This window comes from Fringilla coelebs, assembly GCF_963513975.1.
Source record: "Fringilla coelebs genome assembly, chromosome: 2".
Lineage (NCBI taxonomy): Eukaryota > Metazoa > Chordata > Aves > Passeriformes > Fringillidae > Fringilla > Fringilla coelebs.
In genome coordinates this window covers 83,035,598-83,107,024 of record NC_140029.1, presented here as the reverse complement: position 1 = coordinate 83,107,024, position 71,427 = coordinate 83,035,598, and the positions used below count along the sequence as shown (strand labels likewise).

Here is a 71,427-nt window from a genome sequence, read left to right as displayed (position 1 = left end):
CCAGGATGCATGCCTCAGTGAATTCTTTTGTATGGGGAATACAGAATCTATTGTACTGTTGTTGTTGATCGGCACTGGCATTATCACCTGCTCCCTGCTCTTTGTCTCCGTATGTTTGTGAAGCACAGTTAAGCTCCTAAGCTCCAGTCAGTTCAAAACTGGGTAGAATGCACCAGCCCTTCTCTCTGGGTTTCCCATAAAGTGCTTAAGCAACTCGGGAGAGCTGCTGGGTAACAACATCCTATCTGCAAGGCACCTTTAGCAAATGAGACTGAAATCCTGAGAGATGTTTGCTAGCGTGATGCTGAAGGACAAGAGCCCACTGAGTAGCCAGCAGAGGCATAGCCTGGCTTTGTAATGCAGAAGAGAGTCAGAGCACAACACACTGACCTGAGAAAGAGACACTGTGGAGGTCTCATGTTCCTAAATATATACAATACCAGCCAGTGCTGAAACAATTAGAGGACAAAATTATGATCAACAGCATCTTCTAGATGCAAACTGTCTTCTGTCCCGCTCCAGGCTGTTGAATCTCACTCACCTTTGCCTCCCAAACTGTATCTTACACTTTGGCTTTGTCTCACCAGTGTGGTAAGAGAGAGATCAGAGCCAGTTCTGCTTCCCAGCAATTCTCCCCTCTTACCCACTGAGGTGAAGCAAAACAGAGCTGGGAGGGGCGTGTGCTCATGGATGCTGAGGCAGGAATCAGATGGATGGTCCCAACACCAGGCAGAGGATGTGTCTTGTTATTTCCCCTCTTTGCAACCGTCTCACTAGTTTCAACACTTTTCTCTTAGTGGTTCACATCCACTCGCCTTCCCTATTTTCATCTGTTTCTGAGAGCCTCCCTCCCTACAGCATCCTTGCAGAGTATGGCAGCACGAAAGTAATCCCTGCTGCAGACCCTCACCCAGACAAATGGACTGATAATATCGAGATGTGTGGGTTGTGTGCGTGCAAAAGCTGTAGAATAGCCAGCTGAGAGCATAGGAATGGCTGTCCTGCACTGAATATGTACAAATGAGAGCAGAAGGGGGAACTGATCAGAACGGTCCCGTCACCAGCCGATCCGGCTGTAGGCTGCTGCCCTCCTGCGGCAAACCGGGACAGCAGTCCTGACGCCCGGAGCAGCGCTCTGCTGAAACCCACCGAGTTCAGCTGCTGGTTCTGGCTGACAGAAATCACAGCTTCCAAACACCCAGTTTGCCATCTCGCTGTTTGTCTGAAGTAGAAAATCAGCACCCTGGGGCACTCAGCCTTTCTGCGCCGCCAGGGAAGCTTTTGTGGATGGAAAGAACTGAGTGCTGCTCAAGGAGCATTTGCCATCCTTAGCCTGTGTGTGACACTGTTAGCGTTTAACAAAAACATCCCTGCAGAGAAGGCGCCGATCTGCGGCTCTTCTCCCTTAGTGACAGCTCTTTGTTGCTATAGTTGGGGTTTGTTTCTAATGTCTGTATCTCAGCAACACAGGAGCTGTTGATAAGTGGGCCCATGAGAACCTCATGAAGTTCAACAAGTGCAGGGGGCTGCATCTGCTGGGGCAATCCCATGTATGAGCACAGACTGGAAGAGGAACCTACCGAGAGGAGCTCTGAGGAGAATGACTTGGGGGCTCTCATGTATAAAAAGCTGAACACAACCAGGCAGGGTGTGCTCACAGCCCAGGAAGCCGATTGTGTCCTGAGCTACAGCAAAGGCAGCGTGGGCAGCAGGGCGAGGGAAGGGGTTCTGCCATTCTGCTCTGCTCTTGTGAGCCCCAGCCTGGACTGCTCTGTCCAGTCTCGGGACCTCAGCACAAGAAGAAGGATGTGGAGGTGTTGGAGCAAGTCCAGGGGAGGCCACAAAGATGATGATCAAAGGGCTGGAGCACCTCTCCTACAAAGGCTGAGAGAGTTGGGCACGTTCAGGTAGGAAGAGGCTTAAAGGGAAACCTCACTGCAGCCTTCCAGCACCTTGAGGGGGCTTGTAAAAAGACAGAGACTTTTTAAACGAGCCAACAGTGACAGGACACAGGGCAAGGGTTTTAAACTAAAAGAGGACAGGTTTAGATTAGATATTAAGAAGAAATTCTTTATCGTGAGGGGGGCCAGTCATTGGCACAGGTTGCCCAGAAAAGGCGGTATCTCTGAGGTATTAAGATGCAAACATCATATCCCTATACTGCCCAATTACTTTCCTGGTGAACCAAGAAATTCATTCATCATGAAAATTAGACTTGTATGTATTTCTAAAAAAAAAAAAAGTAGTTTTATGTTCACACAAACCACTGAGATTTGGATTAGATATAAGGAAGAAATTCTTTAATGTGAGGGTGGTGAGGCACTGGCACATGCTGCCCAGAGAAGCTGTGGATGCCCCGTACCTGGAAGTGTTCAAGGCCAGGGATAGGGCTTTGAGCAAATTGGTCCAGTGGAAGGTGTCTCTGCCCACGGCAGAGGTTTGGAACTGGATGATCTTCAAGCTCGTTTCCCTGGCGTCACAGAGCGGAGCGGCCCCCGCGGGGCGGCACCGGCTGAGGACGGACAGGGACGGACATGGCGGCCAGAGCGCTGCGCTCCTCCCATCCGCACGGGGGCGCTGCGCCGCCGCCTCCGGCCGAGCCCTGCCGCGCGGCCGCGGACTACAATGCCCAGCATGCCCCGCGGGGCCAACCGGAAGCGGCTGTGAGCGGGCAGAAGCGGAGGGCTGGGGCGCCATGAGGGGCGTCGGGAGCAGCGGTGCCATCCGCGCCTTGGCCGCGCCGCTCCCGCTCCCGATGCCGGCCCGGCTGCCCCCGGCTCCTCGCAGAGGTGAGAGGCGTCGCAGCGCCGTGCTGCGGCCCCTCGGGGTGGGTGGCTGCCGGTGTCGGGTGAGCCCGGCCGTGTCTGTGAGCGGCGCTGGGGCTGCACAGGGCGCTGGCCGGACTCGGTGTGGGAGCGGCCGCGGGGCCCGTCCCTGAGGCGCAGTGTGAGGGAGCGCTGAGCGCCTTCCCTCGGGGCTGGAACAAGGGGTGAGTTCCGCGGGCGGGAGCAGCCGAGTACAGGGCTGTCCAGTGGTGTTCGGGACGGGAGGAGTTACCGGGGGTGCGGAAGGGCGTCACCCGGAGGTGTCTCGGGTACGGGTCTGTGCAGTGGTTTTCGCAGCTCCGGGCTAGGAGACGAGCATCCAGTCGAGACTGCAGGAGGAGAGGGGCCAAGAGCAGCGTGACGAGCAATCAGAAGTGTAATATTAGCTTTCTTGAAACTGTCTGTGCAATGTAACTATTCAACCCAATTAAAAAATCCATCTATGCATTTAGAAGACAAGAGATGTGCGTTTAAAAGCTGGGACAGCTCCATTAAAACGATGTTTTTCAGTCGGTTTTCATTATTTGTATGTAGCACTTGGTGCATCTTAACTCTAATTTGGTCATTAATAATATAGTGCTGTGGCTGGTTTATAGTCAGATCTTTATAGTATTTGTAAGATAGCACATTACTTGATTTATCTAGTAGCAGCACAAAATTATAAATTCCCTGTTGTTTAAATGTTATAAAGCTTTTGAGTAAAGAGCTGGATAAGACACAGAATTTGGTTAAGGCAGAGAGCCAGTAGTGCATATAGTTTCAAATAAACAGATTAAGAAGTAACAGGGCTGCTTAGATAACAAATAATCAGAGCAGAATCTGTAATATGTGAAGCCAGACAAGCATAAGGTGAAGAGAAACATATGCTTGAAATAAAAGTAGGAGAAGCAGTGAAACCTGCTTGTGAGAGGGCACGTCTTAAATAGAGTGGATCTTTAACTAATTCCTGAGCTTAACTAATACCTCTTTAGAGATTAGGTATAATCTCTGAGGTATTAGATACAAATATCATATCCCTTTACTGCCCAGTTACTTTCCTGGTGAACCAAGAAGTTCATTCATCATTGAAATTAGACTTGTTGTTTTTTTTTTTTTTAATTGTAGCTTTATGTTCACACAAGCCACTGAAAATGAGATATTTGGGTTAGATATAAGGAAGAAATTCTTTACTGTGAGGGTGGTGAGGCACTGGCACGGGCTGCCCAGAGAAGCTGTGGATGCCCCGTACCTGGAACTGTTCAAGGTCAGGTTGGGCTTTGACCGACTTGGTCTGGTGGAAGGTGTCCCCGCCATGGCAGGGGGGTTGGAATTAGTTGGTCTTTAAGGTCCCTTCCAACCCAAACCATTCTGTGATTCTGTGGTAAAATAAAAAGCCGTTGGAATTAAGGCTCAGTGATTTAAATAAAACACCAGTGAATGCTTAACTGCATAAAGTCATTCAGTGTTTTACAAGTATGAAAATTATTTAAGTGATGTTTCCCAAATATTATAAAGCGGTTGGCTGTGGGGGTTATTTGTGCTGTATCAGGATGCTTGTCTGTTGCACAGCTACATGAACACACTTCAGATAGATCTGTAAGTCCTGTTTAGTGTAAATTCCCTGTGGAAAAGGGTCGATGGTTTCTGGTGTGTGCTGTAACCCAGCTTTTTGTTGCAACATCCATGCAGCTTTTCTGTGATGAAAGGAATTAAAATAAGTGTATTGCATGATAAACCAAGGTAAGATTAAGGGTTGTTTGGTTATTTCCAGGTTTTGCTGCCACATTTGTTAGGCAGTCTTATGAAGTCAGAAGAGTTGATATCACTCCCCTGGAGCAGAGGAAGGTGACTTTTGATACCCATGCATTAGTGCAGGATCTGGAAGCCCATGGTAAGTGATATCAGATAAATAATTCAAAGGAAAACTTTGAACATTAAGTAGTGTAACTTTGAGTGCTGTCAGTTTCCCCAGAGTGCCAGTACCCAGTGGTGTAAAATGTTTGGCAGCCTTTTGAGCAGGTTGGTGAAGGAGAGGCATCTGATGGTGTGCCACACAAGCAACTGGGACATTAGATTTGCCTCATTTGTAGCTGTGGGCAGGTTTATGTGGTGTCTTCCAGCTGAGGAACACAACATAGGTAACAAATGTAAAGTAACACTTAAAGACTTCTATAACAAAAATTAAGCTTTTCAAGAAATTCCTTCTACTAGCCTGCTAGGAATAATTGAAAGGGGTTTTCCTAATGAGAAATATTTTCAGCAGCATGGTGCTGTGATACATTCTCAATGCCCACTCTTCTGTTGTGAGTGAGACTGGCTGAAGTCAGATAAAGGGTCCATCCAGCCCTCGCATAACACTCCAGGCAGAGAAGTGTTTCAACAGGGCAGATGTATGTCACACATCCCTTGCACTTTCCAAGTTTCCAGTTTGTCACCCTGGAGGTATTTTAAGTGAGTTGAGAGTTTTAGTAACCTTCAATGGAAATCTTTTCACAAGTTTATGCGGTCCCTGAGCCACTATAAACTGATTACTATCCAGAACATCCTTCCTCATGGAACTTCAGACATCTGCATGATCTGTTTATGCAGAATCTGGCTTCTGTGAGGTGAATTTGATGCCCACTCAGCTCTTCTGTGGGAAGGAGTGAACGTTTAATCTCTCATGTCACTCATGATTATGCAAACTTCTGTCATATTGCCTCATCATTTTCCAAAGAGAAGAATCCCAACTTCTTGCATTTTTCCTGAAGCAGTAGATTTTCCATATTTTTGATTATTCACAATGCCCTTCTGTTAATATTTTCTGCTTCTTCACATTCCATTCCATTTCATGTTTTCAGGGAACAGTGCTGGCGTTACTTGACAACTGAATGTCCTATGGATTTGCATAGTAAAGTAATGTTGTGTCTGCTGTGTTCTCTGTTCCTTTTCCTAGTAATTCAAAGGGTTTCATGTGCTTTATTCATCCCTGCTGAGCTGATGTCTTCATCAGACTAGCAACTATCTTTTAAAATCCCAAGTGAGAGTAGGAATTTTGTAGTCAGAGGTTAGGATTGTTTTCACTATTTGGGTCCAATAATAATATGTGTTAGTAATTAAAAGCCTTACAGTAGTCTGCTAACTATAGGGGTTTTTTTTTCATGCTTGTCAGACTTGGCAGCCTGTACTTCCCTGCATCTCTCTAGAACTGTTTTTTAAAACTGGCACTGTTATTTTCCAGTCCATGGGAAAGGACAGTAGGCTGTGAAATGTGACTTGTCCCAGAAACTGTTTCAGCTATGTCTTCTTCAAGTTCCTTCAGAACTTGCGGGGTGAAGTTTGTCTGGTGCCAGTTGTTATTCAGTTTAATTTGTTCTGTAACTTCTAGAAATACTTCTACCACAGTGACAGGTCTGTATAGGTAAAACCACAAAAGTAAGAGAGCCATTTTAGTTTTTCCCAAGCTTTAGGCAGTTTTCAGGCTTCAATCTCTTGCTTATATAAATTTTTCCTCATTTTCTAAACAAACTTTCAAAAAACAAGTCATTTCTTGCTGTGGAGGAAGAGTAACATAAGGGATTGGCAAGAGCTTAAGTAACTCTGAAAATTCTGAGAAACTGAAGCAATACTATCACACTTTGTAGTGGAAGGAAGCTGTCATAAAGCATGTGTAGCTTTTTTAGGCCTGTGAACCAGTGGTGCACCTCAACAATACCACTATTTTAGAAGGGTGTGGTGGCATAGTCCTCTAAATAATGTGCCTTGAAAGCATTCTTCAGTGTTAATTTAGCCCACTTTATAAAATTGGGTAGTTGAAACACAACATATCAGTCAGATTGCTGGAAATAAATCTCTAGGGCAAAAGCTGTCAGCATTTGACCAGATCCAACTAAAACGAGAGCAATTTTTCTTCCCTATTATTCATCACACATCATCTGTAACACTTCAAATTTACACCAAGCTACAGACAAAGTGTACTTTTATCATCAGAAAGCAAAAATCCCAGTTTGAGTTCATTCTGCAGGCAATGGATGCAGCAGTTTAAAAATCAGTTTTGCATATGTTCCTATTTCTGCAGGACAGTTCCAATATATGCAGAATTACTTGTTATTATTCTATAGAGTGCATGCTTTGTAGCTCAAGGTAAGTTTGGTTTTAACAGAATTTGTGAAAGTTAATTATGAAGTAAAGTTTTGCTAAATTATTTTTATAATGCATGAATGGCTGGATCTTGTATGAAGAACTTTGGTCTTTCTTTCAGCTGCATGTCTAGACTTTCAGTATATTAAAAGGTGCTGTGCTTCAGATTTTTGCAGCATTGTTTTTTCTAGCTGAAGTCACAGTGCCTGGCTCCTGGCTGTCAGTTCCCAGTCATTGTGTGAATTCCCATGTGCCACTGTGGTTAGGTCTGACACTTGAGAGTCTCTTGCTCCTTATCCAGATGTTTAATACCACCTTAACTTGTCATCCTTCAATTGTCCCCTAGGCTTTGGGAAGGAGCAGGCACAGACCATCGTATCAGCATTGATAACCCTGTCCAATGTCAGCTTAGACACCGTCTACAAGGACATGGTTACACAGGCCCAGCAGGTAAAAACTCATCTGTGCTGTGTAGCTATAAAAGCTCATGTGTGCATCTTTAAAAAACAAGTGAGCAGCTCTCTCTAGTACCATAAACACCTCACTGTGCCAGATTTTCCTAAGTTTCACTTGGGATTTTAACAGATGGTTATAGGCCCTGACCAGCTTCCACTGCAGTCTGACTACTTAATTGAACACAATGAAGATTTACAATTCCTGGGAAAACTTTGGTTGCATTTACACTGAGGAGATAATATGCCTCATACTGTCTTAAAATATTCATTATCAATATTGACTACACTATAAAAACCAATGTTTCTGCCTAATGCAATTCCATGCAAATTCTGTTTAGGATGCTTTGTCTGTAATAGGATTTCCAAAATGAAAGGTTTTCATTTTGATGAAAGAAAGTCACAGAGACAGAAGTTCTTGTTTTCATCTGAGATTTAGAAGGGAAAAAAAGCTAGTTTTTATTACAAGTAAATGCCAGTAAGATAAAGATCTGTTAGAAGAAAGGCTCAGCAGTTCAAATAAAATAGCAATGAATGCTTAATTACATTAAGTAATTGAAGAAGAATAGCACATAATTTCAGCTTGCAGAGCCTTCTGGAGCAATGATCAAAACCACCACTGTGCATCAGAGAATCCCACAGCAATGTGTCTTTTTCCATGCTAAATAGTAGGGTAACTTCCATATGCTGGATAAAGGAGTATTGCTTTCAGCATTTTAAAATTCTGAGTTTCTTCCTTTATTTTCTGGTTTGGGTTTTTTTCCTGTGTTTATATGTAGTGGTTGAATTCTGAACTTGTTAGTTCAAGTCCAGGAAGGCTTTTCTCAGTGCTTTTTAGCAGTGTTTCACTTCTGTCCATCAGACTTTGAAGCTGGCAGTATGATACTCATTAAGTCTTTGGCTTTCAATGAGTTTGTAGGCAAGAAATGGAAGTGCTTAGTAAGAGCTGTGTTCCGATCAACAATTAATGCTTCTGAGGCTACTGAATGTTCATTGAAAGTGGAAGAGACTGCAGGAGTGACCTGTAGTTTCAGGTCTATTTCATTTCATCGCTGCTTGGACTAACACCTCTGGCCTTTTTGCTTAAGTTCAGACTTGGTGAATTAAAGCATCAGAAAAAGCACAAAACTCTTGAGTCTTTCAAACAAATTGCTGGTAGTAAATTGTCTGTTTCTGTCACATTCTTGTTAGAGAGACTCCCCACTTTTGGGCTTTGCAGTAGCTAATTTCATCGTTTCAGACCTAAACATTTTTTCTTTACTTGTGAGAAAGAGTGCACCTTAATCAATGGCATGTTTTATTTTTCAAAGGAAATAACTTTACAGCAGATAATGGCACATTTGGACTCCATTCGGAAAGATATGGTCATCCTGGAGAAAAGTGAATTTGCAAACTTGAGAGCAGAGAATGAGGTACTAATATATATTTTCATTAAGCATTTTAATTTCAGTATTTGTTGTGTTTTATCTGATGTTTTGTGGAACAACATGTAAAAGTAATTCTGGATGCTTTCATCGGAATTGAAGAGTCTGTATGTTACAACTTCAGATACCACATAAAAATATATTTCACTTGCTATGACTTGCTCAGGTCTTCTGTAAAGGATTCTAAGGTGTGTCCGTTTTTTTCAGCTTCTGTAATTTTATTTAAGGGTAACTGCTAGTTTCTGGCCGTTAACCATATAGTGCAGGTAGAGGAGTCAGCCATTCCTTTGCAACAATTTAAGTAATTTGGTGATTGAGACACATTTTGCTTTTACTTCATGGTATTTTGGTATTTCTCTGTTGTCTTTAGACTCAGAATAATAAGATCATCATTGTTACAAAATAAATCCTTTATTTTGAACAAAATTCCCAGCAAATTATATATGCCTGTACATCCAAATACATTAGTTAGGATATTTAATCAAGAACAAACTGCCCCATTGGGAGGAAAAATGGGGAAAGAATATTGCATGGATGCAGTGATAACACGTCACTGATTCGTTTGGTTAAGTCTCCTGAATTTGTAAAAATCTCTTTTTTTTTTCTCCTCTGCCTTTAGAAAATGAAAATTGAATTAGATCAAGTTAAACAGCAGCTAATGGTAAGTAAACAGCAAGTACCTACACACTCCCATTAGAAAGAATAAGTAGCTATTTTCATAATCTTAATTTGTTTTAAAGACTGAAACCAGCAAAATCCGAGCTGACAGCAAGCTAGACATAAACCTGGAGAGGAGCAGGGTGACAGATATGGTGAGTTGGTCTGTGAGATACCCTTATTAGCTTTGTGTTGTGTTTCTGTTGCTATAGCTATAATTTGTCTTTTATCCACAGTTTACAGATCAGGAGAGGAAACTGATGGAAGCAACAACAGAGTTTCATAAAAAAGTAAGTATTGAACAAAGTAGGATATAGTTATGCATTGCATGTTCTGTAAACCCCAAACTTTGGTGAAAGCTAATACGTTTGTGGGTATGGTAAAGCACAGGCTCTGTCACTCAGGGCTGTTGCAGGTGTTTCTTTCCTGTGGGATTCACGCTAAACTCCAATCAGCAGAGGGAGGCATTCCAGCTTTGTCCCTCACTTCCCAAGTACTGTCGCAAGCTGGCACTGCTGGGATGTGAGCTATCATGCTTCCTTTTTCCTAGTGTTAACTGATGAGCTGTATCACAGGGGTGATGCAGGTGCCTACAGCCAAGCAATTCAAGGCTGGAAGTCCCAAAGCTGCTAGAGGATGCCATAGTCTGAGGGGCTGAAGAGGGACCATGTCCCATCTTGAGCATATCTTCCATTTTTGTGATATGCCTTGTGAATGCTTAAACCTTTGTTTTTCAGAAATGCAGGAATACTGTTCTGTGTGCTGTAGAATATCTCCTTCAGGAGGCACTGGCACATCAGAGACAAAAGTCTGTCACGAGGGTGGCGAGACAGTGGCACAGGTTGCTCAGAGAGGTTGTGGACTCCCCATTCATGGCAGTGTTCAAGGCCAGACTGGAAGGGGCTCTGAGCAACCTGGTCTAATGGAAGGTGCTACTGCCCATGGCAGGGGGGTTGGAACAAGATGCTCTTTAAGGTCCCTTCCAACCCAAGCCAGTCTGTGATTCTATGATTGTTGAAGTTTTCTCTTTTACCATCTCTATCCCTTCAGCAATCTTTCCAGATTGTATGAAGCAAGTTTCTCTGTCTTTTAATGTCTCCTAGCAGTGATAGGTTGGAAATTTTCTTGTTTCTGGTATTTTAGTTCAGCTTTGGAAAGCTGAAGGGGCTAGAGATCATTGTCAAATATATGCTGTCTTTTAATATTTCAGGACGCAAATACCAACAGTGTTATCTCAGAAATCAGTAATAAAATTGACACGGAAATAGCTTCCTTAAAAACACTCATGGAATCGAATAAACTTGATACCATTCGCTATTTGGCAGGTATGTGACAGGCAAGGAGGTGAGTACTGGTACTGGGTTGTGGCTGTATAAAATTCTGTTTAGGAGTAAATGCTAAATGAGGTCAGCTGTAGCAGCAGACAACTGGGATTGGGTGGAGGAGATCTCTTTTCCCCTCCAGCTAGAAGAAATGTGACAGAGAAGACAGAAGAGCTGGGAGCATGCCACAGTGGGACTAGGATTATGCCCAGAACTGGGATTAGGACAAATACAGACATGGTTAAAAAAAAATTTAAAGCCTAAATACCTTACCCAGTTTGACAGTACCTCTGCTTGCTGCAGTAGCCATTGATGTGATTGAGTTGCTACAGAAGTTTGGCTGAAGGTTTGCTGTCATTCAGGACTGATCTGAGAGTGACCAGTTCTGCCTCCCACTGAGTCTTCACAGATACACGCACTTTCTGTGTGGCAGAACTTGAACTTTTCCCCTGCCAAGCAGAACAAATTCCTCCTTGTTCAAAAACATAATCTGAGCTTAGTCTTCTCTAATATGTACATAACCAGTGAAGTTTTTATTGTGTTGGAGCTGGATAAAAAGAGAGTAATGCATTATATTTGGAAGTGAGAATAAGTTCAAAGGCAAATGTAATTAGCTTTATTCTAACACTTATTGAAACAGCAGCGTAACAAATCCAAAAGACAACTCATCAGGTTTCAGGAGCGCTGCCATGTTTAACAGCTCATTTTCAAATTCATTGTCATTTTGGTTCCATGGGAAATCTGGGATGTCTAACGTGAGCCCACGTGCAGCCAGCTCTCCTTTAGTGCAGTTTCCAGTAGCTGGTGACTGCACTGTAGCGCTCTGAGGTATCCAGCGTAGTTGTTGGGATGTGTCCCTGGAAACGTGGCTCCTTAGGCTGCTGCATTGGGCCTCCCATCTCAGCACTGCTGCTGCACAGGGTATAGCTTCTGAGACCAGCCATTGGCTTCTGGAATTGTTCTGTCACACCTGCAGCAATCTGGGAGGTTTAGGAGGCTCTGCTCTAGAGTTGTTAATACTTCCATTTGTTTGCAGCCAATTTCTTCTATGGATAAAGTGGAACAACAGCATTCAGCTATTTATCTCCTTTCTTTGTGTTTTGTTTTTTTTTTTTAACAGCTTCGGTGTTCACTTGCTTAGCAATAGCACTGGGGTTTTACAGGTTCTGGAAATAGATCTGCATGGAATGACTGCACTACATACAGACAGAAAAGGCCACCCGGCAACACCACTTCAACAATAACCTCGGCACCTTTTGGTTTTGATATTCTAACTGTATAATAAATATGTTTTCTGAATGTATAACACTAAAGATCAAAATAACTGGGGGGAAGTTGCTAGATATTAATATTTCATTGCCTCCTATTTAATACTGTATTTATTTCAAAGTATTTCTTATACTATACCAGAAAATTCAATTCTAAAAGATATTAGGAAGCTTTTTTCCTTTCTGGAAAATTCTCACTCTCAGCTCCTTTCAAAATGGAAATATTAAACATTTTATATACTCTAGAAATGGGACTACAATTCCCAAATTAGAATTCCCAGTATGGGGATGCTAATACCAGACTTCAAACCACCTAATCTGATCCAAGTAAATTATTCTTGATCATAGGTTCAGGATTTTCCCTCCAGTCTGTTCCTCACTTTTTTGATGAATTGAAGCTTGTCCCTTTGTTTTTTTAATCTACGTATGTAAAAACACACTCCAGGTCCTTTACTAAAGAACCTTTTTTTTTTTCTCCTTGAAAACTGATTTACATTAATTCAAAATCTCATGTATAAAATGTCTCTATAGATTTTTTGTTAGTATCTCCTGCAATTTCTGTAAGCCCAGAGGTCCAAAGAATGGGAAAACTTCTCTGTCTTTGCAAGGGGAAATGCCTCTACTCACAGCAGCTGTGTTCAACCCTGGGGCAGATAAGTGCTCTAAACTTCCCCCCTCAAGTAGTGCAGAGTATTTCCAAGAAACCTGCACATGTTTTCTGGACATAGTATCTGGTTTTTAATATGGAAATACTCAGAATCTCAGTGGTGCCGGGGTGGTGATGGTGGTGATCCTACTCCCCTCTCCTCCAGGCGTTTGTAATACCATGGGACACACTGACCCTCATCACCACTCTGCCTTCTGCAAGGACTTGACAGCTCCTGTTGCAGAGTTACAACACAAGTGGATGCCTTCCAAAAGTGAAGCAGTTCCATCTTGTTGAGTACAAATGCATATGCTTGGTTTGATTCTTTAAGTATAATAATAATTTTTTAAGTCTTTCTGGATTAACTTTGAAGTAAGAATAGGCCTTTTATGGGCTAAGGACTATTGTAGTACTGAGTACTGGCAATTTTTTTTATTGCTGTTTTATTCTGTTTACAGTTGAACCTGCTGTTATTCTGCCAATTCCTATATTCTCTGCATTAAATTATTTATCATCTTCATTCAAGAAAATAAAATTAATTTCTTATATTTGCTGTCTGGCTGTCGGAGAATTTCTGCATGAAAGTTTAGCACCAATGGTGATGCAGGAAATAGCTCATCTGGTGCAGTTTGTCACCACCATCATTTCACATGCCCTGAACCAGGCTCTTGATACAAGGCTGTTAAGTCAGCATGCCTCTCCTTCATGGTGCACATAAAAACATGGATTTTTATTTTTCAGTATCCTTGAAATTCTCAGAGATGAAGTTTTCTTTGGTACTAAGGAGAGGATGGGTCAGGACTGACACACTAAAATAATTATCTTCTGAGTCTCAAAATAAGGGTTCCAGAGGGAAAATAATTTCACAGTAGCACACAACTGACAGAAAAGCTTTTATATGTGTAGTCAATGGTTTTTAGGTATGGAGGAGAGGTCAGGGTTGCCATTTCCCTACCACAAGCTACCCCATAACTTATTAAACCCTTCAGCCCTGAGTTAGACTCAGAGACCAACTGCTGCAGGTCAGCTGGAACCTCACAAAGGAGTCGTTTCCTGCCTTCTTTAGGAATTGCTAAAGATGGAAATCAAGGAGCCTGGTACCTCTCTGCAGCTGAGAAGTAGTGCTCCCATCCACTATTCAGCTTCCACACTAAATATGCTAGGCAGTAATGTGCACTTTTTCCATCCTAAGGTGGCAGTACAAAATGGAGCAGTGAATGGAGATACTTTCCTCAGAATTATGAGGGCCTGTGACTTTCCTGTTTGTTAGGCCAGAGAACTAGAGAACTAAAAACAGTTCAGTGAAAGGTAGAGACCCACAGCTCGTCTGTAGAGCTGGGCTGTGCAAACACTGCATTATCTGGAATATTGCTTTGGTACCTCCAGTCTGCTGCCCCTCCTTTGAGGTTCATTCTTCAGTGTAGTTGCACTCCTCCTCGGCTGCAGGCTGACTGCTTCTTTATTTTCATCTTTGCAAGACTTGGCCGTTGTCTCAGCTTCCTGAAACAAAGAATGCTGCAGCCATTAAACAGGAACCACTGAAAGGATGTGAAAATCTACATCTGGGAGTAACCACAGGACGCTGTGTTCAGATTGAAGCTGAGGGCAGAGCACAGTCCTGGGGCATGGGATGGCAGCACAGCAGTGTGAGAAGCTCTCTTGGCTGTAGCGGTCACTCAGACAGAAAGGCTGCTTGGTTAGAAGGGGAAAATTACCAAAAAACCACAAGTGCCTAATGAAAAATACTGGCAGAGAAAATGTTTGCCAGCCTGGCAATCACAAGGCTGAGAAGCAGAAACATCCTTGAAAAAGTGCAGCTGGCCTCTCTGAAATACAGCTGTGGCACCTAGCATTCAGAGCCTGATTCCACCAAGAAGCACAAAAACAAAGGCCTGCAGAGGCAATTGATTTAAAAGGTGAAAAACAGTCTGGGAAATAAAAAATGCTCTGAAAGAATAGAAGCGCCATCATCTATTGTCATCTATTGTATAGGTGAAAAGTAAGAAATCAGAATCATCATCACCTACTGGCTGTTTGCAATGTTGGTGTCCTCTTTCCTCTTATGTCTCTATCATATAAAAAGAGCTTAATTTTTAACTCAAAATAGAACCTCTGTCTGAGAACTTGTAGTGCTGCACGTACTGTTCCTTTCCCAAACAGACTGAATTCTCTCCATGAATTTTCTATGAGATCTTGGGCTCTCATTTAGTATGCCTGACTGACTCCAGACACTGTGACATGGAATCAAGTCCCTGTTACTGAATTTGTCCCCCTCTGGGGACCCATGGTAGCAATCTCTACAGCCGTGCAGGCTGGGCAGCCCTTTAGGTGGTGACAACACCTCTCCTGAAGCACCATTCAAGTCTCAAGCACCAGGTCTCAGCCAATGGGAACTAACAGTCACAGGATATGCAGTATGGAAGTGCTCGGATCAGCCCCCTCCTTAGGTGAACATTAAGATGAAGAATAGCAGTGCTTCTCTGCCAGGGTACAGAAAGAAACTTTCACAGCAGAGACACTGTCAAGGCCAGACGAGGGCTTCTGCTCACTTCAGCATCCCGAGCTGAAAGCTGGAGCACATTTTCCCTAGACACTCTACTAGAGGGAACAAACAATAGAACCCACAGGCAGGGGCCTCTGTGCCATGCCCGGAGAGCTGGTGTGGCACTCACCACGGAGGCAGCAGAGGCGGTGCAGGTTTTCCCCCGGCCCTCTCGGAGCTGGTTTATCTCAGCACGGTAATCATCCAGCTGGCTCTCCAGCTTCTCCCGCCTGACTCGCTCATACTCCAGCTGGGCCTCCAGCTCCCTCACAGCCCTGCCAAAAAGCAAAGCATGAAGTACATCCAGACCTGCCCTGGCCGCTCATCGTGGCGCAGCGCCTTTGCCAGGGAACAGGTCAGTCACGCAGAAAGCAGCGCAGCACGCCTCACGCCAGCTGTGCTCAGGCTGCGGACCCTTGGGGACAGCGCTGAGCAGCAGCTTTCCTTCCTCGGCTGCCAGCCGTGCTCAGCGCGGTGGGACCACGAGATGGAGCCGTCTGCCCGCACACCGAGCCCGGGCCGCGCTGCCTGTGACCAGGCCGAGCTCCAGCTGCGGGGGAGGGAGAAGTGCCCAAGCAGCAACGAAGTTATTATGAAACAGAGAAAAAGCACAAAGCCGGCAGCATTCTGGAAAGGTCAGGGGCAGCCTTCTCATTCACATCTGGTGCTTCTACACCCTTCCTATTGATTGGTTTAGGCACGAATGAGGAATACTCAGATGACAGCTTGCATGACTGGTTGATACACAGTTGCACAAGATCTCACTGGTCACACCCTCAAGGGCTCCTAAATTATTTGAGATTCCTGGAACTGTTTAGCTGACACATAATTCACACATAAACTGAATCTCTGGAGTTGAGCTGGCTCTCTCATATATCAGGATGAACTATCCCAGCTACAAGGATGGAAGATCAGTAAAAGGAAAGGGGAGATATCTGCCCCATGCAAATAGCACAGGAGGAAAGCTCTCAGCAAGACCTGCCATGTTTCTATGTTTCCCTGTTTCCCAGAGTGAGGAATTCCTGACTCAGGCCCTTTGAGCTACCAATCAGCCTTACTGACACTGCAAGAATGGCCTGTGCTCAGGGGACAGCTGACTTCTTCCACACTTCCAGTTAAAGAGGCACAGCTCCCAAACTGTGTGGCACACCCATGGTGACAATTTCCTGCAATGAACCCTGGTTAAAGCACTGTAAAGTCATTCACACCATGCCTCTTACGGTCAAAAAACCTGGACTAAAGCAGAAATCTTCAAAATCTGCTACAGTGGCCTTCCCAAGCAGCAACTCCTGCTTTTCATCTAGCAAAATAGTGTTATCATTAAGTATTTTATCAATCATGAGGTTTTCTGACCTATGATACAAGCACCTTGGGGTTTATCTACAGATAGGTACCCTGAGAAGGGTAGGCAGGTATTCTGAGAAGCCCCATTTCTTTTCAAAAGAATAGTTTGGGGCTAGGGATGCTTTCTAGCCTTCACAGGTGGGAAAAACCCTTCCGAGAACCTCACAATTTTTCTAGTTTAGCCACACATGCTACAAAAAGCAGCACCCCTTAAAGAGTCCCAGCAGAGCTTTCTAATAGACATTGCTAGTTTTTGAGCAGCTGCTCTATCCAAAATGAACCTTCCTAACTGTCAGAAGTCAACAGTGACTTTTCCATCATTAAAACCAGATTGCTCCAACCTTTCAACATGGGCATCAACACCTAAGCTGGTCACCCTCCTCTAAAACCAGGAGAGACACTTCTAGAAGTGATCAATCTCATCCTGAAGTACATGTCTAATTATGCCCTGGAAGTGCCTACACCTCTTCAAGAAGTTGAAAAAGGAGCTCATGATAACTAACTCAGCCAGAGGTGTCTGTTACCTATTATATACATATCTAGTTAAGCAAGATGGACTTTCAGCATAAGCTGAATCAAAGAGTGACCTGGAACCAGAAGAAATCCTGACCTCAGTCTCCTGGTTCAGATATGGCTGTAAAACAAAGTACTTAATTGCAATCTGTGACACCTCTTGTCTGCTCCAGATCAATTGCTAAGTCTGCTGTCTTCTTGATGGCATATAAGCCCTCCAGACAGTGACCGAATAAAGACAGTGGTTTGGGTAGGCCCAAACACTTGATGGAGGTGGTTATCTACAGAGACTGAGAACAAAGGGTAGCCAAATCTTTGACAGGCAGAGGCGGAGACAGGCCGGTCTTTGGAGGCTGCAGTATTGTTAAGTCTCTAAATCTTGGATGGACTTTTCTTTGAAATGTAGACAGTCTGTCCATCAAATCACCTGACCAACCTAACAGAACCATTTGATTTAATAGAGACATTGAGAATTTGATCTTATGAACAATGCTTCACAGGTTTGCTGATAGTTTTTTTCCTGTGATCTGGATACAAGCTAATCCTTCCTTGAGCACAGAAACATGTTGCCAATGAACAGAAATGTTAGCAGGTCACTGAATAATCTCTGCTGTATATGCACTTCCATCCAAGCCATACTAAGACTATTTCCTATTTTCAGATTTCCTGAAGGGCATACATGTCTTTGGCATCCTCAGAGGAAACAAAGAGCCAGAAGCTATCAGACCTATTGCATACATCTGCAGAAATACCTGAAGACTAAACAGATGATCTCACACAAGAATCATGGACTTATCAAGCACTTGTGTTGTAGGACTGATCCTGGTGATAGAAGTTTAGAAATGGCCAGACAAAATGCTGCAGTTCATTTCTTTTGGCCTGGTTGAAGTTGGTTAAGTGGAAAAGACAGAATGGCCAAATGCAAATGTGAGTGTAAATCAGCTTTAAAGGAGGATTTAAAATGGGGCCCACAAAGTTAAACATTAGCAGGGCAGAATGACCTTACTTCTCAACTTTCCTTTCTTCTTTTCTCATCTTCTTCTCCTCTTCAGTTACTCCCCCCAGCTGTCTGTAGTTGCTGTAGGCAATTTCTAGAAGTCTCTGAAGTTCTTTAATTTTGTGATAGGCCCTTACTGTAAGACAGAGTTCTCCAGGTAGGTAAAATGCAAGAAGACAGTCATGCTGAAATCCAACAGTCTGGAAAATAGTCTCACAAACATAAGAGCAGAAATCACACTGCTCAGCAAACACTGAGGTACACCTGACACCCACAGAGCAAGCAGATGTCAAAAACAAATAGCAATCCAACACTGTTGCACCAACATGGATTAAAGTGGTGTAACAATTATGATCTGATTGCGTTCTGCTTGCTTTCTAATATTCCACAATTTGTTTCAATGCTCAGCATTACAGATATCCTGTCAATGATCTCATAACAAAAAGATCAGAGCAGTTGGCTGGGACTGCCCTAGTTAGGTCTATGTCTTGATAACAACTTTTGCAAACAGGGAGTGATGGAGATTGAGTGCTTACCACGTGCATTCCTTTTCTCTGCTTCATCCAGGGTTAAATCTTCTTTGCTATCTGTACTCCCTTCCACACCATGTGTTTCAAAAAACTTGATGTTGTTTGCATCTAGTTCTTCATCACTAGAGTTACTGTTTCCAGTTTTTGGTTTCAACAGTTCCACAGCTGCCAGATGGCCAAATCTGCACAGACAACAGTTAAAATCTGGAAAAACACGTGTGGTAGAAACTCTCAAAACGCCCATGTTCCCATTTATCAGAGGGGTTTCAGAACTAAAGGAAAATCTGTACACACACTTCAACTATCTATGTACTTTTTGTAGTATTCTTATGGCATGAGCTCTGCCTCAATGGAATCTTATGGCAATGGCTCCTACATCAGAGGCATCTCTTTCCTTTACAGGGTTTCTTAATTGAATCTTATCAGAATCTGCATTATTTTTATTAATGTAAAAATCAGCTGGCCTCTGCTACTTCTCATTTACTTTGTACAGCAAACTGTGAGCATATGGGCTCAAAACTGTCCTCTGGCAAATGAGCCAGTTTTCCTCTTTTGTGTCTGACCTCACTAAAAAGAGAATTAAATTAAGTGAATATAGTTACAAAAGCTATAGCTACAATAGCTTTTATAGTTACAATATTATAGCTGTAATACAGCCTTGCTTATCATTGAGAACTGGAATTCGTGGGCTTGGTCTGTTCTTTCTCCGTCACTGAAAATCAGGATTAATTCCAACAAAGCTGACGTGATATTGATACACAAATAGTAAGTAAATAAGTGTCAGAGCTACAGGATATGTGCTGCTACCTCTTGGCTACATCCTTTGGAGTCTCTCCAGCATCATTTGTAATGTCACAGTCGGCTCCCATTTCAACCAGCCACTGTAAGCAATGGATATGCCCCTGTTCAGCAGCTAAGGGAAGGAAGGCATACACAAGTCAATTATATACAACTGAAGTATTTCAAACCTAAAATGTCCTCCTCTTGCCATTTTTTGGCAAGTCAGAGATCTGGTTCACTAAGACACCACAAGGGAGATACTATTTTAAGAGGAGCCTCTGTGTCAAGATGCTGACAATCACTTGGGTACAGAGAGTTTTGGGGCAGAGCATGCAGTGTGGTTGGTGACTCTCTCTAGTTCTAGAAATGTACTGGCAGCTCCTGATGAACACAAGCTAAACTAAACTTGCCCAGTCTCATCTATGAAGCACAAGACACACAAATAACTGCTGCCCCGGTAAGAAAGGCCTGCATGCCATAGTTTGGCAGCCAAGCACTGTCACCTCTCCCTGGCTTTGCGCTCCCAGGTGTCAGACTCAGCTGGCTGCCCCAGCCTGAGGTGTGTGCTGCTGTCACTGGAGAAAGAAGCAGGGCTTTCTGTTGGAGCTAAAGGTACAGCATTTCTTGGGGCAGACACTCAAGGCAGCACCTCTCAGCAGCAACCTAACACAACCCTACTCATATGATGTGCCATGGCTACTCCTCCCACCACATGGTACCAGGAACAATGTCTCATCTATAGAAGATGGTATTTGGCAAGAATAGATGAAACTGTACAGTGATTTTCTCAAGGAATAATAAATCCATTTCTTGACAGCACTCCCCGTTGGATATTTTTTATATTTGTTTTCTTACTGAGCTAAGGAAATGAAGTTACAACATCAGCATGGAAATACTGGGGATGAAACAACTGTAGGTCAGCATCATTCCAAGAAAAGAAAGTGGGATTTTAAAATCACTACATATCAGTTATTTTAATAATAACTTTAATTATGTTTTTAAAAATTCTGTATATATCTAGTCAAAAAGAAATGTAGGAAATGTGTTAAAAGCATATTACAAAAATGCTTCCCTCTTTCTTTTGCCTTTTGTTTCTTCTTTCAGACAATACTGTGAAACCCCAAAAACAAAGAACCATTTTTTCTGTAATGCCAGCAGTCCACTACATGCCAAAGTGTCAACCAGAAGTTTACCTTTCTTCACAGCATCCTACCAAATTACTTTGTTGTGGTTTTTACAATATATCCCCACAGTACTGATGTGTTCAGTAAATAAAAGCCAGGCCACCGTACAGATCATTCTTATACTTAGCCAGACAGATGTTTCTAAAAGCCTGATTTTTTAAAAAAAAATCAAAACTATTTAGTTATATTAAATTAAGTGAAAATTAAAAACTTTTATATTTAAAATACAGTCTTGCTTATCACTCAAAGCTGGAATTCATGTGCTTGATCTGTTCTTTCTCCATTACTGAAAATCAGGATTAATTCCAACAAACCTGCCATGATATCGATATACTAATAGTCAATAAATGTCAGAACTACTTAGTTTTCAGTTTAGATGCTGATTTCTCTTCATTGTAAGCTCTTTTTCCTTGACTTAAGCTGGGTTATATTGTTTTTAAAGTGACCCACGCACACATACATTACAAAATGCAGGGTTGGGGGTTGCCTCTCCAAGCCGTCAAGAAATGAGATGCTGTTTTTCATTAAGTTTATCTGATAAGCAGACACTTGAAAAACAAAGTAAATGAATCAGCAACAAAGAGTAAAAGCTGAAACACAGATGATATTTACTGACCTTTGTGCAGGAGAGTGGATCCCTTATCGTCCCGCTCATTAATGTTGATTACTCCACTTCTCAGTAGTCTTCTAACCACTAACAAGTCCCCATTGAAAGCAGCATCATGAGCTGGGAAAGCTAAAACTGAAAATGAAAGGCATATGTTTCCAAGCAGATGCCAGCAGTTCTACTGAATATGCTGGTATTTGTCTCACAGCTCACCTCTCTCATAGCAACTTACGTATGGACACTTCAGAGGTAGCAAAGATAATGCTCCTTAATCAGCTGAAATGCAGCTGTGTAACCAGCAGTGCTCACCAGACACTTGACTAAACACGTCTTAGTTATGGCTACAGGCATCTCATACAGTTAAGAGATTATTTTCACAGACCCGAAATAACAAGTACACCTTTGTGTACTTCTGCAGAATTACATAATTACATAATGCCTTTTTTAAGTGTATCTTGATCCATACTCACCTTCCTGTGTCTCTGGATGTTCCTCCTCTTTTTCCACACCATCAATATATTGCAGAATATTATCTTTGTAGAACCGTTCAGCCAAGTCCCTTGGAGTCTCTCCGTGGTCATTCCTGGCTTTCAGAGTGTGCGTAACACTGGCCATTTTCCTGAGCAAGAACTTAAAGCAATGCAAGTGTCCTTCCACTGCTGCCAGATGTGCTACAGCACAAATGAAACAAAGGGTGCTGGAGCTGAGCCCTGCTGCCCACTGAGAAAGCAATGCTCCCACCACTGGTTAGAGCTGACTCATCTACCAGCACGTGAGCCATCCAACACTGCACAAGGGGAAGAGCAGCCTCAGCTGAACTGCGGACATTCAGCTCCCACCCAGGACAGCTCCCACCCAGGTTCAACTCTAGGCAAAGGAGGTAAAGCTGCCAAGGATGGGATCTGCAAAGATGATTTCATGGTGGAGCTGACTGCAGCAGACAAAACAGACTTCCAACAGAGCACCAAGGCCTAGCTCAGAGAGTGCACTGCTGGGGCCTCACTTCCCCAGGAACACGGATCTTGCTGACCCTGCCGTCCCAGGGATACTCCTCATAGGGGGACAGCAAGCAGTGTCCTTGATTAGGGGCTAATGCCATTTCTGCTTTAGGCTCTACTGTGCCACCACAAAAAAGTTGCAACAAACCCTTGGTTACCTCACCCATAAAATGAGGACAGTGATAGGTGCTTTACTGGACAAAATATTTCAAGGTACATTCCTCACCTGACCTTTAGGCTATGCAGAGGTTTACTTATTTAATATTACTACAGTGCTGGGCCTACAACAAAGTAAGAGATACCTAACACATGCTGACTCGTTTGACATAAGTAATATCCTGTAATCCCATTAATGAGAAGAACTTGCCAAATAAATGCTTATTATGATCTATCCCTCCATGAAAATGCTCTGTAACAGCTGGCTGACATTCTAGAGGCAAAAGGATTGGTTTGTAAGGTAAGAATCTCACTATCTTCCAGGTAAGGATCTCACTATCTTCATAATCAACTAACAATGTACACAGGACCCAAAAAACCCATGTCGATTCATTTTTGGCACACACAAGTTCTCTATAGAAAACCAAACCATCCACAGCTTTCCAGAGCATAATTGCTCCAAAAGGTTATGGACAATGGTTTTACAGCAAGATGACAATACCTCTGTACAGATGATAGTTTAAAATCTCAGCTTCACTGAAATAAGGGCAGTTTTTGCCATTGTTTGAATTTTAGTCAGTGAGTTAGGTTCTCAGGGAGAAAGGAAAAGAAGGGCACCATGCTAAAGGTAAGTCAGCTAGTGAAAAACTGACTCAACCCTTACAAATCCATTTTCAGATACCTAAAAGCTGTTTGCATACCAACTTCTCTGTGTTTCATCTTGTCTTTTATAAAATCAGACTAACAATATTCACTCTTCTCAAAGCCACAAGTCAAAAAATTGTGTCTGTGAAAAATATTTAGAATAGGTTTGACTAGTGAGCAATAAAAGAAGCAAGGACATGACCAAAAAATGAATACAGAGAGAAAGCAAATTGAAATGTTCAGTTAATAAGCAGAGCTCATTCTGTACATTGAATGAGCCACAGATTTTTTTTTCTTCCAAAATATTAGCAAGGAAATTAGCAAAGATAGTTAGACCCCTTGCTGTAACATACATATACAAAAGATGCAACCAGCTTCTAAGTTTCATTGCCTGGCACTGCAACCTCAAAAAGTTTCTTCCAGTATTCTCTTAGGAAAAATTGTTGCACAGTTCAGCTGCTCTTGAAGCTGAAGTGTGTAAAGATAATTTAAATTCACTTATGTTACACAAGCAGACAACCAGCTGGTTTGTACAGTACTTCTACGAATCTGTTACTAGCCTTGTTCAAAAATATCCTCTTTCCTTTGGAAGATAACATGATCAAATGAAACAGATCAAAGGTTGGAAGATCAAGCTTCTGTAGATGTCAAAGTACAACAAAAGCAGTTTTCTACTAACCATTTTATACAGAGCATTTAAGTAGAACTGTGCTGGCATCTGCTTTCTCTCCACTGAAGTCTGCTATGAGGGAAGTGTTCCCAAATGCAAATAAAGCTGCCTTCCATGCTGCCCCCAGGGTGCCTAATATTGTGACCCCTTATTGCTAATGCACCAAATCTCCTGCTGGGATGCAGGAGCCTCACATCCTTTAACAAGACCCAGGTTTGCAAAACACAGCATGGCTATATGTTTCCTAGGTAAGTAGTCCTTGGTAGAGAGTAAAAGATTTTAAGAAGGGATTTATAAAGATAACTGTAGCAGTTACGGAGAAAAACTTATGCTCTTTGGAACAAATAATGTGATGAACCATAAGAAGGAAAATGCTAATATGAAAAGGATGCAAAGAGAATTCAAGACAGGAACAATACCATTGAGCTTACAGAGGATATTGAGACAGTGGTATGTTAGGGAGAAAATACAAAAAGAGAGGAACAATCACCGGCAAATTTTTATGCTGAAGTGAATACACTGATAATTATGAAAAGAAAGTACAGATAATCCAGAAAAAGCAGTATTCCAGAAATCAAGATTAAGAAATCACAGGAAAATGAAAACAACTGTTTTACAAAATCAGTTAAAAAACAGTGGGATAAAAAAAAAAAAAAAACCCTGCACGCAAACACACCAGAACCTCATCACACTGGCACCAAATCAAAAAGTAGCACATAGCAGCTGAAACTGCCTCCCCCTCCACCTATCGCTATGTGACCTCCACTGGCACACGCGCTCCATCACACACACAGGAGATGCTGCTCACCTGCTTCCAGTCAGGCTCAGCCTGTTGCACATCCCAGCATTTGAGAGCTCTCATCCTTGCTAGCAGCAACAGGAAGTGAACAGGATACTATCACCAACAGTAACTTTGGATTTTATAAATCCTCCCATTGCTAGAAAAATGGGCTATCTATATGGATTGCATGGACTCAAATAGCAAATGTTGCTGCTGTGCATTAATTTGCTCAATCATCACATTTCACAAGAACTGTAAACCAAAGGTTTAAAAATATATGCTTTATCCTGATATACCTGGAAGGTTTCCATTGTTATCCACATCATCTATACATGCTCCCCATCGAACAAGAAGCTGCAAACACCCCAAGCGACCATGAAAAGCAGCATAATGAACAGGTTTCCAGTCATTCCTGTCTGAAACATTTACATCCTAAAATGAAAGTAGCAGGTTAATTCATTCACTTCTGAATCCTAAGACACAAGACAAATTTTATATATGGGAATCCACTGTTCATTGTGTTAAATTATTTAAATCAAACCAAATAACGTTTTTCAAAGCTCATGCATTATATGCAGTTCCAGTTTCAAGACAGGTACTTTTCACAGGTTCTCGCTTTTACTTAATACACTTAGAAAAGGTGCATTTTTAGACATGTTTTTATCCTCATAATGACCTGCATTGGTCGTTATCCTTAAATATGCATCTGGACTAATTTTCCTTTTTTTTAAGTTTATGTCTCCTTTACTATAGATTTTTAGAATTGCAAATAATTACCATCACCCCAGTACCTAATGCTCATTTAACGACATCTTCAGTGGAAGGTGATTTACTCACATTATTGATTCTCTCTACATTTTTAAATCATGTCCCTAAATGTATATCACAATCTAAAAAACCGGAAATTTACCCACGGAATAAATTTCCCCACAGCCCTAAATCTCGGTTTAAGCGAGGGAGAGTTTTGCTCGGGAGAAGCTGCCGGGCTCTGGCAGTGCAGCAGGACTGCCGGCAGGAGTCTCACCGCCCCAGTGCGCAGCAGGGTCTGCAGGGTGTACGAGTGCCCGTGGGCTGCAGCCAGGTGCGAGGCCGTGCACCCGCGCTCGTCCCGAGCTGCTGCGTCCGCTCCGTTCAGTAACAGGGCCTGAAAGAAATGCAAAGCACACGTTCATTTCACAAGCTGAAAAAGCAAACATTTCCTAGAAGGATGCTGTATGATGACCAACAGGATAACTCTGGGCTGACCTCAGGGGTCTGGTATTGCATAAAACAGATCTGTTTGCACAGACAGCACAAATGAGTGCTCTGCTTTGAAAATGACTAACTTAATTTGACATGTCAAGACAACAAATAAGCTACTCATAGCTCCCTGAGGGGCTCCCTCAGCTGATCTTCATAATGAATTTGTCCAGTGTTAAGGTCTGCCCTACTTACTTTTGCTTGAGAGTGAGTATTTGCAGTACCTGCATGCAGGCATCCTGCCCTCGGATGGCCGCCAGGTGAGCCGCTGTCCAGCCTCTCACAGTCACACGCGCGGCGTCAGCTCCATGCCAGAGCAGCCACTGAAGGCACTGCTCAACAAAACCAAAGGGCTTCTTATTTAACTATTCCCATCGTGACTCTCGTTTCAACTAGAATTTATCCATCAGTTACATTTCAAAACAGCACTGGAATACCTCCTTACAGAAACAGGGGACCCCAGAGCATGCCTTAAACAGGTATTTGTGCATTAGGAAGTTATGGGTAAGTTATGCTTTCCAGGTTTCACCCAAGGCTACAAAATGTGCAAATAACCTACTAATTCAGATCCTAGCATCAATGTTACAGTATGACTTTATCATTTTACTCTTCCAGATTTAAAATATAATATGTGAGACTATTCTTATGGCATGAGGTAAACACATTGGAAAAAACAATGCAAACATGCTCACATGAATTCCAGTTTAAACTGCTGGCAGGAAAAAGATCACATACTAAATTTAAAGCCTCATTTAATTTATTAGGCTTCTTAGGCATATGTAATCCCATATCTCTTCTCATCCTTCCATGGCCTAGTTTTGTTTTATTCATCTTTTTCCAGCAGATATCACTGCTTGCAATGGAAAGCTTTATGAACTATTCAAAGACAGCTAGAGGAACAGTTAGAACTTTTTATTATATATTATTATGATTTATTATCTTCTTTCAGGCCATCTTACAGCTTCCTCCACTATTTCTGCCAAGGAGCTTAGTGACAAACAGATGACAGATAATTCAATAAAGTCTAACAGACTGATTGCAAAGTAGGAGAGTCAAATGAAAAATGGCAGAACTTAAGAGAGGCAGAAAGGGAAGGTAAGCAATCTGGTTTTGGGGCTGACATTAGCATTTTCTTGACAGTATCTCTAGATTCCAGAAGCAGCTCTGCACTTAGCAATTCTTGAGTCTAGCAAGAACTTCACATTTTTTCTTTTGGGACATGAATGGCCTTGCTGCTTCAAGTTTAGACTGCCATGAACAATGAACAAGGAGGCTGCAAGAAGAAGGAGAATGTTGTGCTGAACGCAGCAGTTCAGTCCTTCTGGAAGTTAAAAATATTGATGCAATCACTTGCTGACTTCTCTACCATTATTCAACATTTTCATTTATTAAAATAAAATGTATTAGGACTACTTCTATGGAAAATGAGGCATGGGACACTGGTAAGCAGAATGAGTATATTTTCATGTCATTTCTCACCTGTTTCAGTCACCTTCAGAATATTTTACACATCCTACAGGATTTTCTAGGTGTCTCAAGAGAAAAAGAAAATGCAATAGAGACAAAAGAAAGTTATGAGTCTGAAAGGGGGGCCATAAAGTACATTTTGCTCAGAGTAAGAAACCCAGTGATTTCATAAAATATGGCAGAGTTGATCAGGTAAACTGCCTGGGTCTTCAGAAAGAGAAAAATAAAATCCAAAATCCTGTACTCCTGCCCTTGGTGAATATATTTAATAAGAAAAACAGGAAAATATTATTGACTCAGTCTGATCAAAGCAATGGTGTGTTCAGCCTCTCCTAAAGGAGGAAATATGGAATTATAAAAGCCCAGCTATGCCTATACACTAAGGTAATGTTTTACCTCCAGACTTCCCGAGTGGGCAGCACACTGCAAGGGTGTGAATTTGTGAACTACATCCACCTCATTAATACTGTCTCCACTTTTTATCATCGATGCAAGCTGTTCTACATCCCCAGCTTTCACTGCTTCATGCACACTAGTGTAATTCTGCTTCTTCTTGACAACTAGTGAGGAGTAATGAAAGGGCATTAGTCCACTGCTTAAATCAGCAACATTTAAGAGATAGAGAATGTGTGATGAATCAAAAAAATATCAGATTTGACATTCATGGCACAGAATCAAACTCTAAATGTAGAAGCAGGAGGATAAAAGGAAAAAAAAATCTTCTGTTACCAGGCCATGGTATCAAATGACCTGTGTTCTCCCTTTAGGCCTTTCCACTGATTAACTACATGACTGGAAACAATGAGAATTACATATCCAAAACCCTTGTAACATCTTGATACCTTAACAAAACTTGTAAACAGAAATATGAGATGTAAGTAGATCTAATGGCCAAGGGGGCTAACCTCAGACAGCCAAACATGAAGGAACCTAAACCAATTAGTATTCACCTTCTGCAGTAGTCATCATTCCAGTACCAAAATGCACCAACACTCTGATTACATTTCACACTGCTGGAAGTCCTGAAGAATTGGGCTACTGTTTAGCAAGTCAAGAAAGCACAAAACTGAAGGTCTCAAGGTGTTAGTGCCTCGGTTCCTCCGTCTGTGGAGAAGAAATGGTAGTAGCAGTTAACACTGTTACACAATTGAAGGTTAAAAAAAAAATTAAAAAATATAAAAGAGATATTGCACGGATGTGTTTGTCATATTTGTAAAAAAGCACTAGATATAATTAAAAGCATCCTCTGCAGTTTACCAGTGCCTATTTTCATGTAATCTGTAGCGTGATAGTAGAGCTCGGGCAGATTTGGGGCTGCTACAGAGAGGAGGGGGGGGAGTGAAGCTCCAGAACTCCAGTCTGACAGTAACACACCCTGTGTGTGTGTTGTAACACACCGATGGATCCTGTGTCTCACCCCACCTCCACCTCATCAGCTTGGCAGGCTGCATCACTGCCCTGCACAAAGCCTAGAAAACTTCAAAACCAAGACTCCATCCTGCAAAACACTGTACAAACAAACAGCAACAGAAACACAGAATAATTCCAGCGGGAAGGGGCCTCAAGAGGTCATCTAGTTCATGTTTTGAGGTTTGAGTTGTTTGGGTTATTTTGAAGAACAGTTTCACCACCACATAATCTTCCCCCAAGGAAGAAACTGCTCATTATACCAAGTGAGGGTTACAGACTTCAGCCGAATTACACAACATCACAGGCAGGCCTGGCTGATTACACTGCTCGGCAAAGTTTTAATGTGTTTAACACAATGTTTCAGTACAGCAAGTTCAAGGACACTTTTTCCCCCCCCAACCCTTAACCCAGAGGAAAAGCAAACAACAAGGCCCACCAGCAGAAAGAATTTTGTCTCCCCTCTCCCTGTGGATACCTACTACTGCATGGAGACGAGTGCCATGGGTGGGTGGCTGCGCTGGCTTCTGGGCACACGACAAAGGCAGCGGCCTGGGACTGAAGCTCAGAAAAAAGCTATTAACATCAATCCTGTAAGAAGGCACACTGATGTTCAAAGCAAAGGGCAGGCTCCATAATTCTAGCGCAATTTTTTTTTTACCTAAAACTGTTATCAAACATTCGTTCAATGTTATGGGAGAAAACTTTGCAGAAAGATCCAGTAAACATGGATCGCTACCTGCCCAAAATCCAGTCAAAGAGATTAAGCGAAGAAGGATACAGCTGGGAATACGGAAAGGCACAATTTATGTGTTGCGATGTTTCCGTAACAAACCCAATCCCTCGGAGCTCGGCTTTGGCAGCAGCCCCAGGGCGGCGGGAGCCACCGGCCCGTCCCGGCCCGGCCCAGCGCGTCCCGCCGGGGCGGAGGCGGAGCTGCCAGGCCCGGGGCAGGGGGAGGGCCCGGCCGGCCGGCGCCAAACACCGCCTTTCCCCGCGCTTTTGGCGGGTGTGGAGCCTCCTCAGTGCTGCGTGTGCATCCCGGGGAGCCCCGTGCCGCAGACCCGGGGGTTCGGGACAGCCCCTCCCGCCCCGCGCCACAAGGCCGCCCGCGGCGAGGGGACGGGGGAAGGAGCAGGCGGAGGAGGGGCGAGCGGGGCGGTCTCACCGGCCGGAGCGGGGCACAGCCGCCCCTCGCAGCAGCACAGGGGGCCAGCAGCTCGCCGCTGTCGCCTGGAGCGGCTCCCTCCAGCTGCTGCTGCTGCTGCTCCCCGCCCCGGCGTTGCCATGGGCCCCCGGCTCGCCCTCCCGCGGAGGAAAATGGCGGGCGGGGCGGGAGAGGCGCGGCCCGGCCCCGCCGCACGGGGGGCGCTGCAGCTGCTCGGGGCGTTCTGCGCCTTCAGGCAGCCCTGGGCTGCAGCCGGCACGGTGATCCCCACGAGAATTGTGACAAGTGCCAATTCTCACCTCGGAACCCCCCAGGGATGCTCTGAGCAAGAGCTACTAAACCAGCTCCGGGTGATCGGACTGCGGTCACGTTGTGGGAACCTTTAACCCTCATTTCTTTCCTGCAGTGACGCGATCCTGCTCCTCAATTCCCTTAGTCAAAACCAGCTGGTACCATGGGGGTAAGCCGGGTTCCTTTGATGGGGTGGAAAAAAAAGGACGCTGTACTTCCAGAATCCTGCTTCCAGGCAGAATGAACCCTTCCCAGCCAGATTTACAGGTGTGCAGTGATAATTACATGGACCAAGCGAGCTTAATGAACCATTTAGGGTTTAATTATCCTTGTCATTAAAGAGCTGTCATGAAGCCTATTTCTGCAACTTATAGGTCTCATTTTTGTTCTATCTCCAGTAGACAGAGTAATTTGTTCCCTTTTCTGAACAGCCTTCTACATATTTAAAGACATCACATCTCTGCTCAGTCTCCTCTGAACTTCAGTTGGTGTGATTTAGAAGTTCAAGGTATTCCAGGACACAAAGCATCTTATTTGGGCCAGGGGACCAGGCTACATCCCTCCTTCAGGAAGAGGTTGCAATGACTAACACAGGAGTACCCCTACAACACAGCCAGCTGCCACACACACCACTGCATGGACTGACACCACCCTGATCCATTGTATTTTTGTTCTTCTGGACTGTCTCTAACTAAACAGCATTCTAAAGTCTCGTACCTACAACAGGGCAAGCTCACTAGAACTACATCTAGAACAACTATCTAGAACTACAGCTCCAACCTTAATAGAAGAATCAAAGTATTACTCGCACCTTAAAAACTTCATGAAGCCAGGGTGTTAACATGGAAAGAAGTTTTTGCAGCCAACATCTCCTGCACTGCTGATTATTTCCACTGGCACACTAAGGGGGAATTCTCAATCCCAAGTATAACCTGCTAGGACTGTGACATTGCTTTCTGAGTTTTAGTGCTTCTGTCTTGCTCTCAGCAAGTTAAAAATACACACTGCAACTAGCAGAGTGAATAAAACATCAAATGCATACTGAAACACACAACTTTATTTCAATTCCCAGAAACGTATCAGCCACACAGAGCCATCACTGAAAGGAAGAGACTCACACTCAAATATATGCTTAGTTTTATTTATAACATTTAAGAAATATTAACATCTCAGGATATCTGGTTTACCATCTAAGTCCAGTCATAAGCAACAAAAAAGAAAATGTTAACTATGTTTCAAATGAGCATTCTTACATTCATTCTCCCCTGTAACGTAAAGAAAATTCAGCTTTATTAAATTCATGTTTGACTAATGGAAAAAAAAAATCATTAAAAACACCTTAACTACCAGGCATCCTGGTTTGTTAATTTTTTTTGTTGGCACTTGTGTTCACCACAATCAAGCACTCCGGTTGGTTTGTTAAATTTTCCCCTTCTACCCAGAGCTGTCTTTTTGTGAGTTTTTCTGTGGATTTTTTTATTATTTTATTGTTGTAATTGTTTGTTTAAACATCTGGATATGTAAGCTTGTTCAAATAACTTTAAAAAGACAAGTCATCTAGGCCTGTCTGAGAAGAGAAGCTCCTTCCCTTGATAACCCACCTATGGGATAACTGAAGGAAGAGACTTGTTTTCATTTTTCTGAATCTTATTAAGCAAAAATTTGTTTTAATTAATTTTTAACTGAAAAAAGTACAGAAACACTGTATTTATTTGATGGTGTGCATAAACATTACACTCCATACATAGCAAAAATATCTTTTATTTATAATTTACATTTCAACAAGTGAAAATTTTACATTTTTACATATACCATTAAATTTTCAAGCATCTACAGAACTTTCACACAATGACACCTGAAACTGTGCAGGCAATAAGAAATTTCAAATACAAAAATGTATTTATTAACCAAACAATAGTTGAGGCCCTGCCTCAATTGGACATTTTATTCATATAAAAAGTATTTGCCTTCCAGAATTAACACAGCAGCTCCTCTGTAAAAAAACAAAAAAAAAAAAGAAATCATACCGCAGTTTATTTAAACAGACTCCTCAGGTTCTGTTTTGATTTCTGTAGATGCAGGTGTGCTCTCTTCTGCACAGGCAGGAGGGGTGTCTTCAGGTTCTTCTTTGATTTTAGGTGAGTCACAGGACTCTTCTGTTTCTTGTTTAACAATGTCCAACATTATATTTAGTGGATTTTCTGAAGGAGTCTTGCTGGGAGACGGTGTGCAATCAAATGATGATGTCTACAAAGTGAAAGTCAATGTAGCATTAGCACACTAAAATAACCATTTTTAGCCTCTTATTCTTTTTGCCTTTTTTTCAAAATGCAAATATGTTGATGGTCAAGCACTCAAAATACAAACTCCTACTTTGTCAAGCTTTTAGGAAAACAAATTCATTTTTTTAATAGCATTACTTTTTTTTCCAATTCCTTTGAAAAGTATCACCAAGCAGTGATGAAACGCTTAACGCATTACCATGAACTGTTGTAACTCCCAAAGCATTAACAATGTCACACACACCAATACTCACCTACTCCATTGTTACAAATTCCTAAGATTACACATTACTCTACAATAAATCCATCAAACCATGTCTTCGCTTTATGACACACAAGCTGTCATGGTACTCACAACCAGAAAGGCATCTCAGTTAATTCTGCATTATAAACTTGCCATGCCCAAGGCCTGCAAGTCTTAGGCGAGAGAAATGAGCAGCACATTCTGAACACATCTGCTCCCTGCAAAGCGAAGAGATGAAGCAAACAAACTGAAAGCAAAATGCTTCTAAGAATATGAAGGATTCACTTACATTCTGGTAATCTTCATAACAAGATGGATGGTAAATCTGAAAAAAAAATGTTATACATTTAAATATGTAAAAATAAATTACAGCAGGATCACTGATAATGAACTGAATAGTGTCTATTACACATTATCACATAATTAATCTAGAGAAACTTTGGTCTGAGCAGGCTAAGTACAGTGTCAACTATACCTGCAACAAGATCTTGTGATATTTATTTAGGAAATGTTATACAGAAGGCTGCTAAGTGCTGGGAATTACAGAAGCCTGGTGAGTGCTGGGAATTATCTGTGCACAGCTGCATGCAGGAAAAACTGAGCCCATACCTCCACCCATACACAGAGACATCTATTTTTCTTTGAGCACTGCATTGTAAGGGAGAGCTGGTGAGCCCATACCAATGACACCAAGATTTCAGACACTTCCAAAGGCAGAGATATTTATGTATTTGGAAGCCAGAAAAACTGCAATACGAATCCTTCAAGAGAAAAAGAGCACTTGCCACCTCCTCCTGGTTTTTTTTTTTTCCTGTAATTCTTCCAGGGTTTTACTATAAATTAGCATCAACTGTAAATAAGATCAGATTACCTTTTCATCTACCCTGATAGCATTCTTCAAGTGCCACTCTTCCTCTTCCTCATCCCAATACTGTTCAAATTGTTCTTGGCAAATTTCACAGCTCTGAAAAGTTATTGGAATAACAGAGATAAATCATATTATTGCAATTTGCTGAACACATGAAATTCAAGAACCTAGCAGGAGTCAAATAAGGTTCTTTTAAATTAAGTATATTAAGCCTAGAACATGATCTTTCCTCCACACTTTTAAAAATCACTTTAATAATTAGTTAACCTTAATTAAAAATTGAGTATGGTTTGCAGACAGAGAAAGGATCACCCCCCCCGGTCCTGAATACTCTGTCACTTGAGAAAGGTAAGCTTTACCCCTTTAGCTAGGTAGTCTGCAAAGCATTTTGTAACAGTGTAATGCTGTCTTACTGTCATGTAAGACAATCCATTACAGTGATTTAACTAGTTTTATTTCTGGCAGTATCTTAATTCTTCCCCCTTAACCTGACATTTCAAGTCAAACAAGGCAGAAGTTTTTTAGTACTTTTGTGAAAAATTATCAACCCAGAGAATAAAGCACACAAGGTGCTTTTTAAAATTAAAAAAAGGCCTTTCTGGTTTCATAGCTAGTTTCTTAGAGACTTAGCCCATAAAACTAAATTGTAATTCTAACATTTGTATTTGATTATGACACGAATTCATCTACCAAAATACAGCTCTACTGGTTACTTTCAAATTGTGGTATTTCTTTCTTCTAACGCCTTTCTGCTACCAAAAAAGAAATTTTTGTGTTTGAAAGTACCAAAACCCCGGTAAATCCTGTCGTTATCTGAATGACAAACAACCATCAAAGGACAAATCGCTTACGCTATTTTCTCTACATAAACATTTAGCAAATTAACAGACTTTGCCAATTCCAATTTTGCTAAAACCACACAATGCCAATGGCTGTAGATTTTTTTTTTTTAACTACAGGTTTCTACTACTCCTGCCCCTGGGAAGCAACCATTACATACACAAAACCACAACCTATGCAGAGGCTACACAAAGGCTCAACTACAAAGTCTACATTTACTAACAAGAGTACAGTACAAGCCTTTGAAAGACTAGATTCTTGCTATCTGGCAAGCTGAAACTTACCTCCACTGCTCCAGCTGGTCCAGCTGGGACACTCTGAAACTCCTTCTCTTTGGCAGCTTCCTGTGTCTTCAACACAACCTCTTCATGAGCTTTTTCAAAGAACTGGCTTTTAGCACGCTCCTCCAGATCTGCTATTTCTTCAAATTCAATCCAGTCCTAAGGAAAGTGTTCATTCTCATTCAGACATCCCAAAGTATCATATTTAATAAATGCTACTTTGTTAAAACCGAAATATTTTCCACATGCAGCATTAGCACAGTGTACTCTTTCTCACAATGCAACACTTCAAAAACTCTTTTACCAAAAAAATCACTATCCTTCAAATTCCATTCATAGTGGAATGAAAACAGTGCAGTAAGCAGCTTTAAACTGTTTATTGTTCATCACACAATTGCCTTTTGTACTCTGACAGGCATTTGCGGACTACTTGAAGTATCTAAGACATCACTGTTTATCACAACCAACTCCTGTGATGATGCAAATTTCAGCTGCAATTCTACAGCACATGCAGGAGTAAAACACAGAATCCAGCCTGTAATTTATCCACACAAATACTGCATTACTTACTGTTAAACTGTAGTACCATCTCCTGTGTGTAATTTTTCTGCTAACATCTTTTTCCGTCCGGTTCTGGCGATAATGCCAATCTAAATGATCTGCATAAACATCTGTCTGTGAAGTAGTGAATCTCATTCCACAGGAGTAACACTGAATTCCAGTGTACAGTCGATTTATAACACTATCATAACGCCTACAAAAAGAGAGAAAAATCTTAGCACTTCTTTAAAAAGAGACAGTAAGAAGTTTCTCAGTAAATTGCTTCACTTGCCTACAGTAATAGGGAAAAAGCATGGATCTGCTCCAAGTTAAAAGTACACAATACGACATTTCACCCTGATTTTCATAGCACAATCAACTTAAACATTCAAAAAACAATGGGCTCTTATTAATGATTCATGAGAAACATGCTAGCCAGTGTTGTATCTCATTCCTATTAGCTTTTCTCACCTAATAATGCACAAATAGCAATGCCTTCATTTGGCCCAGCTTTACAATCTACCACCAAATGGTATAATTAAAATCATAAAATGGTTTGGGTTGGAATGGATCTTAGAAGACCATCTAGTTCCAACCCCCCTGCCACGGGCAGGGACACCTTCCACCAGGTTGCTCAGGGCCCCATCCAATCTGACCTAAACACTTCCAGGACTGGGATATCCACAGCTCCTCTGGGAAATCTATTCCAGTGCCTCATCATCCTCTCAAGTAAAGAATTTCTTCCTACTATCTACAGCAAATCTGCTCTTCAGCCTGAGGCCATTTGCCCTTGCCCTACCACTACATAGCCTTGTGAAAAGCCCCTCTCCAGCTTTTCTTGTAGTCCCCTTAAGGTACTGGAAGGCTACAGTAAGGCCTCCCTGGAGTCATTTCCTCTCCAGACTGAACCACCCCAACCCTCAGCCTATCTCACAGCAGAGGTGCTCCAGCCCTCTCATCATCTTTATGGCCTCCTCTGGAGTCACTCCCAACAGGTCCATGTCCTCCTTGTGTTGGGGCCCAAGAGCAGGACTGCAGGAGGGGTCCCACCAGAGCAGAGGGTGAGAATCACCTCCCTTGACCTCCTCGTCACACAGCTTTTGATGCAGCCCAGGCCTGGGCTTCACTGCCTATCACAACCTTGGTGCTGAAGTAACAACGCACACCTTTGTGTAAAGCTAGGCTTTCCCATGATAAATTTCTGTCTTACTCCTTTCTCAACTTCAACAAGGCTGACATCAAACAATGCAGGTTTAACCTCCTCAGAAGCACAAAGTGACAGATAATCTTTTAAAAGTTTTTAACTGTCTCGGATGAACTATCTAGCTACTGCCAGGTTGTTATTCCTACTGTAAGTCCATGGTACCATACGCACTGTCTAAGTTCTTCGACTATGAAGTTAGTGAGGTCTGGAACATTCTGATCTTCATTCTGATCATCATCTTCTTCTTCAGCATTTGGCTGGGCTGATGTTTCGTTTGCTTCTAGAAACCATGAAGATATTATTTTATCAAAATTTCAGTACATCATCAGAAAGAAATTATGTGCTCCTAAAAGGTTTTTTTTTCAAACATTATTAATACAAGCTGACTATGGTCAAACACAAGTGTGTAAGACCTAAATCAGTTATATTCTGACACAAATTTTAAAAAGCATAAAAGAAAATAAGCCAGAATTTCAATTGAGGAAAACAATATTTCACCTCAGTGTCTGGCATTAAAATTCAGTATTCATAGACACAGAAATATTTCAGAAGATGAAAAGACCCTGACTATAATCAAGAACAAGTTACAAAAGCACAGCACCAAAGACAAAACTGACTGCTCTAGATAGCTGAAATGTAAATTAAACAAGATCCTAAGAATTTAATCAATCAGATACACTAAATTCCTTCCCAAAAATAGAGTTCAGTTTAAAAAAACTATATAGGAGTTCACAGAAGTTTGTATACTCAGATTTACACTTGAGCTGTGGATAAACTTGGTAGCTAGAACATAGTAAATCTACATACGTGCTGAAGTAGAATCAGTTTTAGACAATTTGAGGATCCCTGTTTTCAGCAGTTTAGCAAACAATTCATTCACATCAACCTGTCCAAGGTGGTTATCAGGATATGAGTGGGAAAGGGCTCCTGGGGAAGAACATAGACATTCAAGGTGGCAAAAGGTTAGCATCAGAAATCAATTTCACTTTTATCTGTATATTTCACAACACAATTTTCCTGTTGCCTCCCATTTCTTTCATTTTTTTGTTACAAATTATTTACCAACTCTCTGCTTTATCTGGTGTTTGGCTAATTTCTTCCCTTGAAACAGGGAATCTTTATAACAAGATTTTCCCTTCCTTCATAATGTATTCTGAAGTGCTATCTAAGCTGGTTGCCCATACACAGATCTCTACTGGATGGTGGCTCTTGAAATGCAGTATTATTCTGGATTCATACTTAGACTGAGTGTGGGGAAATATCTACTTCATCACCTAGTTTAACCTTTTATGATGTTATTGAAGTTTTTTACTACTAACCACTCATACACTGGACATGTTTGCACACCCTAGAACAGCAAGCTAGACCTACAGACTGACGCCTTCCAGCAAAACAGATCAAAACCATTTTTTTGGTTTTTTTTCAGCACAACTTTATACCCAAACCACATGGTTAATGAAAACTAACAAAAGCCTCCAGTGTTTGAGAAAAGCTCCTTAAGAGATGAAGGTGCTACAGACACCATATCTACAGCCACCTCACTGAGGAGGCTTCCCTTGATCCACACAGACCCAGTAATCAGGACATTAAAAAAATGTCATTTTTGTGGCTACCACCAAATGAACAACCCAAAAGAAATAAAAGGAATTCTGTTGTTGCACACCTGCAGGGTTCTGGACAAAACTTCCAGGATTTGGCAAATACTGCTGACCTTGGCCATAAGGTCCTGGTTGAGCAGACATGAGAGAAACCTGTGAAAGTAAACATTTATGTATTCTTTGTAGAATAATGTGACTATAAACTTACTTTTCACATTTTATTATTAACTTCTAGATGTTTCTCAATCATTTATCATATACTGAACTCCTTCTAAGAATGAACCATGTCAGTTTGGTATTGAAAAAGACCACAAATAACTATATGATCTTTCCCCCATTTTAATTTTCCACTAGGAAAATTCAGACCACATCCTTGCTTTAACTAATATTAAAACAAACAAACAAAACCCTAGCACAACACCTTCAACATCTTTCATTCTACTTAACAATCACGTTTTCCAAACACAGTACTTCCTTTTAAATTGCTCATGTTCACCAAAACAGAACTCCTCAAGAAGTTCAATGACCCCGTAGATGTCTATTAATAAATGCCACAATTAATTCTTATGAGGAACTGAACCAGCATTTAGTACAGATACACATCCTGAAAACAAGACTTTTCAGCACATCAGCTACAGTAAGCTATAGGTAGAAAAATACGTCTTTATAACACCTTTGTAGTAAAAATGTTTGGAGCTTTTTTCCCAGCTGGCTGCTTTCTGGATTTGCATGCTGTTTAAGATTTTATCCCATTAGAGGTCTGCAGGACACATTACTTGCTTTTGTACAATCGGTTAACTCTTCACATTCCCTTTTTAACCCCCAAAATTAAAAATGTTTTTTAAAATCTCTAATTTACTGTAAGAAATTACATCAGTTTCACCACCGTAAAGTATCATTTACTCCTTTTGAAGAGAGCATTTCCAAGAGGCAACAGCAAAGGCAACTGAACTGACAAAGCAAGATGGTGCCAAGAGAATTTTAAAAGACAACAATGCCGTTGAGCAAGAAAGTTCAACAATGGCCCTATCTTCCTCAATTCCCCCAAGTTATGGATATCTCTCTAAAACTGGCTTGTAACCACTACTAACAGCTGCAAAAAGACAATTATTATTTTGGTCCAGTCTAACTGCACATCTCTTATAAAAACTAATCATGTATTATGTAATCACTTACATTATCTTTTATGCTTTATATAGAATTCACTTTTGTTGAAATTTAATTAGAATACCAAAGGCTTCCAAATACCTGGTTTTGAAAATGATGGTTTCAAAGACATATTCTGAACTATGAAGTGATTGCAAAGATCCAGTATTTTGTCTCATACTTAAAAAAAGATTCTTAAAACACAGCAATGCATGTCCTTCTTAAATTATCTAGTGACTTTTTAAAAGTGAGTCAGACTGTCAATTCTTTAGAAAAACATTCCATTTTTACAGGAAAAAATCCTGCTAATTCTCTAACAGAAACACTTTTGCAAGCAAAGCATTTGATGCAATCAGCTCTTACCTGATTACCTCCCATAGGCATATTACTGAAATTTCCATATTGAGGACCCTGGAGACCTTTTTCTTCAAAGTAATGTCCAGCTGCTCTCAGTGGGAAGTTCTGTGCTCCTGGGCCAGCTGGCCCATTGAAATTTGGTCCAGGCGAACCATCAAATATATCAGGTCTCTGGAACTGCATTCCATGAGCTGGTCCATTGTAGCCCTGGCCAGGATGTTCAACAAACGGACCACCTTGTCCATATGGTGACATTTCTAGTCTTGAGGCAGGATGGTTAGCTACATTTTCAAAACGTGCACCCTGAAGGCCAAGGGGCAAGTCGAACCTAGACGCTGGTTGGTGAGGTCCATCAAATCTTTGAGGTATGGCTGTTTCAAATCTTGCTTGTGCCTGTTGGCCAGGTGCCAACCTTGGACCAGGCTGTCCATGAATTCCATCAAATCTTTGCAGGAGAGACAGCTGTCCAGGCTGACCATCAAATCCAGCTCCATGACAGCCATCAAATCTTGGACCAGCCCGACCAAGAGGACCATCAAATCTAAGTCCACCAGCTCCCTGGTGTACTGGTCCATCAATCAACCTAGGACCCAGACCCGGCTGACCACGTGGTCCTTCCAGTCTCAGCCCACCACCCGACGGTCCATGTGGCCCCTCAAACCTGAGCCCACCACCTGATGGCCCATGTGGCCCCATGGGCTGACCATGTGGCCCCTCAAATCTGAGGCCACCTCCAAGTTGTCCATGGGGCCCCAATGGCTGTAAATGTGGCCCCTCAAACCTGAGGCTACCTCCTGGTTGACCATGAGGCCCCAAGGGCTGACCATGGGGTCCCTCAAACCTGAGACCACCCCCTGGTTGACCCCGAGGCCCCATAGGTTGACCATGAGGTCCCTCAAACCTGAGACCACCTGAAGGCTGACCATGAGGACCCTCAAACCTGAGACCAACTCCAGGACCTTCAAATCTAGCACCACCTACAGGCTGCCCTGCAGGTCCCTCAAACCGCAAAGGCCCAAGAGGTCCCTCGAACCGCAGCGGACCTCCTCCACCAACCTGGCCTGGGGGTCCTTCAAATCTCAGGGACCCCGCCAGCTGCCCTGGTGGCCCATCAAATCTTAAGGCTCCAGCTCCCCCTGCTCCTGCCAGTGGTCCATCAAACTGAGATGCACCTGTCCCCACCAAAGGCCCCTCAAATCTCATAGCAGCCTGTCCAGCTGGCCCATCAATTCTGGAACTTGAACCAGCAGCAGGACCATCAACAAAAGGACTGCCTTGTCCATCTACCCCAACCCTTGCAGCAGTCGGTCTAGGTGAGCCATCAAACAGAGGTCTGTCTTCCATCAGTGCACTTATCCTCTGCTTTGCTTCAATACCTCCAAATCTTGATCCTGGACTTTCTGGAAATGGTGCTTTCTCTGGATCTTCATACCTAGCTCTTTTGAAACGTTCAGTGAATGGTGACCTTGGTTCCTCTCGAACACCTAAAAAAACCAGAACAAATCACATAACCATTTGCTAATACGTTGTCAATTACTTAACAGATACAAAATAAAGTAAAATCACACACCAGCTTGCCCAAGAAGCTGTCTTTCTTCACGATTATCAAACCTACAGAGTGCATCTCCATCTGTTTTCTGGAACTCTGCTGTACTTTTCCCCTGTTGTCTGAGAGCATCTCTAAATTCATCTGATTCTCCCCAGCTGTCATAAGGATCAGAACCTCTTGCTCCTTTAGTAGCACGCTGGTCTTCAAGTCTTCGTCGACTCTCAAGCGGTGACAGGTTTTCAGCAAACGGTCTTGTAGTGCCACTTACAGGAGAGTGTCTCCTTGATCTTTCTGCAAATGGCTCTTTTCTGTCAAACTGTACCCCCCGCTTGGCTTTTGCCTGCTCACATTCTATTCCAGAAAGCAATGCATCAGGTATATGATAATCCAAAATATCATCAGGATCCAACAGATCAAGCCTTGACAACGAATGCTGAACTTGTGTCCTTTTTAGCTTAGCTTTATGTTCATAATATGTTAATTCTGCATCCGATAGAAGAGGTTTCTTTTTCAAACCACATTTTTCCTCTGTAGGGCTATCCCAGACATTACATCTGTGCTTTCCTTCCTGATACTGGAACAGCTGTCGGATCTGATGAGCTACCATAAGAAACTCATCTTGTGTTATTTCACCAGATGTTAAGCGGTCATTAGCCTGTAATATAAAGTTAAAATTTAGACTTCCAAAAATACAAGAAAAAAAACCCACACGTGGGACGTTTCTATGAAGACAGATTTATTAGTATTACCTTCTTAAGTAATTCTCTTTTACTTGCAGATGTCAATTCTTTGGGAATCTGTAAATTGGCATCCACACTTAACCGGTGCTGCTGCTTTGGTGCTCGGGGTGACAGAATACCTTTACCAGCAGGCCAGTTTTCCCGGTGTCTTTGGTGAGGGGATTTAACAAGTGCTTGGTGTTCGTCATTCTGCTGTGAGCTGAAAACAAGAATATATGTAAAATATAGATTACTCATTATTCAGGATGTAATGGTTCCTACTAGAACTGATCATGGCAAAACATTGACCACCTTAGAATCTAAGTATGCATCACCTCTGTATTTCACTAGTAGAAACAAATTAGACCTATCAATTTTAACAACCTGAACACTGCCTCTCAAAGTCAACTATACTGAAGCCAACAGGAGAATTTCCACTGACTTCACACACAAGTTGTTTAAGAGATAGTAACTTACTTTTTACTTTCTTCCCAACCAGATTTCCACCTCTTGCCTGATTTGGATCCCTGCCAGTTTTCTGCATTCTCTTTTGGATCTGGAGAAGCTTTTGCTGAATGCTGGGTGGCTGTCTCTTGGGGTCTTTCTTCTTGGGCTTTTTTCAATCTCCTTGGATCACGCACCTCTTGTTTAACATTTCTCTTATTAGAATTTCTTTCATCTCTTGCTGCTTGCGTGCCTTCTTCAACATGAGACTGCTTAGGGCCTATCTGACGTATCTTTCCAATTTTAGGAGTTGATGAAGTAGGAGATAAACTCCGAAGCCTTCTTTTAGGTGATCGCCTCTCTCGTCTTTTTGGAGAGTGCGTAGATGGTGATCTTGCCTTAGGAGAGCGTGATCGCGACCGTTTTCTACTACTTGATCTTCCTTGCTTCCCACCCTGTTTTTCTGACTCCTCTGTAGTTGTGTCTTGTTTCTGAACAGCACCATTAATCACTTTATTTCTGCTCCCTGCTGGTCTATGTTCACAAGCCTTATGCTCCTCTTTTTCCTTCTTCTCCGTACTTCTCCTCTTTTCTTTGACCTCCTCTTCCTTCCCTTCTGACTTATCCTGAAGATGTCTTTTCAGTCTTGGATCCCGCTTACTGATGTCAGAAACCTTAGCGCTTTCACATTCCTGGTTTTTGCTGTCTTTAGTATCAGGCAGCTTATTTTTCAAAGGCGATGGCGATTTAGATTTTGCTTTGGACTGTTCAAGCTCTTTCTTCTGTGTTTTTTCACTTGCTTTCGATTTTTCTGACTTCGTTGAGTTCTGTTTTTCAGCTTGTGCTGTTTTGCTTCCCTTGGTCTCAGACTGACTGGTCACACTCGGTGAAAATTCTTTCCTGTGAGACTGATCTTTAGTATGAGAAGAATGTTGACCCATTCTATTAAGCCGAGGATCCCTGTTCACTATTTTGATATCATGAAGTGGAGGACTTGGGGATGGTTTGTTTTTTTCAGATTGCACGGCAGTTTGATGAGGTGGTTTAATTGTCATATGAGGTGTGGGAGACATATGTTGCTTGGAAGGTGCTGGAACTGAAGCTATACTAGATGATCCCTGCTGAACACTAAGAGATACAGCCTGAAATTGGAAAAAAATCCAGCATTAATTTGTATGCCACAACTCCTACCCAGAGATGCTAATATTCTGTCTCAAAACCAAAACTGTAATAGCCATGTCTTGAAAGTTAAGAGCTTCAGCCATTTAACAGAAATTGACCCACTAATTGGTCATTATAAGCACTAAAATAATGCAGTACCATTACAAATCAAATTCAAACACAGTGCAATATCAATATATAACGTAAATACTGCAAAATATGTAAATTTGGCACACATTCCAATTACAGTGCTAGACTTCCTGTATTTTCCACATGCTCTAGAAAAATCAGCTGCCAAGTATCCTATTTTCATACTTCAGTTCAAAGATGCTTTCTTTTGTATTGTCAACTACCAACACAGCAAGACCTCCAACTACTGCCAACCAAAGGACTGACTTTGCTTACAAACAATCAGGCTCCCTTGTCCCTTAGAAACAAACATATTTGAAATAGCCCAGCTCACTGTCAGTTGCAAGAGGTGAAGGATGGAAGATCACAGTCAGGTATCATTCTGAAGAGAGATTAAAACCAAACCACAAGAATACCAGTTTGATTTTTTTTTAACATTTCAGTGTAAAACTTAAGGTTTCAAGATAACAAAAACTGTTCAGGAACCCCAGATCACCTTGCATTGCCGCAGTAGTCCTAAAACAGCTACACTTGCCTAACATGAGCGAAACCAATGTACTGTACTTACCAGTACAGTCAAGTACTCTCCAAAAGAGAGACCCCAACTACAAAAGTTTTATCAACTATCCTACTCACCAACTGTGCTTTAGTCTGTTCCAGCTCCAGCTCTAGTTTTTTTTGCTGAAGTTCTAACAACTGTTTTTGCTTTGCAAGCAATTGCTGCCTTATCAGTTGCTCCTGTGTCAAATTCTTTTGTATTTCAGGAACAGCTGGAGGAGTAGAGGCACCAGAAGTGACAGCAGAGGTAGGTGCATTAGATTCCTCTGGCTAAAAACAAAATAAAGAAAAGTTACATTTAAAATCCTAATAAAATCAACTAAATCCATCTCCTTTCAGTGTTACCATGATCCAGTACTGGGACTTAGTTCATACAGCAGTTATAAACTGCAATTTTTTTGTCCCACTATGATTTGCCTGCTTTGACAGGTGTAGGGAATTTAATATCAATTCCTCAATGTTCCAAAACCTAGAATTCAATTAGTAAATAAAAAAACCCCAAACCCTTCAAATATTCTGAATTTATAAATTTCTCTTACCTGTTTACAAAGGTCAGATAATTCATTCTTAATATTCTAAATTGTCAGAAAGCAGCACACAAACAATGAAAACTACATGTATTACCATCTGTTCTTCCAGAAGGCAGAAAAACTTACCGATTTATTTAAAAACTTAGGATTCACATGGATGCTAGAAGTATTCACATTTGGGGGCAGAGGTTTAATTGGCCAGGCAGGATCTAATGAGTTGACTCTGACATCAAGTGCATATAGTTTCTTCAAAGGAAAAATATCATCCCATGTGGAGCGTAATTTAAATAAACTTTTCCTAGTATTTTCATCCACCTAAAACAATAAAACAATTCTATGGCTTGTTAAGTTAATATAGAACAATTTCTTAAACTTTTCTGTAGAACTTAAGATTTCATTCATTTCCTATTTCTATCTTGCCATTTCAACATACTGAACTTGCTACACAAAATTTATAAGCAGTGCAGACAACACATCTCTATCAATGGGATCAGTAACAGAAGCTCAAATGTGCAATTGTTGTTTCAAGGCCATTTGAAGATTTTCTTGTGAATTACCATGCTCTGAGAATTTTCCTTCAACTTTTCCATTAGCAAAATTCTCATTTTACTGGCCCAACTTCTGTGGAAAAAAATACAGTAACAAAAGTATTGAAAGGCAACCGCCTCTGAAACAATACATCATTCAAGTGTTTGTGCCAGAGTATAACAATGACAAACAAATCAAGAAAAAGCAAACTGAATGGAAAAAAAGGTGTTTTGCTCAGCTGTTTAGTCACTGAAGGATTTTTTCCAATAAATGCAATAAAATGAGTATTAGCTAAAATGAAGTCAATTGCTATTTCAGTTCAGCTGCAGAATTAGACCCATCTCTGTATGAGTCACAGATCAAATGTACTTTTAGGACCAGAGGCCCATTTTATCTCTTTACAAACAATTGGATTTTCTCGTGGCAGCTAAATTAGAAATTCACAATAAAGCAAAATTTAGTTAATTTCATAGCTTAAATGGCTCAATTAAACAATAAATAAAAAACATTAAAGGACAAAATACATGCAGCTGTCAAATTTCAAAATTCCAATTCAGTCATTACACATTGTCCATGTAGATGATTTTTGCTGCCATTTTCAGATGTTACACCTAGACACAGAATATTCTGGAAAATTTGGAGGTTCTTTTTGGGTAAGTGCAGGAGCTTCAATAAAAGTAATTAATACTTAGTAATTGGGGAATGATGCCTCTATAGAATTTTCCTAAGAGGCTTCACTGAAGTTCACTGCAAACACGTGCAGGAATGACTAAGCAAACCGTTCTGACTTCAAGTATCTAGAGATACCTTAGTGACCATTTACTGATAAAACCCAAACCTGTAACAATGCCTGTGCTGGAATTCTACTCACATCTTTTAACCAACTAAGCTATTAGAAATGACTGCCACTTTACACATCAAACTAGTACACATAAATAGTTCTAGTTAGCTTACTAGCAAGTTAACATATAAAACTCTGAAGATGAATTATCCAGAGCTTCATCCAGCTGCAACTTTAAACGCAACTCAGTAGAAGAGCATTCACAATTTAATACCAAAAAACTGAGTAAATCTGTCTCCATCTCCTCCACACACAGGAGTTTAAGTCTTCTACAGCCATAATCACAATCTATTCCCTACTTCATCACACACTTTACATCTGAAAACCACATATAAAGTGCACTGGGATTTCAGATCCTCACTGATATGTAATGATAAATATGCAAAAGCTCATTCATCTCATTCTTATGGAACACCACTTTCTTCTAACATACAGGAAACCACAGAAATTAACCCTTCTTCTCTGATCCAACTTAAAACCCATTCAAATCCAGCCTTTCAAAACCTGGACTTTGATATGCTTTTTTCACTGAGGAGTATGCACAATTACTTCACTAGGCTTCAAGATTAAGAGCCAGAATTAAAAGATAAGGCAGCAGCTTTTAATGTTGAATGAAATTAAAACTTATTTATAATACAGTCACACATTTTAAGGTCCTTCTCTTACTCAGTCACAGCACTTTTTTCAGCTGACAGACCACCAAGAGAGAAGCAGGCATCAGTACTACTCCCTCTTGAGTTTAAGCACTCACTCTGCACAATGTAAATTACGTAAATCAAACAAATCTTAATTACAGGAGAGTGAGGCTTTGAGAAATCCACTAAAAAACAACTCTCAGTCTATTCTTGGCATAAGGACTATTAATGATCTTTAAAATAAACCAAAGATTCATAATTAATTGGTCTATACATTATAAAAAGTCCATCCAGCTAAGCCATTAACAGTCAAAATCCTGTTAGTAAAATCTTGCCTGGACAGGAAAGCTACTGATGTTTACATACCAAATTAAGTAATACTTCACATCTTTCAGCTAAGATGCTTGATAGCAGAAGGAATAATCTTTTACAGTATAGATACTGAGATTTATAAAAACCAATCCATTTGTATAGTTCACCAGACAAGAAAACCCAAACCTGAAATCACGTACTTATTTACCAGGAACAAATTTTGCTTAGAATACAGTACTTTTCTGAAAGTATATATACCTTTTCAAATACACAAATAAATGTTGCAACTAGGTTTTTAGTAAATGCTGTGAGATACTCTCTTCCCACATTCTTGACAATGGAATCCATTAGGTACATAACGGGTAGCTTCTCTGATGCAGGAGCCTGGAGTAATAAGAAGAAACTGAGAAGTTTAGTACAACAAAAACATACTTTAAACTTTTCAAATAAAGGGATTACCAATCCCAGAAATACAGACCTCTCTTTTTGGTTGCCACTATAAATACCAAGGGATTTTGTTTGGGATTTTTGTTTATACAAAAACTTAATCTGAAAAATGGACACTCAGTTCAAAGTATAATGCAGTGGGTATATCAGAGAAAAAAAAAAAAAAAAGGAACACCTTAGGTTAATTTGTTTGTGTATCAAAGCTTTGGAAAAAGGAAAAAAAAAAAAAAAGAGGAAAAAAGAAGCCCACGAGAGAGAATTGCCACTAGTGTACCGAGTGTAACTTTTCCCTTGAGGAAGCAATTTAGCAGGAAACCATCATCAGCACTTCAAGGAACTTCTAAAAATTGTTTATCATTCAAACCTCCTGGATGGATTTTTCTGGATTTCACAGAACACAAATTAGACTTCTGGCAAACAGCCCAAGTCAGTGAACTTCTGTAGCTGTAAATTATACGTTGATTATCACAGTTTTTCATAAATTACACGCAGAAAAGGTTGCAATTATTTCAGTGTAATCCAACTGGATATAGCAGAGAGTCCCACTCTCTCTTGGCACTTGCAGATGGCGATGGTTCTGATTTCCAAAATGCATGCAAAACCAGTCAGAATAGAGTTCAAAATCCAGTCAAAACTCAATCATCTGGTCGACTGGGTAAACGCACAGACAAGCTCAGGAACTGCAACCACCATTTTCATAGAAGGTTGTCTTCAAACTCTGGACACAGCTTTCCTAGAGGAGGCCTGGGGGCTTTTTTGTTTGGTTTTAGTTGGGGCTTTTTAAAATCCTTTTTCAAAACTCATACCAAGTTTGTGCGATAGGAGTGTGGTGACCCTGGACCACTACAGCAACTTCCAATTTACAGAAAGTAGTACTGGACCAATAAAAGTGATTTTAATGCCTGCCAGTGGCTTTTCACAAAGCAGAAGGCACAGGAAACTTCCAAAAAACATCAGCAAGTACACAGCTGTGTTGAAGAGGACATGAAAGACAACACAAGCAGTGTGTTGACCATGAACTCCTGGGAAGAGCATCCACTTGTAATACTTTAAGTTCCATTCACCATCTGGGTATGCTCTGGATAAAAGCAGAACAACTTCACTCACTGCTCATTTTAAACAGAATAGGCTACTAGATTAATTAACAACACCTTGCTTCGAAGGCTGGCCCATTATCCAGACCTGTGTGAAGTCCTACTGCTTCACCATTTTAAATTCAATTCCTTCCCCTTTGAGGTGGTTCACAGAAGGGCACTCACTCAACAGTATTTTTACACGGGCAATCGGGCTTCCTCACCCTTAGAAGTGTACTACCACGACCTGAAACTTATTATTGAAGAGGGCAGAACTCCTTGTTAGTTGGGATGGGAGGGTAAGGGGGGGGGAGGGGGGGTGCCAATGCCTTCAAACATATCAGAAAAAGGTAGAAACAGGCAGGCGATGCATTCTGTGCAGAAAAAGACAAAAAGCCGGCTACGTAAGCAGACTAATCACGTAAGCCAAGACTAATCGCAGCACATTAGAAGCCAATTTCACGCTGTGACATAATACTGAACTGTAAACAACCTAATGTGCAAGTGTTAGAAAAAAGCATCACTTAAGTCTCAGACATAGAAGACTGCGGATCTGCAGCTATTTAAAATGTCTGTAGAATATGGCTTCTTCTTTGAAGCAGTCTGCACAATGGCACATTAAAAACACTCCAGTTCTGAGTGCCTTCTTTTATAACAAAATGACAGTGCACCACTTCTGACTTTTAGTCAGTGTGTTAGAGACACAAAGAGCTGTCCCAGAAGTACCTATGGCCAAGAGCTACTCCCCAAGTTGAATTCTTCCATTTCACCAATGCAGGAAAGTAGTTCACTACACTCAGCTAAGCTGGAAGTTTGAGATGCTGGGGAAGCATTAGTAGCAAAAGCACGGAAAGAAGTTTAACTGTCCCTTTCATCATGCACCAGACTGCTCCAGCAATCACACACAGAAACACCATCATCTAGGTAAGGAAGCCGACTTCCACCTACGGAGCGCAATTAGCAGCTCAGCAGTGTACCCTGCTTCAAACATAAGCTATTCAGGTGTCGCATTTTAAAAAATGTGACTTAAATACGGTTGGAATATTTAAGCCTTCTCTTCTGGAAGTGTTTATTATGTCAAGGTATCTAGCAGGTATTTCAATAACCACAAAAGGGAATCCCACACCAGAATGCATTTTGTTTCCAGGAGGTCTCCGCAGCACCCCCAAGCAAGAAAGATGCCCGCACGACACTAACCAAAAGGCAGGGAGGCGCCGCATAACCACCAGAACGCAGAAGAACACTAACTCTGAGCTCAGCATAATATTAAAGACTTCTTTACAAAACTCCCACTGTTCCTTCAAATAACGTAGGAAAGCTATTGTTGGAAATGTGTGGCTCTTTTTTATTAGTTTCCTAAAAGATTTCAAGTTTAAAATAATATCTGGCAATTCAACCCCAAGTCACAAACTTGTGAAAAAATTTGTTAAAAAAAAAAAAGGCAACTCCGTATACAAAATGGGTCTTGGAAACAAATTCTGCACTATACAATGGTAAATAAAAAGACAAATACATATTTCACACTTTTTATTTACAAACTTTATAATACCAGTCACACATTTCAGAACCATTTATTAAATTGTAAAGCAGACCACTCAAGTTTTACACTAAACAAGCTGTCTCCAGGCAACACTTTTTAAAAGTGGCTTAGTAAAGGAGATCACTTTCCCAGAAACAACTAAAAACTTGCCTTGATTAAACTACAGTCATAAACAGTAACTAGGCAAAACTAACCATTGATACAGGTTTAAAGACATCCTTTAAAAAAACCCCACACTTCAGGGCAGGTTCTAAATCACCCAGAAATGAAAAAAAAAAAAATTTTGACAGCATTGTTATTTCATCACAAATCATTTTATACACATCCACTGCCCTTTAGGAGATATAATGGTGAGAGCTATTAGATTATGAGGTCACCTCCCCAAGGAATGGCAAAACTCAGCCACTGGCAGCATTTAAAACTAGACTGGAAGAGGTCTGTGGCACACTAAAAAGACATCCTGCATTGATAGAAAGATAAGATTAAGTATCTTAAAAGATGTTTCCCACCCCCACCATTATATAGTACAATTCTCACCATTATAAACCACGATTAAAGCCAAAGAAAAAAAGCCTTTTAACACCTGAGATCAGAGGGAGCAAGGGAAACAACGGGGGAGGGGTGGCTGGCACGAATACGGGGGGTGGGGGATTGAAAGAAGAACCCTTTTCTTCTAAAACGCTGGCTAAAAAGCTGCTGCAAACCCCCATGCATGTACAGTGGCTGACTGATGTCAGCAACTGCCTGGGCTGGGCTCAGAGGGAGCCTCCTCTTTCCCTTTTTATATCATGTGCCTTTCAGACGCCATGTTAGGATCCTACAGGCTGCTGCAGTTCCTACAGTCACGGAGAATTTCTTCTACCACATCCTCAACTAATCAACTTCTCTAGCCAAAATAAATTAATTACTCACACAACGCTAGTGCTACTCGGGGCACAGATCACCTGAAATCCAAACAGATTATCCCAAGCCCACAGAATTTTCTCTACCGAGGCAGAGCAAAACAACCCCCATCAACACCACACACACTTCTCTAACCGAAAGAGATGGTCACCTTTCGCCCACAAACTTTTACGATATAAGGGAGCCTCCACCCCTCAATTAATCTCTCACAGGGATCGCACTGGGAAATAGCTTTAACTTATACTTAAAGGTCACTATACTTAGCCCTTCAGTGGCGGACAATTTGCGTTCTAGAATCTTAACCTTATTTTCCTTTTAGACCACCCCCCAAGAAAAACCCAACTCTCCACGAGATCTCCCCACTCAGGTCCTCTCTAATGACTGCAGTAGAAGTCGCCTAAATGCAAGGGTTTAGTCACCAGATTCGGACACCGAATCCTGGCTGCACGTCGGAGGAAAGCCCCGCTCCAAGGGCGAGGAAGTGCAGCTGCCCAGTCACTGCCGGGCCGCCATGTTGTGCCTGCTATTTACGCGGGGCTCCCAGCGCGAGCCACGCTGCCCTCCTCCCTCAGCTCTTCCTGGGGCCAGTCTCAAACCCTTCCCTACTCCCAACAGGGTGGTGTGGGGGCTGCTCCCCTCCCGCGAGTCCCCTGCTCCCTATGCCACGGGGAGTAGAAGCAGCAGCAGCAGCACCCTTAAGCTTCGCGATGGAAGGAGGAGCCCCCGCCCGCCGCCTCGCCCCGTTGCTCCCTGATCCCAGCTGAGACACGCTTCCCTCCGCCTGTTTCCCGCACGGCGACCCCCGGCCTCCTACACCTCCGTCCAAACCCTGCTCTCTCTGTTCGCCCCCTCACTATCAATACCCCCCACCCCCGCCCGGCACTATTTCCTAGGCCCCCCCGCCGCCCCAGCCCAGACATACCCACCCGCCCGAGCCTCTCCCCCTCTCTCTCGCCCCATTTCCCGACCCTCGGGCCCTCTCGCCCCCCGGCCCTGCTGTGTCCCCCTGAACCGCCTCCGCCGCTCGGCTCCCCCCGCGCCTGTCCTGCGAGCCCCCAGGCCGCCCTACCCCGCTGCCCCGGCCGGTCCCCCCAGCAGTATAGGTAGGAGTAGTAGTCGGTGGAATATAAAAACCTTGGCGATTTGCGCCTCGATCAGGGAGACGATGTCCTTGGCGAAGGGCACGTTCTCCTCGGCCAGGATGGTCAGCATGTTGATGTGCGGCTTGCTGTTGAACGTCAGGTCCTCCAGCGACGACTGGTAGTCGCGGCACGCGTCCTCCCGGGCCTCGCTGCTGCCAGCGCTGCTCTCCGGGGCCGACATGCTGCTCCGACCAGGACCCGACCCACCGACCGACAGCCCCCTCCCCGCGATCCCCCGCCGCCGCCGCCGAGCGATGCCGATGCCGCCCCCCCGCCGCTGCCGCTGGGCTCCTCTACCGCATCCTCCGCGCTGAGGCTCCCGCTGGCTACGCTGCCGGTGCCGCCGCTCCTCGGGCCGCCGCCGGCTCAGTCTCCGCGCTCACAAAATGGCGGCGGCGGGCACGGCTCGCGAACCGCTTCCCGCAGCCGTTGCGTCATGTGAAATTGTGCTCAGGAGAGAATCCAGCGCCTTGGAGAGGCCCTTTTGTTCGCCGGACGCGGCCTGATTGGCTGGCGCTCCGCCTGCGCGGCTCGCCATTGGCTCGCCCTTCACCACAGCGGCCCCCGATTGGCTGGCACCACCCTTCCTCAACGCTGACGGGCTCCTGCGCCCAAGTCCCGCTCTCGCACGCGCGTCCCGACTCGCCATTGGCCACGTCTCCCGTCCCGTCCCGCCCCGCTGCTTCCTCCCGCCTTCCCGCGCTGCCCCGAGCGCTGATTGGTGACGGGCGCAGCCCCGCCTCCCGCCGCCCCGCCCCGCCCGCCGTTGGCTCAGCCCCCACAGGGGAGCGGCGGCTGCGGCCGCTCCCAGGGCGCTGGGTTACCTTGCCGTACGGGAAGCGCCTGGCCGAGGAGCGGTGCCCACAGATAAAACCACAAGAAGTTCCACCTCAGCACGAGGAAGAACTTTTTTTATGTTGAGGGTGGCAGGCCGCCCTGGGAGGTTTGTGGAATCTCCCTCTCTGCAGACATTCCAAACCCACCTGGACGCGTTCCTGTGCCACCTGCTCCGAATGATCCAGCCTGGGTGAGGGGATTGGAACAGGCGGTCTCCAGAGCTCCCTTCCAACCCTGACAATCCCGTGATTCTGTGGCTCGTTCGCCTCGGCAAGCGGCCCGGCCACCCGTGTCTCTGATGCCATCCCTCGCACCCGTGTTTCCAGGTCTGCACAGAGCCAGGAGCCTCAGGAGAGAGCTGGGAGTAGGGGGAGCGAGAGCAAAGTAACAAAACCTGCCTTTCCTTGCTCATTAGATTTGCCCAAAGCTCCCTCTTGGAAGTGAAGGTGCTTGCAAAGCATTTTCAGGTGTAGCCATTCCTTCCCCCCACACTTCCTTGGTAACTGGAGAGCTGTCAGCATGTGAAACCAGGCAAGGGGTGAAGGCTTCATTAAAATACACTGCATGAAACACATCACGTGGGATCGTGTTTAAAGTGCAAATTGTGTATATATTTATACATACAGACATAAATATATTCTGCAAATATAGTAGAAAGATAGTAAAAACGAAAGCCTGATTAATTTCTGACAAGAGCTGCTGCTTGTTGTTTTATATGGCTAAAAAAATTTAGTTTGTGTGTTCATGTTTGTATGCCCTTTATGAAAACCAGAGAAGGCGGGAACAGGAAATGCAATGGCATCTCCTATTTGTCTGTTGAATTGCATGTTCATGTTTGTTCCTGGAAGCCTCCAAACGCTGCACTTTGAACACACCACTTCGCCTTTACAATGTGTCACCAGAAGATAAGAGAATAAAACTGAAGTTTCCGTCCCTGGCTGACCAAAGCCGGGATCCCAAGACCTTTTCTCAGAGTAACTATTAGCCAGCTGTTTGAAGACACACTGTCTATGAAAAATATTAATTATGTACCAGGAATCAAGCCATAATCGTACCCAGTTTATTTGGCAAAACCAGAACATGCTGTTCTGCTGCTAGGGGAAAAATGTGGGGGTGGGGAAATCTAACTCCTCCTCCAAAGCCCGTGTTTATAAGTTGGAATGCTCGTTCCTTTTAATTACAGGAGCAAAACCAATAATAGAAACAAAGCAGCCTTGATGAGGGTGCCGTGTGGTCCAAGGCCACCCTCAAAACCAGGTTTGCTGTTCGCTAATGAGGAAAGGACCGAGCCCGATGTGAGGCGAAGCATTCGCTGCCTTCAGAACGCCGAGCCTTCCTGAGAGCGAGTGCGCCCGGCGTGCCTGAGCAGACCTCATCTTTTAGTGTGATACTAGTTCGCCTTTTATAATGACAAAGTTTGCCTGTAGCAGTCTTCAGGTGAAGCCAGTGGCGCCTTACCGGGTTGGTGGTGAGAAGAAGCCGTGAGGCCCCCGTGTGCCGCTGAATCTGGGAACGCTCCGTGCTCTGAGCGATCTCTGAAACAGCTCACTAAGAGTGGCACAGGAATACCCATTCAGTCTGCCCTCGGGCTCTTTAATGAAAAAAGTTGATAATTGTTATGGAATTGTTTATTATTTGTGTTGTTAATTACAGGGATTGTGTTGTACCAGCAGTGTGTGCGGAGTGTGAGTTTCTCTATGCCTACAAAAGCACCTTCATACATGTATTCTTGAACCTCATATTGAAAGCAGAGCTTTGCTGAAAGCATCAGCTAGAAATGCCTCTGGTGCAGCTGTATTCCACTGCTTCTTATCACAGTTGGCATAGCTGTCAGATAATGTTTGGATATTTGGGTCATTTGAGGGTTTTTTATAAATGCAGCTATGGGTTTACCTGGCGTAAAACCTGCTAAAGAGCCTCTAAACTAGACCCACATATAGCACACATGACTTGAGAATCACCAGCAATTGGTGATTAAGGAAGCTTTGCTGGATAGCCATGAAATTATTGTAGTACATAAAAAAACATATCAAGGTAAAACACCTTCCAAGAATTTATTACATTCCAAAACAGTTATAGTTGAGAATAGTCATGCTTGTGTTTATGTTACGAGATAAATTTTCTTAGGAAGTTTTACAAAATTCCTTTAAAGTGTTTTATAGCTATGCAAGGACTGGGGGGGGAGGTTGGGGGAGGAAGGATTTCTAGGCACCAAGAACATTTCTTGCTGCTTTTCATTCTGGAAAAGTGAAAAAAAAAAAAAAAAGCCTATTTGAAAATGCATCCTTTTTGACATGTCTGGAAGAGGAAAACAGACACTAGAGAAACAAACACAGTGCCGATTTTTAAATATTGGTTTAATGAGATGCAAATTACCCCTCCCGTGTGTGAGCTGAAGTCCTTTGTTCTCCAGCCGAGATTCTCTTAAGGAAGCAGGCCATATTTCCCGTGTTTCTCGGTGAGCTTCCCAAAGGCTGGGCGTGCCAAGCTTTACACTCTCCTCAAGCTTCCAGAGCAGCTCTGCTCTCATCAGCCTCGCACTCTCCAGCAGCTGATTTCTGGAGCAGCCTTGACTAGAGAGTTTGCTGATGTAGCTGCAGTAGAAGACCCAGTAAACCCTCCTAGGGATAGGATCCAATTTAAATTGCTTTAATAATTATCTCTTGCTTATACCAGAACTGCAAAGGGTGTTTTGCTGTTGAAACCACACCTGTGGGTTTTTGCTGGCAGAGCTGTATTGATTGGTGAGCGTTGTTACTTCCTGCTATTGCTAAATCAGCAAAACTTTTAAATATAAACCAAATCCCTGTCATCTGCCAGCCAGATTACTCCTTGTCCCGATTACATAGGTGTTAGGCAGCCTCCCTCACTTTTATTCACCTTTAGAGTTGTACCTTGGTGACCTCTTCTGAATAACCACAAGCTTTTTCTAGCTGGATTATCTCCTGTTTAAAGCTAAGCACCTGGGTTGTTCTGAACGCGGAGAGCCTAGTTTTGTTCATAAGGTCAAAATGTAGGGAATGCTGGAATTACACATCTGTGGAAGCACAAAAAATTGCAGTTTACTTTTCTGGTGAGTACAGCTGAGTTGGAGATGCATGATGAAGGAACCACCTACTAACTTTTCTTTACTTTCAAGATTCCAGATATTGTAACTTTTCTAATATGTTTTGGGTTTCATAGCCAGAAATTCTATATTTAGTAAAAGATCATTTGCTGGGTTGATAATTAGGAAAAATTCAAATACAGACATAGTGAAAAATATGTTTAGTATGTCTAGACAAATGTACCAACCTGTATTGCCTTTCAAAGCTCTGCAAGATAGTCCTGGCAGCTTGTAACAATAAGCCAAGATCAAAGACTAAGGATAGACAGGAAAGAAACTCTTGAATCTATGTATTCCTGTCTTTGTCAATCTATACTAAATACCATGGCAATTAAAAGATCTCTGAAATATTTTGGACAGTATTATGAAACTCAGTATTTGGTATGTGGACATAACGCCCAAAGATGTGACAGTAAGTCTTGTGAAGCACATCCTTATTTACACACTTTAACTGTGTGGGCTACCACTAAAAGCCGGAGCACAGCACCTTTTTTCCTTGTGTTCCTGGTGCTAAAGACTTGCTGCTTCCCCAGGAAGGTTTCTGTAATCTTTGGAACCCCATGCTGTCACAGCTAGATTGTTACTGGTACCCAAGTTGACATGCCACCAGCTCACCTTCTGAAATGACATCTTCGTGGGTCTTGGGAGATGGGAGGACTCAAAACCCAGATATATTTTACTCTGGCACATCTGTGTCATCTTCAGCTACCCAGAGAGATATTTATTACCGTTCTGTGTTAGCTGGGTGACATTTTGCTGGGCAAGGTTCTGGGTTGCTACAGAAACTGTCTCTGCAGATCCCTTCAGTCAAGCAAGGCTCTAGTGACAAGACTCGTGCTTTCAGCAAGAACATAAATAATTCACATTTTTGCCAGCCAGCTCTCCATGCCTTCCATACAAACAGGCTGGGAGCTCCAAGGAAAGAAAAGCAGCTGCAATTAGCTGGAACTAATATCTAGAGATTTAAAGGCATGTTTACTAAAGTAGACTATATTTTGGAAACACTTTGCTTTAGAGACTATTTTTTTTTTCTTTTTTTGAGAAGGGCAACTCCAGCATGCCTCTTTGTCAACTGCTTTTTGGAAAGATAATGAGCTGGTTTAACTAAACCTGCTCCTATCACATGGCATCACACTCCCCCCATCTATTCCTCCCCTGCCAGGGAGGCAGCTGGCTTTCTCATGGATAGAGCACGCAGTCACGTAACACCATGGAATGGACATGGGAAGGATTCCCTGCTGTTTCAGACCTGCCTGGCTCTCTCTGCCCATGAGCAGCCATTGGCACAGACAGCACTGGGTACCCATAGCAGTGAGGGACTCACAATGCTAAGGCTCTGCTCACACAGGGCACTGCAAGTGCTCATTAAAACTTACGCTGGAGAGCTGAAATGCTGTTTCTACACACAAATTCAAGACAACTCCCTCTGTACAAGTTGTAAACCCTTGTCACTTTGACTTCTTCCATCTATGCAAACTATCTGTTCATTATTTAATCCATCCCTTTCTCAGCCACACTTCTGCTGTACAGTTCTGAGAGTTCAACTCTTCCTCCTACAACAACGTCCCCTTTTACAACTATTTTCAATGAATGTCAACAAATACAGGATAGATGTTAAGGAGTATGGGATAAATATCACTAAATATTGGATAGGTGGAGTCTACTGCAGTGTTTGGATGAGCCAAAGTCTTGTCCGTCTTTAGCAAGAAGATTCACCCAAGAATTTTGTGAGGGAATTCCATGTAGTTAAGTAGTATTTGGGTTGTTTTAGTGTTTAATGTGGCTGCAGCTAGCCCAGCCTTTGCTCAAGTCATGGACTATCTTTTTTTTGTGTTACAGTGTGGTCTGATATAAAGTCCTTTAACACTTAAATGTGTGCTGGTTTTGGCAGGAGTAGCGTTAATTTTTCTCACAGTGGCTGCTATGGGGCTATGTTTTGGATTTGTGCTGGAAACAGTGCTAGTAAGACAGGGTTGGTTTTGTTATCCCTTAGTGGTGGTTACACAGAGCCAAGGCTTTTTCTGCTCCTCACCCCACCTCACCTGCAAGTGGTCTGGGGGTGCACGGGGATGGGACACAGTCAGGATGGCTGACCAAAACTGACCTAAAGGACATTCCAGGCCATAAGGTGTCATGCTCAGCATATGGAACTGGGAGAAGGAAGGAAGTGGGGATGTTTGGTGTGATGACATTTGTCTTCCCAAGTCATCACTACCTGTGATGGAGCCCTGCTGTCTTGGGGATGGCTGAACACCTGCCTGCCCATGGGGAGTGGGGAATGAATTCCTAGTTGTGCTTTGCTTGTATGTGCTTTTACTTCACCCATTAAACTGTCTGTATCTCCCCAAAAAAGATTTCTCACTTTTACTCTTGTGATTCTCTCCCCTTTCCCACTGGTGCAGGAGCGTGAGTGAGGGCTAAGTTGCCATCTGAGGTCAAGCCACAACAATGTCACATGTCTTTGGTGGTCACCTGCTGGAGGCTGTAGGTGCCAGATCATTGTGCTGGGAGCTGCCACATGAATTACAGCCCCTCCTGCCTCCCCTGTTCTTTTCATCACAGCTGTTTATGCGTGTGAGATATTCTGGGGGGGGGGGTTGAGGCTTCTGGGCATTGCACCAGCTTAATAAATATTTGAAGTTGAAATGGGAGAATGCATCTGATTTTCCTAGGTCCCTTTTTAGAAATATTCCTAGTCTGCCAACTCTGTGGAATAAGGAGACTGGAAAGCTATAGACTTCTGGTTGTGATTTCAACTCCAAACAGCGACAGCACACAGATCCACATGAGAGAAAAGACCTAATCCAGTCATATTCATGCAACTGGTGTTTCTGCCAGAGATAACAGTTGCAAAGTATGGCAGGTGATGGAAGGTGTGTCGTGTTTCTTTTTTACTTCACAGATCCTGTTGGGAAGACCAGCTGCTCATCAGCTCCTGCTCAGCATGTATGTCTGATTGTTCATGCCTTAGTGTCCAAATTTGTGCTGGTCCCTATTAATTTGCAGTCCTGAAAAAGTTGCTCTGGTTGTCAGGTTTGTTTTGAAATTGAATCCCATCCTTCATTATAACCGTGGCCTTCCCAGTTTTGTACTACTGGTAAACTTCAGACGTATTTTTTATTCCATCATCTGCATTGTTTGTGAAACATTGAAACAAGTTGGCTAGAGCTGTGTAGCCACCTTTCTGTGCTGAAAATACATGAAACCAAATTTGTACTGGGCATGTAGGGTTTCAGTTAGTTTGTTTATGAACCTGCACGATGACAAAAATCTCACTGGAGTCCACATATTTGATGATATCTACAACTTCTTGCTTATTTATGAGTCTTGTTAATCTATCATAGAAAGAAATTTGATTGCAATGTCTACTAGATATGATTTATACCTGATGAATCCATGGTAGCTGCTACTCCTCTCCTAGTTATTTTCCAAATTCTTACAAGTAACTGTTTATCTACTCCAAATTGAAGGAACTGAAAGTGGCTGGCCTTAATTTGCTAGTTCCAAAGACCAAAGCCATCAGATCCTACTTCTTATTGATGGCATTGAAGCTACACACCTTACAGTAACCCGCTAGAAATGCTGGAATTGATTTATATAATGAATTTACAGCCTGCACAACTGCATGCTCACAGTGAGTGAGGACTTGACTTACAGAGGAGCATCTGATCTTTGCACTAACACTGTGCAAATCAATTGGGAATAAAAAAGACAGTGTAAACATCAAGCTCTGAAGAGAAAGTGCTATTCCATAATATCGTTATGGAAGCAGACCTGAGATGAATGCCTGCAGGTGCACATCATCTGCTCTGACAGTGAATCACTGATAAATATGTTCTGAGAACAGTTACACAACCAGTTTTGCACCCCCTTAGAAGTTGTAGCTGGTTTGCTTATGGGACTGTTATGTGAGGCAAAAGCCCTGCTCAAGTGGACATTTTCAGCGCTTTTTTTCCTCTCCAAGAATCTGTTTACCCATGCAAGGTTTGCTATTGGATTGAAAATATTTTTTTCATCTAAATCGATGTCGTCAATTACTAATGTCTTTGTTATCTCTTGTAAAAAAAATTGAAATGTTGGCAAAGATTTGCAAGACATTTTTAAAAATGTGTATTTGTGGGGTTTTTGTTTGGTTGGCGTTTTCTAATTAAAAGCAAAGCTCCCGTTTCTCTTTTAACAAAAGAACCTTGTCCGTCAGAAAATGCTCAGTTTTGCAGTGAGGTGCAAAGTAGTTTTCAGAAAATCAATAGATAAGGTAGGTGGTGTCTTTCTTTTTAGCTCTTCGTTTAGATTAGAAGGAAGCACCTTCTAATTGAATTGAATTTTATACTGCTCCCCGGGGGACTTTTCTGGGAAGAACTGTTGTGATTCTAGGCTAAAAAACTCCCATTTGCCTGAAGTGTCCATATCTGGGGTTCAGCAACAATAGCTTTGTATAGCGGTGAGAAATCTTTTTGTATGTATTGTATTGCAGAAAGTTTCCAGCATTCCTCTTGAGAAGAGCAAATCTGGTCTTGGGACGGTGCTTTAACTCTTACTTAACGCAGCTGTGGTTCCAGCACCATTAATTCCCACGAGTAGGAGTAGGACACATTAACAGCCAGGAGCAGGGTGTAATGTTCCAGGAACATTAACACCCATTGAGTAGGAGACAAAGCCGGCAGCCTCCCTCTCTTTTCCCACTCCCATGCTGGATGGCTTGTAACGTTATGCGTCTCCCTGCTAACACATCTCTTTCCTCTCTAATTTTCAGCCCGGACAAGAAAACCCATGCATGGATCAGAAAACAAATTATTCTTGCAGTGCCCCCAAGCTCGTGTGTTCATTAAAATATAATTGTAGCTAGCTCAACTGCAGAAACACTTCCTAGAACCTTTTCTCTCCTTCTCCAGTACGGACCCTGAAAAATACCGAACCACAGGGAGCTGGACTCGCTAGCGGGATAACCACATAGAGGGTGTGGAGACTGCAGCGTTATCAGCACATTATCTCTTGTTATCCAGAAAAGGCTCTTCCCTGATTCTTCAAACAGGATTTTCCTGTTACTGTGTGTGGGCTGGGAGGTTTAACGACATTCTGACTCTTCCTTTGCTAGGCCTGCAATTGTCTTCCAGAAATCTTTATAGAAACCTTTATGTAAGGAGGCATAAACCTGCACGGGAGAGTGCTCAGTGCTCGACAAACCCAATCCTTTTAGCTGTCATCGTCACAATAGAGCCAAGCGAGCAGCCAGCCCCCTCAACCTAAGGAACAGTTTTTGACTTAAGCCTATTTTGTATCTTGTAAGAAGATTAAAAGAATTAAAGAGAAACCTGTTCAGTCCATTTAATATTAAGCATATGACACATAGCTTCATCTTGTACAGGGTCAGAATAAACAGAAGGACATAATGATTATACATATTTCATGCTGCTCTTGAGCAGCTGAAACTTCTAAGCTGGAATACCCTGCCTGAATCCATCTCCAGAGGATCCCCAGAGCTTTGTAGCTGCATACAGATGCCAGCAGCCACAGTTCTTGGAAAAACCATCCCGAGTAAACAGAGTAAGCACTTCAGTATACTGAAAAGGAAAGCTCCCTTGGCTGTGCTGCAAAGGTTTTGAGGAGGTGAAAAGAAGTTGGCAGTGGGTGGATGGGGCTGAAGTCACAGCATCCCTGCAGACCCTACCCAAGGGATCCCACATAAGGTCCACATGAATCAGCACTTCTCTCATCAAAGGTGTGAGTAGACCCTGCTCATCAATCACATCAGTGCAATGGTGGCACATTGGTGTGGGGGACATGGAGAGGATAGAAATTTTGGCCTTGAAGGAGGGACCCTGCAGCAGAGCTGTGCCTGCCAGCCCATTCCCCAGGACTGCAAGACAAAAGTGATATGAGCACGAGGATTTCCTGCCATACTGCCATGCCTAAAGCCCTTGCCTGTCCCACAGTAAATGCCAAACTAAGTGCAATCATTTTGAGGACTCTGTACAGTAAAACAAGTCACTGGCTGACCTAGATGGAATAATTACAGAAGTACTTACAATGTACTTCTTCACAACCATCATAAAAGTCCTGGCTAATTCCCAACTGCTTTTACAATCTGCTTGCCTGAGTTGCTAGCAGGATAAAAGCTCCAGCTACAGTTTATTTGCATGGCATAGGAACATACAGCTGCCTAATATCCCTATTTGTTTACAGCACTGTGTTTCTTCAAAATGCACATACAGTAAATATTGTCAATCATAAACAATCCATAATGAACTAACAAACCGTTGTCTTTGTACTGGCAGCAGCTGGTATATTGCGATATACCACGAGATTCAGCATTTGGAGGTGTGCCAGGTGAGATAGAACTGGGATGGGTTTCTGGCCTTGTCACAGCCAGTTATTGCTTTGAGCTGGGTTTATATGTGATAATATCATGCTTGGGTATCTTGGCATATTTTTAAACATATATAAAGGTAAAAGTTATGTGTTTCTGTCTGGAGACACAGTCTAGTCCCATAATAAAACCATCCCACAATAATCCATACATGTATTTATCCCACATTTTATATGATTTAGGCTGCAATTTCAGTTAAGTCAATAAATTTGCAGATTTGAATTATCGAGTCACTAAGTAAATACAGCAAATAAGCAGAATATATACATATTGATGAGCTAGTGATTTACAGCAGAACTCATTAGCAAGCAAACACATTACTAGCTTGCTCAGATAAAATCTTAGGCTTTCTCTATCTCAGTTTTCTTCCTGATAGCAGAAATTCTGAAATTCTGGCTTCTCCTTTTGCCCTTTCCCCCTTGCTGCTTCCATCAGGAATAAGGAAGTATAAAGGTACCTATTTGCTTCACTCACACTATGTGAAACACTGCAAAGTGTACACACCAGCTCATAAATAGGTAGAGGAGCTGCAAATATACTTTGTTCAAGCTCTGCATCTGTTATAAAGGGCACCATATATATGGTGCAAAGTGTGCAAAGGCACAAGCATTTAAAAGGGCAAAACTCAGACTCACTGATACAGGCCAACAGGGTAGCTCTGCTGAGGTGCTTTATGAATCCTTCTCTTTTGCCTTGCCCTTTTATTGCTCTTTACCTCTGTACTCACCTTTTGTACGTGCAAATGCTCAGAAGAATAACTTGATGCTTCCAGGCCAAAGTTTAGCAATGAGTTTAAATTCAAATCTTTATGTTTGGCAATTGGCTCTTGTCATGTACATATGCAAATCTACTAAGTGCAAATCCACTAAGCACGAATCTCTTGCAATGAACTAAGGAATTCACATTATAATCCTGCAAGACACCTTAAAGCAGGCACCTCCTCATTTTGGAGGTAATAAACTTGTAATTATATTAGCACTCTGGTGGAGTCAGCAGGTCTTTGAGATCTCTACCTCCAGTTTTCCCTTGAAACATACATCCCAAAACACAAAGCTCTTAACTTCTTAACTTGTTAAACCTAAAGGTATACTTTTTACAAAACCCCAACAACAACAACAACAACAGAGAACTCTTCAAGTTAGGCAGAACAGAAAGTTTCTAAATTAACCCCTTGTTGGTTTAGGTTCTTCCAAACAGTTTTCTCTGTCCATCCTATCCTTAAAGTGGTTCACTCAACTGATCATACTTAACAGCACCAAAGAAAAGCATCTTGTCCCCTTTCCAGGGTTCCAACCACAGCTGCAGCATCCAAGACAGAGGCAGCATCTTCCCTGGTGCCAAAACAACAGCCTGTACATTTTGTTACACACCATGTTCCAGGGAACACAATAGTCAGTGAACAGGAAGAGAGCAGGTACCCCCCTGCAAGCTGCAGGAGGAGGCCCAGGGCTGTGGCTGCTTTGCCCTGCAGCAGTTGGGTTAGATGCCCTGTAAGTGCCTGCTTTGTCCTGTCCCAAACCAGCTGTGTGTCCAGCTAGGTGCTCATTAGAGGCAAAGACATCTGGCAATTTTGTGTCTTGTGTTGACTTATGTGGGTAAATGAAGGCATGTTAGTGCATACACAGTGCACATGCATGTTTATACTCTATATAAACAACTACATTGTCAGTATTGCAAGATAGCAATCTCTTGTGGTCACTTTATTGGGGATGTAGAGCCTGTGTAATGAAGGCATGTGGGTAGTCACTGTGGAGATAGGTGCAAGAGGCTGGTGATTTCACCCCAGAGCTGTATGCCCTCAGACTGTGACCCAGCTTGTGAGCTGATGAAGTAAACACATTTCACATCCCATGTATGCATGAATCTGACAAAGCACATTTACCTACTTTACCTAAAATTTCAGCAGAATGATGACAAAGCAATGATCTATATTTTAGATGATTTAGGCTGTGTTTTCAGTGAAGTCAATAAATTAGCGGATCCAAATTGTCCAGTCACCATAACCAGGATAACCAGGTCACAAAATGAAAAAAGTAAGGTTTTTTAAGCTTATCTTGGAATATCATGAAGATCTAGTTTTCTTTTAACCAGAAAAACTCAGCTACTATTTAGCTAATATTTTATTGACACAATTAACAAGTCACTGGAGGACCCTGTCATTACTGGCCATAGGTGTCTGTGGAATATTAAGGGTATATTTTTGTCTTTGGCCAGTTAAATGATCCAAGCAGACAACAACTGTACCTGAACTCCGTTCAGGAAGTGTAGCTATACAAATGCTTGCAACACAGCCTTAAATCTCCCTGCTTTTACATGTTAGCAGTTTCACATTGTTTTCCCATGTCTATGCAGTTACAGAGTATTTTGAAGATTTAACATGCAGACAGATGATGGTTGAATCATCTCCAACAGCAGTTCTCCCATAGCACTGGCTTTTTCACTGAGAAGAACATAGTAGTGGCAGTGTTTTCCTTTTTCAGCAACTGTAAGAGAAACAGTTTACCCTCCTCCTCTCTGGCCATGACTTAATGACACAATAAATCCAATATTAGGGCTCTTGGCATTGGACCAGATATACCATAATCTGCTACCCAAGGATCCACGTTTCACTCACGCTGTCAGTTAAAATTGCTCTAAAATTTTGCTGATTTCTTACTGACACAGTTAATGTGATTAAAACTACTGCTCTCTCTGTGCCATTGTCACTTCATGTCAGATTAGATATCAGCTACCAACTGTTAAAAACTCATATCAACTCCATACCAGACATACTTAATTCAATGACAACGTGGTCATGTGCCCACACTGAACTGGAACTCCATCACTGCACACATCCAGTAAAAATGATGGAAAGAGCCTCACACATGCACTGCACACACTAAAATTAAGACATGCTTTCACTGAGAAAAAGTTAAAACATGAATGGTTCAAGCAGCTGTTTAATTTCTTTGGCTCTCTCTCCTTAAAAGTCACTCTGGGATTTTACCAAATTTGGTGTTCCTACATAAGGGTGCAAGGCAGTGTGTAAGAGTCATGGTTGAGAAAACAACCCTGGCTCCTGGTTCAAACTGCAAATGCAGGACCTCCATCACTATCAATTTTGTTTTATAAAAATAATTAAATTTTTTTAAAGTACAGCATGTCCTTACATTCCTTCTTTTCTTGTCAATCACTGTCATGCTCTCAACATTTTTAAAGCACTCCAGATTCTTACTGTGGATGAACAGAACAAGTTTTAAGAGATCGCAGTTGAACTTGTTAGCTTTTGGCCTAAAAAACACAAGGCTCTTTGGCATTTTGTAAGAGGACATTCCACTCATAGCTAAACAGTTTTCTTGTGCAAGTTGTCACGGGGATTTTAAAAAGCTTTGCATGTTCTTCACATGTGAGTAAATATTGAGGCTTGGGACTACATGGTGTGCTGTTGGTTTTGGTTGTAGTGTTTCAGGGAAGGGTGAAAGAATGGAGAAAGAAGTGGCATAATTTCTGTTTTAAGTTAGTTCTTGAACTCCTGGCTACCTGTTTACTTACATTTCTGAAAGATTAAACTGCTCTGGGCACTGCCTCACATTTTCCGCTGCGTGAAGTTTGATCTTTCAGCATGTAAAAATGGCAGTTTGCAACCACCCAAGTTTTGCACTGTTGATTTCTCCCAGGAGATTGACATCTGCCCCACATCACCCATGACCAGGCAGCAGGGTGATATTTTTCTGTACTGTTCTACCAATATGTACGTCTTTCCTTTGCCATAGAAGCTGCAGCATGCCAGTAGAAAAACAGACTCTGTAATTACTGTGAAGACTTCTAATCCTTAGAGTTTCAGCTTGCTTTAATGCTTGCCTTAACTCAATAGAATGGCTGGAGTTGCAATATTATGTGCAAGGTTGTTCTTTAGTAAATCTCTTTCCCTTTGCTTCTCACACGATGAAGCACCCCCATAGCATTGCTGCAAGGTAGAGACAAGATACATGCAGGAAAGAGTAGAGCTTGTTTTGCTGATAGGAAACTGCTTTTTGAAAGAGAAGCAGACCCTCCTCTGAGCATGCGTTCTCTTCAAACATGTCACAACTTCTCTGTTTCTAAAGTCCGTCCTGTCAATTCCTTCCTTGTTGATTTTGGCAGAGTTCAGACAAATCAATTAACTGGTGACAAGTCTCTGCTCTAAGTAAGATCCCACTGGGAAAACCAAGAATAGCCATAAAAAATGTTTCACAAGAAAATGCCTCATTTTGCATTTAATTTGTCAAAGGCTTTGCAAAATTCTGTGCCTTGATGAAGCAACTGTCAGTTGTGAATTTCTAAAGGCATTGCATTTCAAACCTGGAAAACTGTTGGCTCTTTTACCCCACCGATGTAATTTGGTTTGTTCCACCTTCTCTCCTCCTTCTTTGTAGGATAACAGCTAAAATGAGCTGCTTCTAGGAAGGCACAGTGGCTTTAAACTGGCACATGCATTATGCTTGAGTTCACACCGGGTCCAGCGATGGGCAGGATCAGTAAGTGACTGTCTGTCCTGGGTTGCAATGCACCTAGGACGTAACTGCAAGTATGTATTCTGTTACCAGCTGTTAAAAGCAGGTGGGGCAGTTATTTTCTGTTAATGGGCCAGCTGTTAAAACCAGGTGATTTAACCTTTTCCCACTGGATTCCCAGAGGAAGACCAGACCTGTCTGGTCTATCACCACTGGACCTTCAGAGAACTGCACCCTTCTGCAGGATTACTGCTTCAAGAGAACCACATTTGTCACTCCAAGGAGGACTGCAGCCACCATTTAATCAGACTGCTACCAAAACCCTGACCAACAGGGTGTTAGCAGTCAGCACTTTTTTTTTTTTTTTGGTACCATTGCATTTTTATTTTAATTTTCCTAGTAAAGAACTGCTATTCCTATTCTCATATCTTTGCCTGAGAACCCCTTAATTTCAAAATTTTAATAATTTGGAGGGAGGGGGTTTACATTTTCCATTTCAAGGGAGGCTCCTGCCTTCCTTAGCAGACACCTGTCTTTTCAAGCCAAGACAGTAACTTATGACACTGTCCTAGAGATGAACAGGAATGTCTCTCTGGCAGAAACAAATTAACAACAACATCACTCTGCAATCTCCAGCTATTTGGCAGCACACCCAGCAGTCTGCACAGCCACTGGAAATACAGCTCTTCAGCCAAGACCTTATGTCGAAGTTAAATAAACTTAACCACTCTAAGTTAGGGCCATCCAGCCTGCTCTACCTAAGCCTTTGCTATATTCTGTAGAGAAAGGATAAAAATACCCAACGAAATACCTCACTAAAGATTTTGTGTTATGTTTTCAGGCACCTAATCTATTTCATCCCTTGAAGGGTCAGATATCATATTGCTGAGATTTCACTGGCATTAGGGCCTCTCTCCAAAAGGCAGTGAAATATAATCTTGTGGAGCATTACAGTATGTACTTTCCATCTGAATCCAGAACTTTGTGGACCCCTGGACACATTACGCCGTGGGAGGACAGTTAGGTACATACAGTAAATACAAGCAATTAAACCCCCAAATCAAGATTTCATTAAATTAAACCTGACTATACATAGGTAATTTTTCAGTAAGTTATTATAATTCAAATCAACAATGCTGTGGATCAAACCTTTTCCCCTAGGAAAGAGCAGTTATTCATCCAAAACTGGTAAAACTGGGACCAGTTCAAGTGAAAACAGTTGTCCAATATCATCAATCCAAATCCTAGGGGACAGGTCGCAAACAACAAAGAGCTTGTACAGGGAAGGCTCTAGGGTTAGAGATGACTCAATATTTCACTGCATCATTGCAAACAGGAAGAGGCTATTTCATAACTCACGGGTCATTTTCATAACTTGAAAGCCCATCTGTATACAAACAGGTCATTACAGCAAGGAATCACACACAGGATTTTCCATCTTAACCTCAAGCAGAGTACAAGTGCTGTGCACGCTTACGTCCTGCAGAAAGCTCTGATTAGTCTGGTGTAGACTGGAAACTTCCAGAAGAACCACAGTGAATGCTGGTATCACAAATACACCCTTGTGTCTGCAATAATCTTCTCTTATCCTCCTGACCCTTTTCTTCTAATCCCTTAATCATTGTTGTGGCATGTCTCTATATTTACATACATCAAACGCTTCTTGCACTATGGACATGGTTTTGGAAACAGGCTCAAAAGGCTTGATACCTGCCAATCAGGCAGGAAAGAGGAAGTGAATCCTATTCACATTTGGTATTGCCTGTCTTCTGTGGAAGAGAAAGCCAGAGGTCATCTGCTGTTTGTAGCCTTTGTGAAGATGCCTCTTCAATTTTTTGCTTGAGTTGGTCCCTAAGTTGCTGTATTTCTGCAGAGAGGAATTTTACCTACTCTAGTAAATACTAAGGCTGTGTCTGTGGTATAGTTCTGCAATTGTTCAAAACTGCTGGTACTTAGGTGTTTGGGTTTTTTAATTGAAAAACTTTAGACAGGAATTCCACTTTGAAAATACTTTTTGAGCAGTAAATAAATTGAAATCAAGAACAGAAATGTTTGAATTTTAGTTCAAACTTTTAAAACTACTTAAATATATGTAGGAAAACTTCTGAACAGAGCATCTAATTCAGAATATAAAGCACTCTATATTAGAACATGAAACATTTGCCATCATCATTTACTACTACCTTTTATTTTGTAAAGCTTCTCAACAGGTCCCCAGTTCAACAACAGCCTGAACTACATATTCACGCACACATGGTCCCATGTGGAATTCCACTGATTTCAGAGAAGTTAATGACTGTCTACTAATTACATGAACTGTTACACTTTATTCCCTTAGATGTGAAATCACATCTATAAAATATACTCAGTGTTGCAGGCCTTCAAAGATAAAGCAGAGTATTACCCAACGTTAGCAGCAGCAGCCTGCAGGCACAGCGGCTGAGCTGTATCTTAGCTAGATGTGGAGGTCAGATATCTCACTTTGAGCTACTCTAACCTCTGCTTCCTCTGTGGTCAATGAACAAACATCTCAAGACACAAATTAGTCTCCCTGCAACACAGACACAAGAACTGAGCCCATTGCTACATAAACTACTCACATAATTAACCATCTAGTCATTAACTGTCGTACATAGTGGGACTCCACGTGAGAATAATTATACCTGCACAAGTGTTGTTTGGGTTTAGTTTCCTGCTAGCTTGTGTTCTCTACACTGAGATCTTGAATTAGGGTAAGAGGTGCTGAAATTAGTCTTGGGATGTGTGCAATGCTCTCCACAGAGAGCAAGGAAACCCCAAGCACACACTGGGCATCTGTTAGGTGTCTAAAGTTCAATGAAAATACTTCCTTTCAATATTAGTGTCCTATGTCTCAATCCCTAATAAATGCTAGAGCACTGACAACTTATGCAATTATTTATTTCAAATACCTTGATCCTGGGCAGAAGTAGTTCCCAATCAAAACGAACATTATTTCAAACCTGTCTTCCTAAACTTAACTATATTTGGTTATTCTTACTTGGAAGAATGCCAGAGGAGAAAAAAACAAAAACAAATCAGCGAGGGAAAGCTGAAACAAAAACATTTGCTAGATACTTCTTTCTTGTAATTACTAACTAAAGATTAAGTATTAGGCACTAAAGGAAGCACTGAGGCCGTCATGCTCAATATTCACGCTGTAGAGTGTTTAAACATTACAGGAACACATGAACGATGAAGCCACCCTCTGCTGGCAGACACCCACCGGTACAGGGGGCCAGCAGCTAAGGCAGCTACAGCAGCCTCTCCACTTTCAGAGCCAGCAGATATCAAAGCCCCTGACGTGCATTTTGCAGCACCACGTAGCATTCTGCTACCCTAAAGACTCGAGCAGTGTGACCCGAGGGGAGCTGGGAGGGACAGAGGTAGGCCCCTCTCTGTGCCCGTTCGCGTTACAGGGTGCCCTAGGTTCTGCAAGGGGAAGCTGCTATTCCCTTTCTCCCCTTACAGCTGCATCCAGCCCAGGTTTCACCTTACAGCCGTGTCCCTAGGAGCTTGCCAGGAGAGAAGATATGAACAGGATTTATGATTGCACAAGCCTTGCTCTCTTTGCTGCTCTGCAGGCAAAAGAGGTGGGCTAGGAAACCACAAACCCTGCCTGGACAAACCCTGTACCAACTTGCACAACCACCTGCATGATTTTATTTTAAATAAAATACAAATGTAATGCTTCTGTTTTGAAAATTAGGCCTTCTTTTATGACTTCTACTGTTTTCTAAAGAAATAACACAAAGCTGCCTTGAATTTTGGACTCAGAAATGTGAACATAACCTGCTGATGTCAAAACCAGGCTATATGCAAACGGATGTATCAAGGAGTTCTTTGCGTATGGATGGCTTCCAATATAATCTTTACTAAAGAGAGAGCAGTAGTTGACTCTGATTATGAATGCGCTACAAATTAGGGGAACCCTACAGACGTACTTCTAAGTCTGATTTTCCTTGTTAAAATATCTTGTCAGCAAGTTTTCCAATGGATAATAGCTTTCACACAGAACACTGTAGACATAATGTGCATGAAGACCTGGGTTTGCTCAGCCTGCTGACAGGTTTTTGCACTATTGTATTTCAGCTGTGACAGGTTGGTTCCCAGCAATACCATGGGTCTGCATCTTCCTGGGCATCTGCAAAACACCACTTCTGTATTAGAGGTATTTGAAGCAACTGGCTACAGAGATCTGGTTTTCCTCAGGTGTCATCAGTTCAGGAAATAGAATGCACAACTTTAAAACATGAAACTTGGCACATGAAGAGCACTGTTTGTCTACATTTAAAGTGTTATTACATCTCTTTCCCTATCCAGTTTCAAAGAGGGCTCTTTCCTCCAAATGTACTTTTTTCTTTATAATGATGGAATGCTATAGGTGGAATTCTGCAGCCACCAGAATCACCATCTCCACACAGCTAAAATTTACTACTATAGGGAATTATCCTAGGTTTCTCACACACTAAACACTGAGTGCAATGTACTACTCACAGGTGACAAGAGTAGGAAAAGATAGTAAAAAAAAGTTTGGAAAACCTGTGTGTTGGCATACATGTTAGCTAGAAGTAAAATGGTGATGAAAACCAAATGCCATTTGTGGATGGTGGACATGAGCAAAATAATGCCTTGTTTTCCCTGCTAAGTCAGTGACTGCTGAGCAGTAAATTCAGGAAAGACTGGGACAGCTATTCCCTTATATCCATGGAGGTGAACATTACCTGGATGTTGCACACATAAAG

The 71,427-nt window shown here is 42.3% G+C and overlaps 3 protein-coding genes across 6 annotated transcripts in view; 1 reads left to right on the top strand and 2 right to left on the bottom strand.

Moving 5' to 3' along the window:
- Positions 1–13,222, top strand: part of CCDC90B (coiled-coil domain containing 90B) — an 18,151-nt gene extending 4,929 nt beyond the window's left edge. Inside the window, exons 1-9 of one of the 3 annotated variants that reach the window (XM_084225043.1) lie at positions 2,658–2,789; positions 4,576–4,695; positions 7,270–7,373; positions 8,686–8,787; positions 9,419–9,460; positions 9,540–9,611; positions 9,693–9,746; positions 10,667–10,781; positions 11,899–13,222. In XM_084225043.1, coding sequence (XP_084081169.1) covers positions 2,696–2,789; positions 4,576–4,695; positions 7,270–7,373; positions 8,686–8,787; positions 9,419–9,460; positions 9,540–9,611; positions 9,693–9,746; positions 10,667–10,781; positions 11,899–11,954 — 759 coding nt within the window. In that variant the 5' untranslated portion in view covers positions 2,658–2,695 and the 3' untranslated portion in view covers positions 11,955–13,222. Of the gene's footprint in view, positions 1–2,657; positions 2,790–2,833; positions 2,990–4,575; positions 4,696–7,269; positions 7,374–8,685; positions 8,788–9,418; positions 9,461–9,539; positions 9,612–9,692; positions 9,747–10,666; positions 10,782–11,898 lie in introns of those variants that run through there. The other 2 variants (XM_084225044.1, XM_084225045.1) reach the window with 2 other exon arrangements.
- Positions 10,792–27,730, bottom strand: ANKRD42 (ankyrin repeat domain 42; the record flags this gene model as incomplete). The annotated part of the gene is made up of 12 exons (XM_084225029.1): positions 10,792–11,824; positions 14,073–14,192; positions 15,365–15,509; positions 18,098–18,224; positions 18,625–18,800; positions 19,426–19,531; positions 21,199–21,324; positions 21,660–21,860; positions 24,736–24,871; positions 25,464–25,583; positions 25,903–26,010; positions 27,542–27,730. The coding sequence occupies 12 exons, from the start codon at positions 27,728–27,730 to the stop codon at positions 11,792–11,794; spliced, it is 1,587 nt and encodes a 528-aa protein (XP_084081155.1). The 3' UTR covers positions 10,792–11,791.
- A 3,413-nt stretch (positions 27,731–31,143) lies between these two features.
- PCF11 (PCF11 cleavage and polyadenylation factor subunit) lies at positions 31,144–52,309 on the bottom strand. 2 transcript variants are annotated; one of them, XM_084226215.1, is made up of 16 exons: positions 51,875–52,309; positions 47,036–47,161; positions 44,588–44,776; positions 44,010–44,201; positions 42,117–43,225; positions 41,670–41,859; positions 40,942–41,575; positions 39,378–40,855; positions 37,934–38,021; positions 37,078–37,197; positions 36,442–36,550; positions 35,097–35,280; positions 34,530–34,685; positions 33,409–33,501; positions 32,827–32,862; positions 31,144–32,258 (listed from the first exon to the last, which is right to left on the bottom strand). In XM_084226215.1, exons 1-16 carry the CDS (start codon positions 52,061–52,063, stop codon positions 32,049–32,051), a joined length of 5,103 nt encoding a protein of 1,700 aa, XP_084082341.1. In that variant the 5' UTR covers positions 52,064–52,309; the 3' UTR covers positions 31,144–32,048. The 2 variants fall into 2 exon arrangements, with proteins under 2 accessions (XP_084082341.1, XP_084082342.1); XM_084226216.1 differs by having other exon boundaries at positions 44,588–44,707.
- Between the last annotated feature and the right edge of the window lie 19,118 nt (positions 52,310–71,427).

Excerpts from the sequence above, each read along its gene's own strand:
- PCF11 (XM_084226215.1), bottom strand. The coding sequence starts at position 52,063 with ATGTCGGCCCCGGAGAGCAGCGCTGGCAGCAGCGAGGCCCGGGAGGAC. Across the intron at positions 36,551-37,077 it reads AACTGATTCTACTTCAGCAC|AAGCAAACGAAACATCAGCC; the intron begins GTATGTAGATTT and ends CATGGTTTCTAG. Across the intron at positions 33,502-34,529 it reads GACCAGCTGGAGCAGTGGAG|AGCTGTGAAATTTGCCAAGA; the intron begins GTAAGTTTCAGC and ends ATAACTTTTCAG.